Source organism: Gracilinanus agilis, chromosome 2 (assembly GCF_016433145.1).
Source record: "Gracilinanus agilis isolate LMUSP501 chromosome 2, AgileGrace, whole genome shotgun sequence".
Lineage (NCBI taxonomy): Eukaryota > Metazoa > Chordata > Mammalia > Didelphimorphia > Didelphidae > Gracilinanus > Gracilinanus agilis.
In genome coordinates, this window is record NC_058131.1 from 139,838,062 (window position 1) to 139,910,150 (window position 72,089).

General features: G+C 36.9%; 2 protein-coding genes across 3 annotated transcripts; one reads left to right on the forward strand and one right to left on the reverse strand.

Annotated features, from left to right (window-relative positions):
* Nucleotides 1–1,566: 1,566 nt before the first annotated feature.
* RBBP9 (RB binding protein 9, serine hydrolase) lies at nucleotides 1,567–23,840 on the reverse strand. The gene is made up of 6 exons (XM_044660735.1): nucleotides 23,794–23,840; nucleotides 9,921–10,081; nucleotides 7,159–7,201; nucleotides 6,457–6,562; nucleotides 3,002–3,087; nucleotides 1,567–1,902 (listed from the first exon to the last, which is right to left on the reverse strand). The coding sequence occupies exons 2-6, from the start codon at nucleotides 10,020–10,022 to the stop codon at nucleotides 1,676–1,678; spliced, it is 564 nt and encodes a 187-aa protein (XP_044516670.1). The 5' UTR covers nucleotides 10,023–10,081; nucleotides 23,794–23,840; the 3' UTR covers nucleotides 1,567–1,675.
* Nucleotides 23,841–27,874: 4,034 nt separating this feature from the next.
* Nucleotides 27,875–55,189, forward strand: SEC23B (SEC23 homolog B, COPII coat complex component). Of its 2 annotated transcripts, XM_044660737.1 has the most exons (20): nucleotides 27,875–28,095; nucleotides 29,377–29,434; nucleotides 30,858–30,944; nucleotides 31,639–31,645; nucleotides 32,781–32,956; nucleotides 33,064–33,149; nucleotides 34,356–34,500; nucleotides 35,321–35,479; nucleotides 36,023–36,138; nucleotides 37,475–37,598; nucleotides 40,034–40,114; nucleotides 40,968–41,057; nucleotides 42,213–42,319; nucleotides 43,256–43,409; nucleotides 45,376–45,453; nucleotides 45,975–46,136; nucleotides 47,464–47,550; nucleotides 51,798–51,953; nucleotides 52,754–52,819; nucleotides 54,700–55,189. In XM_044660737.1, the coding sequence occupies exons 1-20, from the start codon at nucleotides 27,875–27,877 to the stop codon at nucleotides 54,787–54,789; spliced, it is 2,250 nt and encodes a 749-aa protein (XP_044516672.1). In that variant the 3' UTR covers nucleotides 54,790–55,189. The 2 variants fall into 2 exon arrangements, with proteins under 2 accessions (XP_044516672.1, XP_044516671.1); XM_044660736.1 differs by lacking the exon at nucleotides 31,639–31,645 and having other exon boundaries at nucleotides 32,720–32,956.
* The last annotated feature ends 16,900 nt before the right edge of the window (nucleotides 55,190–72,089 follow it).

Consider the following 72,089-nt stretch of genomic DNA (forward strand, 5'->3'; position numbering starts at 1 on the left):
TCACTTTCAAGAAATAAACTATTGAGGGCAGCTGGGTAGCTCAGTGGATAGAGACCCAGGCCTAGAGACAGGAGGTCCTGAGTTCAAATTTGGCCTCAGATACTTCCTAGCTGTGTGATCCTGGGCAATCTCCCATTGCCTAGCCCTTACCACTCTTCTGCTTGGAACCAATATACAGTACTGATTCTAAGGTGGAAGGTAAGGGTTAAAAAAAAAAAAAAGATAAACTTTTTCTCCAACACAACCATAGATTCCTTTTCCTGAAGTTTTTAAAAGAACTTTGGCCTACTGACTCAGAAAGGGAATGTTAAAATTTTAAATGGGCATGATTTTGTTTCTAGATGAAAGAGGAATAATAACTGGAATTTATCTATAATCCCATGATTTACCCTTTCTCTAGGGTTAGGCTGTCCCATTATGCTTGCCTTTATATAACCAGCCCACCTTTTTTGATTATACATTCTTCGACACTTTTTATATCACTCTTCAAGCATAAAGCATCATTGATAATATGTTGCAGCCTGTTTGCCCCTATTTGTTACTATGTTCCTTTTAGCATAATTTTGATTCTTTACAAATTGTAGTATTCTCTAACCGATAGTCATATAAATTTGTCAGAAGAATACTGTTCTTAAAAAGATGGAGTTGCATATGAGTGTGCAGCCCCAAATCCCAGAAAACATTGCATTTTTCCAGATTCAATCTATTTCCTCTTCTTTCAAGGTCATGGTCCAGATACACTGCTTATCCAGTACATATGTTCTTATTCCCAAAAAGAGAATAGTTATAGATTTATAAAAGCCATGAAGCATTTATCTGGAACCAGAAGACTTGGGTTCAGGGTTCAAATACTTCCTCTGATGCTTAATACCTATGTAATGTTGGGCAGTTCACTTAACATAACTTGGCCACTGTTTCCTGATCTATAAACTAAGGGTGCAGAGAGTATTGAATAATATCCAACTGTGGTAGCATTCAGAGGTAAAAGATTTCTTAGAGAACACCTAGTCCCTCATTTTACAGATATAGAAGTAGTTGAACTAAGATTACAAGCCAAGTCCTCTGAACCAAAAGGAGGGTTTTTCCCACTACCCCTGCTTGTCCTCATTACCACCCTGTGGCCTGAGAGGTATTTCCATAGCCATTCTTCAGATAATATTACTGTGGTAAGAGATACACCATCCTGATGACCTCGAGTCCAAGGGTGCTGCAAGAGCCACGGGAAACTTCTCCATAAGGATGAGACCCAGAATTCTCAAGGAAAGCTGTGGCTGTGCTACCTTGTTTGCACTGGGAATCTTTTACAACCCTCCACAGCACTTTATTCACCTGCTGCAGCAGAATATTGGATAGCCTACAAACCGACACGTTATGATACTCCATGGTATCTCTAAATAGTCCTGGGTAATTACTGTGTCTCCCATCATGTGCTACTTCCCAGAAGCACTGCTTGTACATTGGGCTCTACAACTTCCCCCTACCTTGCCCACCGCTAACAATTTAGAAGCTTCATGCCCATGGAACAATTATTTGCAAACTTGGAAAAGAACACTGAAACAACTGAGCTTTGCTTTTGCCAAGTTATACTTAATCTCTACTGTTTATTGTCCTTTAATGAGAGTCTAGACTATTACGTACAGATCTGGTCATGGCAGGCTAACAGAGTTTACCAAGTCTAAGCAGGTACATTCAGCATCGATTGCACCACACTGACAAGTTCATTAAATTCAGTGTTTTGAAAGTGACCACGGTCTGTGAATTTGTGCAATTTGGCTCCCAACTCATTGGCCACTTCCTGTTGTTCACTCCAAGGAAGGAAAGGATCATCAGTGGACCCAAATTGGACTATATGTTGGCAGTTGGACTTGATCTTCTCCCACTGCCAGGGACGGTTGAAGTATCCTATGAAGCAGAGGAATTAAAAAAACAACAACAAAAAAAACAAAAAAAAACCCCTCTTAAATCTGAGAAAATGACTTAAAAAAAAAAAAGAAAGAAAAAGAAAATGACTTTTTAGTGTTCTCCAGATACTTTGCTCCAGCTAAAACTCAGAGGACCTGAACTTTCTGAGTATAGACAAATGTACTACTTTTGTGCCCTAATCAGTAAAGCTTAATACTGTATTATAAATGAAGAGGGAGATAATTATTTCCATAAACCTGTTTAGAGAACCAAGGCTCTCCTGTGCCCATACACTAATTAGACAAGAAGCTTGTGCTTAAAAATGCCTAACATCCCTCCCTCAGTGAATAATTAGTAAATAGTTTTGTGCATTGAGAGACTTTTTTGAGCCTTTCTATATTGTATCCCAACCTAAACATGAGAAACTTCAAAAAGTCAGGGCCTCTCAGTCAGTAGCTTAGCATTTCTATAGTCTATGCTTCCTTGGGTGAGGCAAAGAAGAAATAAAGCTTGCATTTTCATTGCTTCCCCTCTTGGATTCAAAGTACAAATTTATTCCCTGCTTTTTTGCACTCTCCTTTTCTCCCTCCATCCTCACTTCTCCTGTTATTTTCATTGCATCGGTAAATATGATACATTTTGGTCTCTATCAATGTGGATCAGATTTGACATGATTATCAAAATGGTATAATAAAATTCAGTTTAAGCTGTATTCTCATGTAAAAGATGGCATGAGCATAAAGTTGATATTAGCCACATATCTCTGGGGAGGAATAAACTCACATATAATCAATATCACTTGTTTTCTCAAGGGTAAGAAACAGGTGGGAAGGGAGGGAGAGAATTTGGAACTCAAAATTTTCAAAAATGAATGTTAAAAGAATTTACATGTAATTGGGAAATATTTAAAGAAATAAAAAAGAAAGATTATTTGATCAAAATAAAAAACAAAATAAGATTTTAGGCAATTTGACAAGATTTGTAGAGTTATAAAAAATTTCTCAATTAAGATTTGAAAGCAGTACAGAGATAAATGAGAGACAAAAAAATAAATAAATCGTAGGTCAGTAGAGATGGAAGGGAATAAAACCTAAATTACCACTTGCTCGTTCATTTTCATCCCCCAAATCTGATGTATATGCAGACACTAATATGATAGCATATACACGATGTGTTTCTGCATACCTGAGGAAAAGAAAATAGTATTAACTGAGCTCATTCACAACACCTCTTTCCTGGAGTTGGTCTAAACCAGTGATGGGCAAACTTTTTAAAGAGGGGGCCAAAAGAAAGGAAATGTTCATCTGTCAGTCTGTTTCTAAGGCAACTCTTTCTAAATTTCATTGTATTGTATCCTACTCATTGTATTCATCAGATTAGGAATAATGTCCCATGGCAGGATAGAATATTTCAGGCCCTCCCCCAATCTGGCCCATGGGCTGTAGCTAGCCCATCACTGGTCTAAACCAACCAAAAGAAAAATCTTAAATCTGTTACTTTATTTTCAGAAAGCCTCTAATGAAACAATTGGTTATCCAACCCTCTGAATCCACCCTCTCAAAAAAACAGAAAAAAGAATCTTAGAATCTCTATACAATGCCTAATCATTAAAATTGTCTGCAAACTGATAAGCTGGATGGTTTCTGAAAATCTCAGGAACAAATAATTTTAGGATCGCTTCTGTGGCCACACTACTTTTCCTGGGCTACTAGGTTATTTTTGCTTTAGTAAAACATTTCTGAGGAGCCTCCTACTTTCATTCAGCCTCAAGGGGCTTTTGAAATATACAGCTAATTTTCAGTACTACAAAGACTGGTAATTCAATTGATGAAGGTATCTCCTTTACCAAATCAGAACTCAGTTCCTTTGTGATTGCAGTAGAACACCTTTAAATATAGCAGTGGCCAAACACAATTTCCCTGGAAGTTTAACCCTTTCATCCCCAGAAGTTCTGCCCTGCTGTGCCACCTCCATCCCCATCTTCTGATCTTAATTTTCCACTGTCTCTTTCAGTTGTTTTTCAGTCATTTCTGACTTTATGTCCCCATTTGGGGTTTTCCTGGCAAAGATACAGGAATGGTTTGCTATTTCCATTTCCAGCTCATTTATAGATAAGGATCAGAGGCAAACAGGGTTAAGTGACTTGCCCAAGGTCAGAGGTCACACACAGCTATTAAGTAGCTGAAGCCATATTTGAACTCAAGAAGCTGAGTCTTTCCTGCCTGCAGGCCTAGCAGTCTATCCATTGCATCACTTAGCTACTTCATGGCTTTCTTTATTGGCCCAAAATGTCAGGAAAGTTCTTGCCATGCTTCACTTCCCTCCCTACTTTTGTGCCATCCTTTAAGTAGTCTCACTAAACTCCTAGTTTCCCCAGGTACCCTTTTCAACTCTGTTTCCATCTTCCTTCAGTTCTGGAATCTTGATCAAATCAACTCTTCCATTGTTCCTGTTTCCTGGAATTAGTGCATCAGTATCTTCCCCAGTGGCCTACCTTTGTGGCAACTTTTAGCATCAAAGTGCCCCTTTTTTGCCTAGAGGGTCACAATTTTCTATTGTGTATTTTCTCCCCCTATGAGAATGTAAATTCCTAGAGAGAAGGATTTGTAATTTATATTTATTGAACATTTGTCTCTTTGTCTTTTTGTACTTATATTTGTAGCCCTACTTAGGCACTTAATACATATTTTTTCAGTCATTTATTCAGTTCTCCAATGGATAAGTAACGTACATATATATGAACAGAGTTCTGTAAAGAATTGCTATGAATAAGTATATGAAAGATTGACCTAAATCACTAATAATAAGAAATGAAAACAGCTGGAATGTTTTACCTCCTATTCAGGGAATTGGCAAAGACCATAAAATATGGAAATAGTTAATTCCCATTGACTCTTAGCATTGTGGAAACACAGTCACATTAACACTGTAGGAAGAAATGTAAACTGAAAAGCAATTTAGAATTATACAAAGGAAATAATTAAAATGCTCAGATGTTTTGACCAGTACCTCCCACTTCTAGGATTCCAAGGAAATCAAAGATAGAAAGAAAGGTGCAGTGCACACCAAACTATTTATAGTCACTCTTTTTATACTAGTAAAGAATTCTAGAACCAAATAGATGTCCAACAGATGAACTGGAAATGACTCAACGATTCGTATTACACTAATGTAATGAAATATTATTATGTCTTAAGAAAAGATGAATATGAAGAATATAGGGACTTATTGGAAGATTGATATACAAATTGATATAAGGTGAGGTATGCAGAACCAGGAAAACAAATAATTATTACAATAATTCAAGTAATAAGAACATAACAAAAATAGAAACTAAACATTTCATAAGTATAAAGATCAAGCTGGGCCCCAAAGAAGAGAGAAGAGAATATATATTTCCCTTTTTTGTAAAGATGGGAGACATGGAGGTGGAACATAGAGTATAGTATGTTAGTTAATACTGTTAAACTATTTTCTCTCTTTTTTATTTGGTATAAGAGATGAATGACTTTCTGGGTAAGAAAAAAGCAAAGAATATATTTTGAAATGGTCATGTAAAAACAAAAGATAGCAGTAAGAAAAAAATTTAAGCATTACAAAAGTAAAAAAATTCATTGCTCTACAGCCAACCTAGAGAAGACCTCCGAAAATGGCTAGGCTGATAAAGACAGACAAATTGTTGCCAGACCAATATTCAAATCTTTTCTGGCTTTGTAGAATCTTCCAGAGTTTGTTCTAGTGGCAGAGAGCCCAAGGTCACCTCTGTGCCACAATAAGGCCTCAGAATAGGGCTCTGGGGAGGTTATAAACTAACACTTTGAGAAAATGCAGTTTAACAGAACTTGGGATAAGTTGCTAGAAAGCGACATCTTTGTTTTTCAGATATCCCATTGTAGCATATTACACATATTCATTTTGCCATTATTTTATTATTTCACACTTGACCTCTTCTTTTATTACACTGCTAATTTGAGTTTGTGTGACTAGAAGATTATGGTATTTAGTGAACAATTCCTTAATGTAGAACTAATATGATACTTTAAGCTGCTGCTGAACTATGAAAGAAACACAGCCCTAAACTCCTTACCTAGCCAGTTACTTATCTACCTTCTAGTCTTTATGTGGGAATAAAAGGAAAGATATGCTGGACTGGATAACTGCTGTTATTATGTATTAAAGCTGAAAATTGGTGATAGAGGTCACAACCTGGAGGGCTTGCTACTCTCATTATCCTTTTCTACTATACCTACAGAATAGCAGGTGATAAGAGAGGGAATTCCAAGCTGGGGAGACAGCCCTTTCGAAGGGATGGAGACAGAAAATGGAATGGTATGTGTGAGAAATAGCAAGAATGTCATTTTGATGGAATCAAAAAGTATATGAGGGAGAACACATATGGTTGGATCTGCAGAATGGAACCAAGGTGCTTAGGGCTTTAAATGCCAAATAGAAATAGAACGCTTAAGGTGCAAAGAAGCAGCCAAGCAGAAGATGTTCAGGTGTACTTTTGTAGGTATGGATAATAGTCATGAGTTACTTTACAAGTAGGCATACCTCATTGCAGCAATAGCACCAGAACTATGTCCTATGATGATTGTCTTCTCATCACAGTGGAATTCAGACTCCATGAAAGGCAGCCAAATACTCTCTCGAGCTATAACTGATTTTAAGCATATAGATGAAATTTAATATTATATGATAATGATAATTATAATTGGTTAAGACCATGACACCCTTCTTAGGAAGCATAGTAGATTTTCATAAACTCTTAATATTGCATAATAATTTCCCAAAAAAGGGTTTATATTTTAAATAAATCAGGACACAGGATCAGAGCCAAAGGATTTGTTGGTTCTAGACAGTTTGGTTGGGTTAAGTGTGATCTGACAGGTAGTTTTATATTACTGTATTTTCATGAGAATAGTCACAGATCAAGGAAACAGACTATCCAAAAGTTCTCTTTTGTAGAGCAACATACAGCTACATAATCAGTATATAAGTAGTGGTATACTTTTTAAGCACCCCTTGAAATACATACTGTCCCCAAATATAATTTCTTTTATCTCTCATAGAAATGTGACTTTCAATAAAGTATTTTTTTTTTGGAGAAACTATTGTGAAAGTATGGAATAAAAAAATTAAGCTTAAGAAAAAAGTGGAAAATTGAGTTTTGCCTCCTAGTTTAAAAGTAATTGTCTTCAAAGAAACTGAAAACTCATCCTTCGAGGAATCATTTATTTTTCTATGAAAACTTACCTGGATCAGGCATATTTTGAGATAAACACTGAAAATCGGGTATCTGCAAGAGAAGGAAATCATAGAATCAACTCGATTAGTTAATACTAGCCAATTTCCATAACATAATTTTGAATATTATAGTTATCAATTCATTTAATCATTTATTAGTGCCTACAATGTAATAAACATTGGCTAGGGTTAGGGAAAGGACATATAGACTATGGCAGGAGGACTACCAAAGTCCCTAACACATAGGCTGTTACTTTTCCCTAAAAGGCAATGAAATTACCTTAAGATTTAATTGGTCCAGGACAGTAAGGCTCAAACTGTAGAGTAGCTTCCTATTAGCCTAAGTATGAAAGCCTAGTAGTTGAAGGCTCCTCAGGCATACCAGTAAGGCAAAAATGAAGCCAGGGAGACTTGAGCCCAAATGAATCAATTCTGTTGTTGACTATCCTTTTTATTTATTGTTAAGTAACTTCTTTTTGTTTAGTGTTAAAAGGACTATGAGTGTCTCATTTCATTCCAGTCTTGAACCTAAACAGCAGAATAACTCCAAGTTTGGCTTGGCCCAGCGCGCGTGCGTACACACTCACACACACACACACACACACACACACACACACACACATATACACATACACACAGAAGATATCTGAGTCCATCTAATCCAACTTGTAACTGAAAAATGATTCTCTCTAGAACATTCCTGAGGTGGTCATTGAACCTTGAGTTAAAGATTTTTAATTAGGAGGAACCTCTCAAGGCAGCTCATTCCATGTTTGGATAGTTCTAATTGTTTTTGTTTACTACATCAAGTTGAAATGTGCCTCTTTGCACTCTCTCCCCATTGCTTTTAGTTCTGCCCTCTAGAATCAAAGAGAATGGAATATATGCCATTACAATATGATGGCCCTTTAAATTACTTGGGAAACAATTATTATGTTTTCTCTTAGTCTTCTGCAATGTAAATATCCCTAGTTCTTTCAACTGAACTTCATATGGCATAAACTCAAGGCTTTTCACCCCAGTTGCCTTCCTCTGGATATACTCTGGCTTATCAGTACTCATATATATGACATAGGGGCCTGGACTGATTAACCCAAAATTAAACTGAGACCTGCTTTAGGGCAAGCAAAATATGATATTGGACAAAACTTCTAATGGAGAAAGTTGGGGCATCCTTGACAGACCTCCAAAAAGAAAAGTCATGCTTCTGAGCAGTGCTACCTCTATTTCCTTTTTTTTTAATCTATTGTTTATTTGTTTTTAACATTTAAAAAAATTTTGATTTCAGCATTCTATCTCTCCTGCCCACCTCTCCCTCAGCCATTGAGAAGGCAAGAAATGTGAGAGCACAAATTCATTTAAAATCATGTAAAACATATTTCCATATTAGCCATATTGCTAAAATAAAGCAAGAAAAACCAAGAAAGTTAAAAATGTGTGCCTCAGGCTGCACTCAGACTCCATCAGTTCTCTCTCTGGTATCTCTCAAAATTGTCTTGGACCATTGTGTTGATCAGATTTGCCAAGTCATCGTGGGCTTCGAATTTTCTTTAGTGCTTCTGTCCCTAGTTTTTGGTCACAACTCTAAAACTCTACTAAATAATCACTCTATATGCTTAAAGTAGATAATTTAATTAAATACCCAGGAACACAGTGCTCACCGTTAGGGATATGAAGACTGCCCTGCTAGTGCTTATTACCATAGGGGATATAATGCGTTCCCAAATAGTTACACTGGAAAATGAAAGAGGGCAAGTACATTAGAGAAACTATAAGCAAAGTACAGGGTGTCCCAAGCTTTAATAGTTTAAAACTACACTAAGACTTTTGGGGTATTCTGTGCTATTTAGGCAAGAAAACTTCACAACCTATTAAACTTCAGGCAGCCTCTAAAGAGACAAGTATTAAATACTCTCATTTGAGAAGAAGGGCTGGGGCTGGGGCTACATGATAGCTGTGAGGAGAAAGTAAAAAAGCTGAGGAAAGAGGCAAAGGGGAGGCAGTGTCAGCGCTATTACCAGATGTCAGTGGACTAGATTGGGCTGAGCAAAAAGACTATTGTTCTGCTTTCCTTAGTGTGATGCAGTAGAAACAGTCAACAGACATTTTTTAAAGCATTCTCTATTCTACTCCGTACTGAAAGGCAAACATGCCCCTGCCCTCAAAGAGCTCATGTTCTAATGGGGGAACAATATGCAAAAAAAAAAAAAATGTACATGCAATGTAAATGGCAAGTATTCTCCTCAAACCTCTCCCTCCCCAAAGCACTAGCATTATAGGGGATCTGGAAAAGACTTTCTGCAGAAGCCTTCAAACCAGCCAGCCTGATTCAAGTCCTGATTCCTCATCATTTACCCAGTTTAGTTGACCCTAGGCATATCATTTACCTCGTTGAGACTCAGGATCCTTATCTGTAAAATGGGAGCAATAACAGTTGTACTATCTACCTCACAGGATTTCTCTAAACTGTGAAGCACTCTATAAATGGGAATCATTACGAGGATCATTTCAAAGTGGAAACATTAAGTCTCCGTGGGTAGTCTTCTGCAAAGTTTTGGACGCAGAGATCTTTCAGAAAAAAGCATTACCAGCCAGTGCTTCTCCCTCTTTAAAAAACAAACATATAAATGGGACATGCAGCAGAGAAAGCTGAGAAAACAGGTAACTGTTCGCTGGTGACCAATGCCCAACTCTCCTGGGACTGAGCTAGGAAGGGAGTAAAAACTGCATGGTTAATTCTTAAAGGAAAAACACATTTCCCCAAATCTTACCTTCTCCAGTCTCTTTTTTACCCATCCATACCAACCATGGGTCACCACATCACCTCCTCCATTTCCAGGAACGATCACAGCCTTGCTAGGAGAAACCATCATTTCAACTGGGAATGTTTCTCCCCAGCGCAATTCTATTTCTCCACTGAGGAAGTCTGTACCTATCAAGAGAGAGCAGGAGCATAGGGCATCATGGGACTTGTAGTCTTTGTAGCCATAGGTCCTGGAAATACTAGCACTCTAGCTAAAGACTTTTCAATTCAGAGTACGGTTATGGAACAGTTTTGTTTTTTTCACTTTTTTGGTTTGTTTTTTTTTTTTTTTTTTTTTTTGGAACATAGCTAATAGGGGAATATGTTTTGCATGATGACGTGTATAATAGATATATTGCTTTTTTTTTTTCAGTGGATAGAGGGAAAGATAGAATTTGGAACTCAAAAAAATGAATGTTTAAAAAAATAAAATATAGTCTTGAGTAATTTGAAACTAAGATCGTGTCAAAAACTATTGACACAACATTTTCCTGTAAGTAATAAGTGAAGAATCTGTCACAAATGATGAAAAGTTGATATTCTACCTTATAAACTGATTAAAGCTAGGCTGTAACTAACAGATGGCAGCTCTGTGATCCTTTGATCACTTAGCAGTTCTGTGAAAAGTCACTTAACAGTCTCTGAGTCCCAGAACTCCATCTAGAACATGACAATAATAAAACTTGTAGGGCAGCTAGATATTGGATAGTATAGGAGTGGATCCTGGTCTAGCAGATAGAATGCTGGGCCTGGAGTCAGGAAGACTCATCCTCTTGAGTTCAAATTTGTCTCAGACCCTTACTAGCAGTGTGATCCTGGACGAGTAATTTAACCCTGCTTGCCTCAGTTTTCTCATCTGTAAAATGAGCTGCAGAACAAAATGGCAAATGACTCCAATATCTTTGCCAAGAAAACCCCAAACAAGATGAAGAGTCAGACATGAATAAAATGACAGAACAACATGAAAAATAAAACTTGTCCTACCTCCTTTAGGGGGCTATTTGAAGAGAATCTATATGAAGCACTTTACAAACTTTAAATCAGAGATATTAACTATAGTGCTAATATTTTTTGGATTTTCTTTTTTCCATTTAATGTTTTTATTATTACTTTATTTTTTAGAAAAATTTTCCATGGTTACATGATTCATGTTCTTACTTTCCCCTTCAACCCCCTAGCCCTGCCCCCCCCCATATCCGACGCGCATTAGCTTTTCTTGATGTAAGAACTCTTTCCTTTTGGCAGCCATCAACATAACTTAACTTATAATCTTAGTTGCCTGAGGCTCAGCAACTTGCCTATGATCACACAGCTAGCTAGAAGAAAAGTGATAAGTTGAAGTCCTATGTTGCTGACTATACCAAATGGTCTACCACTACACAACAACGCTGCCTTCTTGTCAATTTTACATCTAGTAAATGACTTGTTATTGGTAATATTATTATCTTCAGCATCCTATTGGTATAAAACCAAATTTCTGTTATCTCTAAAATAAGATTAAGGTAATGAATCTGTGATTTCCTTAAAATAGTAACTTGCTCTGGTTCACATAGCCAGTATATATTAGAGGTGGGACTTGACCCTCCATCTTGGTGGCACTACACTAAATCACAACTGCCTCTCTTCACATATAGCTTATTTTTTTCTCTAAGAAGACTCCCTTCTTAATACAATCAGTTCTGCTAAAATGCTTATTTTGAGTATGTCAATGTGTTCCAAGGTAATTGATATATTAGGGAACAATCTCAACACAATAAATTTTGGTTTTCTTGTTCTTGATTTCATCTCACAGAAACAAGAAGACAATGAATAACACTCTACCACCCAATTTCAGATAACTTTGTAATAATTCACAAGTTACAATCCTGTGGACTCCCATGTCCAACAAGCAAATTCTCAAGGGAGAATTTCATATTTATTGTATATCTTTTGTTGCAGTACAAGCTGTGGGGAGAGGAAGGCTGACTATTGAACCCAGGGACTCTTCTCTCCCTCCCACACATACTTTCAACCTTGGCTGAGGCCTTAGCCTCTAGTCCTTGGAATCTCCACTGCCCTCAACCATAGCTGGGAAATTTGAGTGCAGGTTGAACAGTATCCCTGTGGATCTTGCCACTATTCATTATAGTATTTCTTAACTATTTAACATGTATAAAACTGTGCAACCATTTTTATTAGGCTCCTATCTTTTATGTGTTACTAATAATTTTTGAGTGTTGTCTTACAACTTCACTTTCCCCATAAACTCTGTGATTTTTATTGTGTGATTTTGTAGAGTGTGGTGATTTTTCACATGTCCCACTATAGCAGAAAAACTGGAATATTTTTCCTTTTGATCCCAAAGTAGGAGTTAATATAGCAGCAAATTAAATACTCATTTGGCTTTATTATTAATTTCTTTATGCTTTGTATTTGCCAGAGGCATAACTATTACTTACTAAATTATACAAGGTATTCATACAGGAAAAAGATAATATTCAAACATATCCATTTTGTGGACTAGACCTTTTGCCCTTCCATCTTCCTCATACCTTGCTCCCTATACCCAATCAGTTACTAAATCTTCTTTATTCTACTTCTGTGATATCTCCCAAACTTGTCCTTTCTTTCTGATTTTACAGCAATCACCTTAGTTCAGGCCCTCATTACATTTGCTTAGAGTATTATCATGGCAGCCCAACTTGTCTTGTGTCCTCCAATTTCTTTCTCTTTCACTCCCTTATCTTTCACCCTACTGCTAGAGGATTGATTCTTCTTAATGCATAGATCTGAATATATCATTTCCTTGCTCAAAAACATGTATGCTGGCTTCAAATTTACCCAGGAAATATAAAGTCAGAAGAACTTCTCACATTCTGTTGAAGCTATAACTGGGGTCAAAGGTAACTCCCAGGAGGTAACTGGCAAAGGAGATTTAAAATGGGGCAAAGATGTCCACACAGCCCAGTCTATGGAACTCTGATAGAGGTCCGAAAACAATGCTATCTCTAGTAATTAATAGTTGCATCTGAAGATAAAGAAAATTGAGGTGAAGCAAAGACGACCAAGTGTCCTTTTGGAAGCCCAAAGGCAGCATTATCTCAAAAACCTAGCTGAGACCTTTCAGGGCTGCTGCAAGAGGCAAAACCACCTTCAGGTGGATAGTTATGCAAGGTGAAGGAGACAAAGATGGAAATAAATGCAAGGCCAGTGCCTGTGATGGGCAGAAGAAGGAGGAAGAAGCCAAAGATTATGGCAGAAAATATAAGCATGATCTTTGTCATAGGCCAAAATTGAGGAAAAAGTTAGGGGAACAGACCAGGAACTAGCCATCTCATCTAGGCTAGGAGTAGCACCATCCAAAATTCAGAGGAAATAAGATCAGAGCCTTGCCACCTCATCTAAGAGTGCAAGAAGAGGCAAAATGTGGTTGTGAAACTAACTTCCAATCAGGAGCTAAGGCTGAAGACATGAGTAAAGAGAAGAAAATTCCTAATACAGTGAAGACATGTATGACTAAGACAGTGATGGCAAACCTTTTAGACTGAGTGCTGTGCTTGTGTCCCTCCCCTCCTCTTAGTGCCAGGTGTGCCCCGTCCCCCCTTACCCCACACAGGGGAGGAAGCAAGTGTTTCCATTGGGCTGCTGGGCCGAGGGGTGGGTGAAGTGAAAAAATGTAATCAGAGGCAGTGAAGAGTGGGAAGGGAGCCACTTTACCTGTGTCCCTCTGCCTTTCTAGTAATAAACTCTGGGGGGTGGGAGGTGGGAAGTGGGGAGGGAGGGTGGCCAAGTGCCCACAGAGAGCACTCTGTGTGTCCTCTTTGGCACCTGTACCAACGGTCTGCCATCAATGGACTAAGACATCCATGAGTATGGATTAAAAGGAATCTCAAGAGTTAAAATCAGAAGAAAAGAGTAATTCCATGATTAGCACAAGTAGTTTTTTTTTTTAATGTCTTGACTTCAAAGAATCAAAGAAAATTAAAGTGTGAAGGTCAGAACAAAATTTGATACCCATGCGGTCACAGATACAGAATGGGGAAGACTCTCTCTAGTCATGTAATTTGATTTCATATTACAGAAGCCCAGGGAATTTAATTAACTTGCATAAGGTCACAAAGGTATTAAATGTCAGAGGTAGGGTTGAACCTAAATCCTTTCTCACTCTAGACTCATTACTTTTTCCACTGTATTTCAATGCCTCCCATCAGAGAGATGAATGCAACCTAAGATTGCCTTGATTTTCTAGGCTGCCATATCACACTGTTGACTCATTCCAAGTCTATATAGTCCATTAAAATCTTTTTCAGACAAATGGTTATCTGGGTACAGCTCCCCTATTTGTAGCTGTGAAACAGATTTTCTTAAACCAAGAATAAGAATTTACATTTAAGTCCTTTAAATTTCATCTTATTTGATTCAGACCAATCTTTTTTTATATACCTTTGAATCATTGCTCTGCCTTTTAATGTGCCAACTATGCTTCCCAGCTTTGTGTCAGTCCAGATTTGATAACCCTTCCACTTATGCCCCCAAGTAATTTATTAAAATATTAAATGGCACAGAGCCAAGCATAGATCTTGGGGATCTCTACTAGAGAGACTGGCCTACAAATTGATAATGAACTATTTATGACTTACTCTTTGGGTCCAGTTTCAAATTGTCTAGTCGAGAAGTGTTAGACATGCCACCTACAGCCATGTGTTGCTCCCATGTATGAGGACACTCCTGAGTGCTGCCTGAACCAAATTAAAATATAACTTAGGGGATGGCATAGTAGATAAAGAGCCAGGCTTAGAGTCAGGACGATCTGGGTTCAAATATGGCCTCAGACCCTTCCTAGCTGTGTGACTTTGGGCAAGACACTTAGCCCTGTTTGTCTAGCCTTTGCTCTTCTGTCTTAGACAGAAAGTAAGGATTAAAAGATATATAATTGAAAAATACTTAACCAAATAAATAAAAAGTACAATAGAACATGAATATTAATGTGTACTTTTTATTTTTTTTAGCAATAATATTCTTTTATGATATATAAGCTTTCTAAGTTAATATGCAGCCCACAGGAATCTTATTTACAGTTTAGTGGCCCTGTTTCTATTTGAGTTTGACCCACTGATCTGATGCATATCACTCCTTTTTCCCCACAAAAATAGCATAAGAAATTTTAGCAAATGGTTTGCTAAAACCTAAACAAAATGTGTCATTCAATTTAATACAATAGAAATAATGTTTTATTTTAATCAAGTGAATTGGCTTCAAATTCTGCCTCTTATCTCAGTGTTCTCAATCAACTCATATAACCTCTACTGGACTACGTTTCCTCATTTGTAAAATGAAAGAGTCAGACTAGGTGGTTTCTTTTTTAATTTTTTCCCCCATGGTTACATAATTCTTGTCTCCCTCCCCTCTTCCATTCCTAGTTCTGGAGTTGACAAAAATTATACATATATTATCACTCAAAACCCATTTCCATATTATTCATTTTTGTAATAATCTTTTAAAACCAAAACCCCAAATCATATATCCATATAAATAAATGGTAAATCTTATGTTTTCTTATGGATTTCTACTCCAACAGTTCTTTCTCTAGATGTGGATAGCATTCTTTCTCAAAAGTCCCTCAGAATTTGGGCTAGGTGATTTCTGAGTCCCTCCTAGATCTAAATTATGACCCTATTGTCCCTGATCTATCAGTTTAGTAGTTAGGATTAGAGATTAGAACTATGATTTCATAGATGTATATGGAACTCTCATTTAAGAACTCTCAGAGGGGAAACTTCCTCTACCCATGCATATCTACACTTTATCTACAGCTTAAAATTTTTGAGGGTTTCTTTAATTTAAAAATTGATTTACGAGTCACACGGGGTCATAAATTTAGTAGGAAGATTTGAACCCAGGTCTTCTTGACTCAAAGGTCTTCTTTTGTAGCCAGCCACCATGTTACTCTAACTTTCACCAATTTAACGATCCTGCCAATAATAGAAATAAAGTATGATTTGTTCTTGATGAAGCTATGCTGCTAAAACCAAGGCAACCTAGCCTGGCACTCAGGACTTTCTACAATGAACACTTTCTACAATCCAACTCCATCCTACCTTTTAAGCTATTACTTAGCTTAAAAAGATTTTTGTTCTTCCCAAACTATATTGCTCAGTATTTCTTGGTTTGATCCTGTACCCACCCTCTTCTCTGCCTTTTTTGCATGACATCTCTTATGTTTGACAAGATCTCCCCCCATACAATCAATATTTCCTACTATAATTTGCTTTCTTTTGAGCAAGCTTATTTTTAAAAACCTTTTTAGTTCAAGTGAAAATATTAAGAAAAATATTAGGAAAGGGTTTAAGAGGTCAAGAACAAAAAGCTAAGTTGGGGTTGGGGAAAATGGATTAATGGTGGAGACCAAATTTAGAACAAAAAATGTATCTTCTCTACTTACGATCATGGTCCTTTTCAAGGAATTAAGATATGGGGGAGGTTCCTTGGATTACTCCAAGAAAACAGTTGAGAAGAACAGCCAAAGATGGAACTGAGCAGTTATAAAGTGACTATTTTATTTTAGAGGTCCTTAACCTGGAATACACTGACTTTCAAAAAGTTTATGAATTTGGATGGGAAATAATTTACTTTTTATTTTCACTATCCTCTAATTAAAATTTAGCATTTCTTCCAAATGTAGGCAGCAAAATATACTATAATTAACCGTACCCAAGACTTTGATACCAAAAGAAAACAGATATTTTCATATCACACTGCAGTTGTTGCAACTGTCTTGAAATACTGTTTATGATCATCACTACTTCAGAATTACTGTTGTTATTAGACCCATCACTAGACTGTAATGGATCCCACTATATGTTTTGAATTAAAATTGAGGTAGATCAGGCTCATAGATTTAAAGCCAAAGGAACCTTTGAAGATGGGAAGGCCTTCTCTCTCATTTTAGATGAGGAAATTGAAACATAAGAAGGTAAAAGTGACTCACATAGCCTCACATAGCTTATAAGTGGCTTAGGTGGGATAAACACCTCTTAATAAATAATATATTACCAAATCTACTGATCTATTTATCTACCATGTCAGGCTGCTTCTAGGCATAAATCACTGAAGTAACTAGCCTAGGACAGCCTAGGGGATCAAAGAAGAGAGAATCCTGGAATCCTGGAATCAGAAAGGCCTACATTAAAAAAAAGTCAGATCCTTGCTAGCTATGTGACCCTGGACAAGTCATTTAACCTCTCTCAGTTTTAGATTCTTCAACTGAAAAATGGGTATAGTAGTAACATCTACTTCTCACAGTTGTAGTTAGCTCAAGTGAGATATTTGTACAGTGTTTGGCACATAGTATGTGCTTAATAAATGCTTCCTTTCAGGAAAATGCAACAAGAGCTTGCCTTTGAAAAAATTATTTTTCCCCCAATTACAAAAAAAAAAGTTTTTGACATTTAGTTTAAAAAAATTTAGAGATCTAGGTTCTCTGTCCTGCCTTGACTCCTTCAGATGTTAAGCTATGTGATAGATTTTACACATAAAAGCTTGCCTTCCCACAGGAACCTAATGTGAATCATGAATTTAAACTTTTTTTGAATAGTTAACAAGGTATAAATATGCTTTATTAGATATGAAAGCGAATGTATCTGTATATAAGAAATAACAAGGCATAGACACTGATATTCTATGCAAGAGTGATACAATTCTTATAAGGAAAGAAAGATGAGGGCTTTTTCCTTTTGGCACATAATTTATTTTTTCCAGAGTTCCCATTCAGATTACTCATTTTTAACTGGCAACCTAGATTTTCAGTGAAAGCAAGTCCTGACGTTTCTGAGAAGGTCATCTTTAAATTGTATTTATTTAAAAAGCTGTTAGATGAATTACCTGGGCTGAACTGTTTGCTTAATGGTTGTAAGTTCCAGGAACAGTGAAGTCACTTCTTACCCAGATCTGAGGTTTGCAAAAGGATTTATCTTTCTCAAGATCTGCCCTAAAGATTTCTGGTGCTCACATAATAGATTTCACTGAGAGGAGAAAAAAGCAATTAAGTCCAACTTGGCCTATTCAAGCTTATTTGTCAAGTATGATGTCAGTTCATATTTTATTTTGCTATGTTTTTCTAATGAGTTGTACAAACATTTTATGAGCAAATCATCATTAAAAAATAGCTTTTAGTTGTGGTTTGTGTTGAGTTGACTCAATAGCCAACTCATTTGAAAGTTTTAAAATTAATTCTGAAAAGTCATTTTTCTCTATTCTTCCGTTTTATCCTTTTGTCTTCCCCCAACATTCCCTTCCTTATCTTATCCCCTAGCCCTCTTTTTTTCTTAATCTACATACTTTCTAAAACACCTCTTTTACTTTTATCTTTTACCTGCCCATCTATTTCCTTAGAAGTTAGGCAAATTTTTGTCTTTCTATATGTATATATTATTTCCTCTTTTGCATAGATGTGATGAGATAAAGATTTTAGCATTACAAAACATGAGATTTCATTTCACACCTATCAGATTGGCTGAAACAAATGGTCAAAAGAACTAATGGGGGTCGGGGGAGACACACTGATACACTGTAGATAGAATTATGAATTCCAACCATTTTGGAAAGCAATCTGGCATTATGCCCAAAGAGTTATAAAACTGTGTACATCTTTTGATTCAGTAGTATCACTATTAGGTTTATTTCCTAAGGTGATCAGGGAAAAAGAGAAAGAACCACTATGTTTTAAAATATTTATAGCAGTTCTCTTTGTGGTGGCAAAGAATTGGAAATTGAGGGGATGTCCATCAATAGGCCAAACAAGTTGTAGCACATGATTGTGATGGAATATTACAGTGCTGCAAGAAGTGAGCAGAATAATTAACAAACACAGAAAGACCTACATGAAGTTATGAACAGTGAAATGAGCAGAAATAAGAGAACATTATGTACAACAAGAAATATTGTTTGAAGAATGACTTGTGCATTTCCAGAGAGAGAATTGATAAATAAAAATAAGATATAGTTTTATATGTACACATAGCTTTTTATCAAATGATGCTTTCTCTAATGGGGGAGGAGAGGAAGGGAGTTGTTGGAGTATAACAAATGAATAAACTTATATTTTAAAAAAAGGTTAACCTCCTATTCCACTATCACTTTATTTATTTAAACTCTTACTTTCTGTCTTAGAATCAATATTGGGTATTGGTTCCAAGGCAGAAGAGTGGTAAGGGCTAGGCAATGGAGGTTAAGTGACTTGCCAAGAGTCACACAGCTAGGACTTATCTAGAGCTAGATTTGAACCTATCTCCCTTCTCTAGGCCTGACTCAATCCACTGAGCCACCTTGCTGCCCCCTCCACTAATGTTTTAATACCTATTAGCAGAGAGAGAAAACAGGATTGTGGATAGAATTTTTAATAGATAATAGATTTTAATAGATAATAGAAGGTCAGGAAGACCTTCAAATCTTGCCTTTGGCACCTACTAGCTGAGTACCTCTGGACAATTGAAAGTTGGGCAAGTATTTGTGCTGAAAGCAGCTCTGTTATAAAGTCGAAGTTGTGCTTTCATGGTGGAGTGTGTTCCAGCACCTACAATTCCTTACAATGATTAAATCATGATCTAGCAGCCATAACTTGCCTAGCACTGTGGCTTGTACTGTACATAGTGATCATGTATAAATGTTGGTCACACCAAAAACTTTTGTTGAATCCCTCCAAAAAGCTGGCTCCCTTACAGCTTGCCCAACATAGATATCAACTTATTTCTTGTGGTTTTAATTATTATCTCATTCTTTTGTTAACCTTTAAGTGCTATACAAATTATTTTTGGTTAGACCTGTGAGGAAATTCCTTTTATCATTGCAGATAAGATTGTATTCTGTAATTTATAATTTCAGAGAATCCATGTGATTTGCCCAGCATCACATAGCAGGACTTATATTTACATCTTCTTGACTATGAAGCAGCTTCTCTGTTTATTGTGCCATGTAGCCCTGTCATGATCATTGATAACATTGTTATTATCATCATTATTAACACCTAAATCTCTTTTGGACTGCCAAGTGGTGCAGTGGATAGAAAGAGCCAGGCCTGGAGTCAGGAAGACTCATCTTGAGTTCAAATATGGCCTCAGATATTTACTAGCTGGGTGATCCTCAGGGGGATCACTTAACCTTGTTTGCCTCAGTACTTCATGTATAAAATCAGCTGGAGAAGGGAATGGCAAATGGCTCCAATATCTTTGCCAAGAAAACCCAAATGGGGTCATGAAGAGTCATATACAACTAACTGAACAATAATCTTGTCATGACTTTAGTATTTTTTTTTAACCCTTACTTTCTGTCTTAAAATTAATGATTAAGTATCAGTTCCAAGGAGAAGAGCAGGAAGGGGTAGGCAATTGGAGTTAAATAACTTGCCCTGGGTCACACAGCAGGCTTAGTATTTTTTTATCTGACAGTTTGAAGTTACAGGTAAAGGATTTATTGCTTATAGGCTATGCATTTGAACAAAATGCCTCTGCTTAGTTTCTAAGTATCTTATTTGTTCCAGGTCTACTTTAGGATGATTTTGGATGTAAGAATGAGCCTGCTGATAAAACAATAAGGAAGCATTGCTAAAATGTCATTAGTAAGGATTATTTAGTGATAGCTCAATTAACAAATTATCTGGGGCACAAAGTTTCATTTTTTTTTCTTAACCTTTATACTTTTCATCTTTGAATCAATACTAAGTATTGGTTCCAAGGCAGAAGAGTTATAAGGACTAGGCAATTGGGGTTAAATGACTTGCTCAGGGTCACACAGCCAAAGTTCCTTTTTAATGAAGTTGACCTCAGAATTAAGGAAATTGGGAAAACTGTGTCCTCTGTTGGTAAATTGTCAGTGACTAAAAAATCACTAAGAGTTTTGGGACTCTGTATTGACACAAATTGTAACTGACCCTTCTGTGCCTTAATAACACAATAGCTGGTTTTTGTAAAGACTTAAAAATTAATCTCTAAAAGCACCTGTTGATAAACTGCTACAAATTTATCTGGGTTAGATGATATACCATCCTTTTACAATGAAAACATTTGCAAGAATTAGGACTGGTCAGGTATGTGGATGGCCTTTGGTAACTGAAGGCCATCTCCATGAATATATACGGTATTGTCTTAATTTGTTCATCTTTAAGTTTTTGATACCAAAAGTATGCTTACTATGTGTGGCAGTGGAGTTATAAAAGCAGAAATGAAACAGTTCCTACCTTCCAGGCCTTTATGTTCTTTCAGAGTAAATAGCATTATCAGTGTAATCATGTACAAAATAGATACACAATATAAACTGATTTCCAGGGGGAGGCACTCGTAATTGGGAGCTGAGATCAGAAAGGTCTTATGTTAGAAGATGGTGCTTGTGTTGATCTTTGAAAAGAAACTAATGGCACTTCTTGAGCAGGGCAGTGACATGGATCAGCTTTTTAGGAAGATATCTTTATAGTTCTTACTTATAGCAAAGTGTTTATTATAAATCTATTCATATAGATAGATATCCTGTTGGCAGTAGAGTGGGAGGATAGATTGAAGAATGAGAGAGACTTGAGTCAGAGACACTTATTAATTAGGAGGCTATTTCAGAGGTGAAAAGGGTCTGAATCAGGGTTCTAGCCACCTGAGCATGGATAAAGAGACTAATTCCAGATCTGGAGATAGAGGTAACAAGACTTGGCAACTGAATGGATATGTTGGTGAAGAAGTTAGTAAGCATTTATTAAGTAAGCACTTTGTGCAAAGTGCTGGGAATCCAAAAGTTAAGATAGTTCTGGCTCCCAATTTGCTCCCATTCAAACGGGAGAGAACACATACAAGGAAGATTTTGCTGCTAGTGAGATAGAAAGGCCCCATGGTCTTTAAGAGTGCGGCAGCAAAGCAAGTGGTAATGTAAAGCTATCTCTTTGATGTCACTTATACTGATAAAATCGTATCAGTTTTTGATGCTGATCCATTTGTCAGTGCCAAGGACTATGATGGCAGGAAGCTTCTTTTCTGCTTTTACAGTAGCTATAACTCCTTTAGGAGTAGTGAGTTGTCAGGCTGTATTTCCACTTCCAGGTTGATGCCAATAAGCTCTAGATGCTATTTCTAAGGCTCTTGATTGAGAGTCCTGGTCTGCCCTTCCCCAGGCTGCTCCAGAACTTAGTTTTAATAGTTTTCCTGGAGGTATCCATCACTGAATGGTTCTTTTAAATAATGTGTTTCTTTGTTGCCAGTTTTTTTGCTAACATTTGAAAGAAAAAGGGGAAAAATCTGACTTTATTTGGTGGGCAAGGCAAACAAGTCAGAAATCTTCATCACTGACATTGTCAGATTTTTAAAGGCAAAAAGAGAAACTTACAGAGAAGGGTAGGAAGACTTGCAGGGGTCACTTTTGATATAAGAGGAAATCCTTCCAAATCCCCAACCCCCACATGCCCTGAAAGGGCCTCTGCTTTTGAGGGCTCCTGTCTTCCATGCTCAAGGGTGACCTACTGGTCCCTGTTGCCTCTTACATGAATTAGTTTGATATAAAGTACAAATAGATTCACACACCTAGGAATTGACATGACTTACTTATGATCAATATGGTAATACAAAGATTTGAGATTATAACTTGGGTTCTGTACAGGGACTACATTCTTAATTTGGTTACATACATAGGCTCTTGTTTGGGACTTTGTTCTTGCTAGAAATCACACAAAGTATCAAACTAAAGGTATTCTTAAACTAATGCAAATTAGAGGCTGCTTAATTAAATTTTCTTCTTACAATGCTCATCTTCCTCATAATACAAGGAGTATATGTTCCTGAGGGATCACATTAAGCATGTGATGTATACATGTGACATCTACACAACATGGTTCTATAACAGGGTTCCTTCCACTCCAGGCTTTTTTCTTCTCCAAACCAAAATCTTGCTCTTATTGAAAGAAATAAAAGGGCTGAATTTAGAGCCAAGGATATCAGCTTTCAAATTCAAATTCTGCCATTTCTCTTAATGTTAGTCTATTAGGCAAGTAGATATATTTATTATTAAGGCCTTACTATGTGGCAGGCACTATGCTAAGGATATAAGAAAGGCAAAAAGTTCCTGCCCTCAAGGAGCTTTCATTTTGAGGGAGACAATATGCAAAAAACTATGTACAAACAAGTTAAAGAAAGGACAAATGGGAGATGATCAATAGAGGAAAGGCTTCCTGTGTTAGGTGGATTTTGGGTGTCTGACTTGAAGCTGAGAAACCTAGAGACAGTTGAGGAAAAAGAGCATTTCAGACTTAGGGAACAACCAGTGTAAAATCCATAGACTGGGGATAGAATTTGTACCAAGAACTTCTCTAAGCTTTAATTTTCTCATCTTGTGAAATGAGAATTTTGGTCTGGACTAGAAAGTTTCAAAGGGTTCCAAGGCCATTTCAGGGAGTCTTTAAGGACTTATTTTCGTCATAAACCAAGATTATTTTAAAAATAAGGCTTCTTTAAAAAATGATTCTACTTTTCAAGTACATATCTGTGTAAAGCTAGATTCTAACAACAGATTGAATTCCGAAGCAAATGACGAGAATCCGGCTGTTTTCTATTAAATCAAATGTTAGAGATTTGCAAAAATATGTTCAAAACAATGTTACTCTTTTGTTTTGGAAAAAACGTTTTTCATAAAAAATGTTATAATCACTCGAACATGTAATCGAAATGTAAAATCATTCGAACTTGTAAAAATTCAAACTTTTAATGAGTTAATATTTTTACATTTATCACATTTAACGACTAATATGGTAAATATCAGTAGCTATACCCATCATAAACAAAGGCTTTGGGGGGGTTTTCAATAATATATTTTTTAAACGCCAAAAAGCGTCTGGATACCTGCTGGCCCCGGAGCCCCAAGAATTTCCTTCCCTTCAGCTCCAAGTCTCTAACATGCTCAGACGCCAACTAGGAAGCCCGCCCTGTCTCCCAGTGCCCATAGCCAGCTTTCCCAAGTTCCTTGCGGTCCGCTCCGCCCAGCTCCGGGTCTCAGTCATCACCAACTCCGCTACCTCCGTCACTACGGTCAACTCAAACTCTGATTGAAGGAGGTTTTTGAAGAGCTTAGGGGCGGAGACTGGAGGGAAGGCGAGGAACGTACAGAAAGCTTAGGTTTCTGGTGTCTGCTGACCACCCAGACCCAACATGGCGACTCTGGCTTCGCCTGATCTCCTTCCTCTTCCTTTCTCGGGAGGCGGGGTAGGTGCTCCTCTATGATTGGTCTTTGGGAGGGATACGTGGCGCTGACGCGCGCCGGCTGCCCGGTCCAACCGGCGACCAGCTGAGCTGGACTTGGCGCTGGGCCGGGACGGCTGCCGGTCGCTTCCGTTTTTGGGTGCTCACGGCCTGAGTTAGGTGAGTGGGCTGGGAACCGATGGTCATCGCCACAGGGGCAGGCAAGGAGAAAGTGGGGAAAAGGGAGCCAGATACTCGCGTGGGCCGGGGCCGGGGCCAGGCAGGTAAGTGGGGCGGGGTGGGACACCAGTGTCCCGGGCCCGGGCTGGGGAGGAACGGAGGGATGAAGGGCCGCGGGGACCCTGGCAGCCTATTCCAAACTTGTGGTCTTGGTTTCGTCCAAGAAGAGGCTTTCGCTTTCCTTCCACGGGATCTCCTAGCGCTAATGATATTCTCCTGCGGGCTAGTTCCGGCCAATCCTTGATCGGGCTGGAGCACTAGACTGTCCGGAGGATGATCTTCAGGGGCTCACAGAGTCTTCCCCTGAGTCTCCAGATGGTCTGGTCAGGGGAACAGTCCCTGATAAAGCTGGGAGGGTTAGGAAAGGGCCACCCCCACTCTTAGCACTTAGAAGCTCTGGGCGATGTTCTTAGTAGGCAGAGGGATTTCGCTCTCACCAGGAAAGGGACGTCATGTTTGGGAGACAGCTGACCTTTTGGAGTGCTTTGAGTCAAGTTGTAATGGAAACACACAGGCTACGAAATATTTTCGTGGTTATGCTCCTACTTGAATTTTCCCCTTTTGGCATTTCAGCCTAACTTTTGTTGTGGTACTGGTGAAAAGAGTACCAGATTAATAGGTCAGAAAGCCTAGGTTCACAGTCCAGACTTGCCCTGTTATACTTATGTGAGCTTCTGCAAGTCATTTAACCTATGTGGGCCTCAGTTTCATCATCATAGAATGTGATTGGACTAAATGACTTGAAGCTTCTTCTGCTCTTAAATCAGCTTATCTAACGATTACTGAATGTTTCATATCTGCTAAGGTCCTGGTGTGGGTCAGAAGAATAAAGCTAGTTCCTTTTATTAGCAACCATAATTTATTAAATGCATGATGTTATTGGGTAGTCTTATAGTTTGTGTTATTTTTAGCTCTTTTACCTGAAGGTTGAAGTTGCAATTTGGAGGTATTTGTGTGGAACCATTTCATTGATTAAACATTAGGCTGTGGGGATACAAAGGTAATGAATAGGAGCCTAATCTCCATTCAGAAAACATAATTGGATTGTATACTTTAATTATAATGTAACTTTAAATATAATTTAATTTAACAATACCAGTGCCATTTTACTCAAGAATGTCAATCTTCAAATATTGAGCTAGAAGGGACTTTAGAGACTTTGGTTTCCTCATTTATAAAAGGAGGTCTTAAGGAAACCTAAGTTAGTGAATGCCAAAAGTCACATATAAGACATTTGAACTTAGGTCATCTGACTTCCTAGCCAGGAATCTTTGTACTATTACTGTACTGTTTCCCAGTTATTTCAATTCCATATCATTACTGTATGATACTGACTGTCAACTTGAAAAAACACAGAACCACTTAGAGTAGTCATAAAATCAAATCTTTAATCAGGAAAAGAAACAAGTCCTTAATATTTGGCTGCTACACAGAGCCCAGCACTAAATATCACAGAGTCAAAACTTTGGGAACAGTGTCTCTGAGAGAATCATCGCCAAAGATGATTCTCCAAAGAATAATAAAACTTGGGAAGTTATATACCTTTTGGGGAATATAGTACAGCAAACATACATTAACTGGTTACAAGCAGGCCTGGGAAAGAGGCTATAGCTAGAGGCCAAGGTATCAGGGAATGGCCTAACTTATAATGGATACCCAAAGGACGGTTCCTTCCAGATGTTGGTCTTTTTGGGAATGGACCTCTGATACAATGGGGGAAACTTCTAAGACCAAAAAGGTGATGGAGGATTTGAGCATTTCTATCACTCCTATTCAGAATACTTGATGGACACTTGTTGATCCCTTGTTCAGTCTAAGATAAAGGTCAGTTTGGGACTTCCCCTAAAGGCAAGTTCTTAAAGGACAAAAGCAAACTTGGGGCTCCCAAAAATTAAGTTGACAATACCAAATTGAAATATTTTCTCTCATATATCACGGTCTTATTTTGCTTACATGAAAGTGTCGTTAAAGACCACTTTGTGAGATCTTTAACTTGGCAAGATGTTTAATTTGGCATTATATTTCTTTTCTCAAGGAAGTTTATCCACTTGGTTCTTAGCCAAATTCCTGTATAGTCTTAGGCTTTTTATCTAAACAGAATGTATAGAACACATAATGGAATTGCAGTTTACCCAGATTTGGAAGTTTTAGGCTGAATACTTTAATGTAACAGATTGAGTTTTTATAATTATGAACATAAGCAGTTAAAGAGCATATAGTCAAACACCACAGAAAAATACTTGTTATATATTTAGTAATTGTGAGCTTTTGCCAAAGACTACAATGGCATGACCATTAAGAACTGAGTAGAGGACTTTGTGTACATCTTCAAAATAGCAGCATAGAGGAAATAGAACAAGGAAGTACGTTTCACAAAGGAACACAAATTTTTACACTCCAATTTGAACCCAGGATTACAGTGAAGAGAGAGAGGAGATAATTCTACTGATAACATATTTATGTAGTCTCAGCTGATATAGTTAGGATCAGAACCAAGCACTGAACCCAGGACTTCTGCCTCTAAGCTTTGTTATATTAAGTAAACTTTTCCATGACCAGACAAATAGCCAAGCTCAAAGGAATATCAGAAATATCTTGAGCTATCAGATTTAAATTACACACATGAACTCTTTAGAGCAGTGATTCCCAAAGTGGGCACCACCGCCCCCTTGTGGGTGCTGCAGTGATCCAGGGGGGTGATGATAGCCACAGGTGCATTTATCTTTCCTATTAATTGCTATTAAAATAAAAAAAAATTAATTTCCAGGGGGCTAAGTAATATTTTTTTCTGGAAAGGGGGCAGTAGGCCAAAGAAGTTTGAGAACCACTGCTTTAGAGTATACCCCAACTAACCCTTTTATATGGTTTCTGTTGAAACCCCTTGAGGCTGCATGAAGTAGTAGTTAGCTTGAGTAGATTCCAAAGGACTCTTGTTAGAATTAAATGAGAGAATACAAATAAAGCACTTTGTAAATCTTAAAGCCCTTTATAATTGTCAACTATTTAAGGTATGTATTTTATAAATAGCGTCCTATGTATAGCAAGTGAAAAAAAGAAATTTAGTATACATGCAAAATACATAAATTTTTCAGCTTCCTCCTTCACATTTGTTGGAGTATACTAGTTAAAATAACTTTAATTGGCAAGTTCATTTATTCAGACTGATAAGAGGTATCTTTCCTTTTTTGATTAGTTAAAATATTTATATTTAGGGAGATTTCACATGGATTTACACAATGTTTGATCAATAACAAAAGAGTATTTATATATCTGAATTTAATAGCTCAGATCTTTCTTCATACTGGTAACAACATCCCTTTGTGCTCTTAGAAAGAAAGTCTTGGTGAAATGTATAGTCCTAGTCCTGAATCAGAAGATGGGGGCCACTAAGGGGAAAGGCCTGTGAGAGGTCTACATATGATTGGTAAATGTTGATTTAGATGAACTTATTACTGGTGATAAATATATTTCTATTAAAAATTTTATATCAGTTCATTTTTAGACCATGGCAACATATCTGGAGTTTATTCAACAAAACGAGGAACGAGATGGTGTGCGTTTCAGTTGGAATGTGTGGCCGTCTAGCCGCCTTGAGGCTACAAGAATGGTTGTCCCCCTGGCATGTCTACTCACTCCCTTAAAAGAACGTCCAGATCTACCTCCAGTACAATATGAACCTGTACTTTGTAGCAGGCCAACTTGTAAAGCAGTTCTCAATCCACTTTGGTATGAACTTCAAAAATATTGTTAAAATGATAATTAAAATAAAATATGTAAAGCTGTATTTTTGTGGCACAGACCAAAAGGTTATCTGTTTAGAATAATATAGTTTATCACCTTGAGTCAATTAGCAAATATTAATTAGCATTTATTATGTATTATTATTTATTAAGCACTGGAGGTAAAAGAAAGGTAAAAATATAGTCCCATGCTGGCAAACCTATGGCACACTTGCCTCAGCAACACAGAGGGAGCTGCTCTGTTCCTCCTCTCCACCACGCCTGAAGACAATTTTCACATGCCCTGCCTCTCTGCCCAGCAGTTCAATGGGAGCATTTCCTCTCTCCCCTGTCTGGGGTAATGCAGGGGCTCACAGGTGGCTTGAGGGTACAGTTTGGGCATGCTGTCTCTAAAGGGTTTGCCATCACTGAAGAGTCCATACTCTCTAGGACAGTGGTGGCAGACCTTTTAGAGGGGCAGGTGATGTGAGAAATGTCCTCAGGAGCCCATGGAGAGAAGGAGGTGAGCACCCTGGCCCCACATCTCTAGCTTTCTTGTAATGAACTCTGGTGCACTCTGTGCTGGAGTGATGGCAGGTGTGCCCACAGAGAGGACTCTGAGTGGCCACCTCTGGCATGCGTGGCATAGGTTTGCCACCACAGCTCTAGGAACTCACATTTTGATGGGTGAGACAACGTGAAAATATTTCTATATGTGCAAAATACAATTTTTAGAGGTAATATACTAGCAATGTGAGGAGGACCAGCTTCATTGAGGGAGGGAACGAAAAACCTTCTGCAGAAGATGGGCTTTGAACTGAATTTTGAAAGAAGTTTGAATTGGGGATAAGGAGGGGAAATATTCCAGGCCTGGGGAACAGCCAGTGCCAATGCATAGAATTAGGAGATGAAGTATTGCATGTAAGGAACAAAAGGGAGGCCAGTTTTCATTAAAAAAAATCATTACTAAAATAATTTTTGTAACCCTTAGGAGTTTTGAGAAGTATAGTACCTCAATAGAAATGGATCTTAGCTATTATATTTGGTTGGATGTTAGCCCAATTGATCTTTACCTATACTAAAGTATGGTTTTCACAAATGTGGCAAGGACATAATTAAATGATAAACTGGTTATTGGATCAAGAAATCTGGGCAAAACTTTTAAATTCATTTCATTGAATTATAAAGAGTATTGATATAAGTGTGATGAAGCTCAAATTTGCATGTCAATATTTCATTTTTAAAATTGGTATTTATATATTTAAATGCTTTGTTTTCTCTCTTTCAGTCAGGTTGATTATCGAGCTAAGCTTTGGGCTTGTAATTTTTGTTTTCAAAGAAATCAGGTAAGTGAATTATGTTTAAAATCAGGCAACTGAAGGTATATGTGTATGTGTATATATATATACATATATATACACATATATATATATAATTTTATTTCTCATTTATGACACTGTGAGACTTAATTGATGGATTAGTAGAAACCTTATGTAACATTCTTTTCAGGGTTTACTCTCCAACCTCTGGGATGTCTTATTCTTCAGAGGAATGACTATTATTATTTCTAGAGTTCTAGGATGACTCTGTGGGTGACTGTTCTTCTAAATATTAACTCTTGAGCCTTCCCCCATTGGTGTGTTTCCCCTTAATTAGACTTAGTTGTTTTTTTTTTCAATTTTTTTTTTAAATCCTTAACTTCTGTGTATTGGCTCATAGGTGGAAGAGTGCCTTGCCCAGGGTCACACAGCTTAGGCTTAGTTTTTTAGCAAATTGCATTTACTCAAATGGCATAGCAGGAACAATAGTTACAAAGTATTTCCTTCAACACTAGGGACATAGTCTCCCACAAACACAGTCTAGGAAGGGGAAGAGTGGGTACAGAATTAAAGTACAGTGGTAATGAAACAAAGGGGACCACTCATGGCCAGGGTATTTTACAATTCAAGAACTCTGAGATACTTGAAAAAAGATACATACATTGTAAATGATCACCTTGAAATATATGTACTACTCTCAAATTTTTAGAAACAGCAAAGATTGTTTTGAAAATAACCTGTGCCTACATAATTGGAAATAATAATCACCAAGTTCAATGCTGGCAGGAATATAGAAAGTGGGTACATGCCTTTTTTTGGTGGTAGTACATTGCAAAGTATGGAGATATTTTTGAAGAGCAAGGCTGAAAATGTATACTAGTTTTATAACTCAAAAACCTGGGGGTCCAGTTGCAAAATGGGTTAACAAATGGATGTATTAATGTAATGTGAAAATGCAGTTAAGGAGGGAAAATATAAGGCAAATAATTTTGGAAAGACAATATTAGTAAGAAGCAGAACTAGGGGGCAGCTGGGTAGCTCAGTGGATTGAGTCAGGCCTAGAGAGGGGAGGTCCTAGGTTCAAATCCGGCCTCAGACACTTCCCAGCTGTGTGACCCTGGGCAAGTCACTTGACCCCCATTGCCCACCCTTACCACTCTTCCACCTAGGAGCCAATATACAGAAGTTAAGGGTTTAAAAAAAAAAAGAAGCAGAACTAGAAGATCAGTATTGGTACTGACATCTTTCTCAATGGAAAAATATAAAAATACATATCAAATTAAATAGAGATTGGGAATCAGTTTAAATGTTTATAATTATTATCATTTGAGGTTTTTTTAGTATAAACAATTTCAAGTATAGGTACAAATAAAAGGTCTTGATGTTTAAAGTTTAGTTCATTATGGTTACTTAGCAATTTTATAATTACTTTTTTTACTTTTCTTTTTAGTTTCCTCCAGCATATGCAGGCATATCTGAGATGAATCAGCCTGCAGAATTGATGCCCCAGTTTTCTACAATTGAGTACATAGTGCAGGTATTTGTTAGATATTAACTCAACAGTGTTCTATAGATTCTCTTTCTGGATGTATACTGTGAGTCTTTTTTTTTCTATTACTAGTCAGAACTACAGAAGAAAGGCAGAAGTAGTAATAGATTTTTAGTGAGAGTGATAGTACTGAGCACTTTCTTCATCTCTGCTTTAGAAGGCCATGGAATAAGTATGGTTCCCAGATGAATTGAAATCTGTGGGTTTTTTACTTTCTAGCTTCGATGTTTAACCTGGTAAACATATAGTTTGTGTAGCTGTCTTTCTCCTCAGTAATAAATATGATGATACTTGATTTTTTATTTTAGAGATTGGCATTCTCCTTTCAATTTAAAAAAATCCAAAAATAATCTCGAATCTTTCTTTTTTATAAAGTTTGTTACTAAACTTATAAAAGTTTTGGGGTGTTTATAATAAGCTCAGACTCTAGATTGAATGATAAAATGAACATTTCTAGTAATTGAATTCGTGTTTTAGGAACATCTTGAGTAACAGAACAAGAAACAAAAATTCAGGCAGCTAGATGGCTCACAAGATAGAGTCAGGCCTGAAGAGGGGAGGTCTTGGTTTCAAATGTGTCATCAGATACTTCCCTAGCTGTGCCTACAAGTCACTTAACTTCCATTGTCTAGCCTTTACTGCTCTTCTGCTTTGGAACTGATACTTAGTATCAACTCTTAAGACAGACGGTAAGGTCGTTTTTTGTTGCTTGTTTTTTCATTTTAAAAAGGAAAGAGAGAAAGAAACATAGAACTTGAGAAGAAAAGTGTGAGATTTTTCTGATTCTCAAGCTTCTAAGCTAGTCAAACATCTTATAAAGTTAGTTGTTGGTGCTGAGTAAATCTCTGGCCCAGTTCTGTCCATTTCAGCCTCCAGAACAGTATAAACTTAAGAGTTGGAGGAACTGGGCTCAACTCTGGCTCAGTGACTTAATCCCTATGTGCCTATGGACCTTTGCCTTGCTGACTGTCACTTTCCTCAGCTATAAACTGATCCAGGACTCTTAGCCTTTTTATGACATGAACCCATTTTCCAGACTAGTGAAGCCTACTGACCCCTTCACAGATAATGTATGCATTTATACATATTTCTAAATGCAAAAAATAAAATATATAGGATTACAGAGGTTTTGAAACCAATTATATTGGAACAGGTATCAAAAATATTTAAAAAAAAACCAACAACAGAACAAATTAAGGATGCCAAATTAAGAATCTCTGAACCAGATGATTTTTTTTAACCCTTACCTTCCATCTTTGAATCCATACTAAGTATCAGTTCTGAGGCAGAAGAGGTAGGCATTTGGGGTTAAATGACTTGCACATATCTGGGAACTGTCTGAGATCAATTTTGAACCTAGGATCTCTTGTTTTTAGGGCTGGCATTCTATCCACCCAGCCACCTTACTAAATCTTTCTTGCCAAACTTCTGAATATTCCTATTTACCTCATCTACTGACTATTCCTTGCCTCCACCTTGCTTTGAGGAAAGAATATGTTGTTAGGGAGAATGCTAGACTTCTTGGTGCAGCAGTTTTAGGGCTTATTCCTTCTGGTCCAGGCACACTAAGAAGAGAACATGTTGCTCACTTCTTCCTGCTAGGTCTTTTTTCAACTTTTCTTAGTTTATGGAAGGTCATACTAATGTTAATATAAAGAAAAAATATTAGATTTAGAAATTGTTAGAAATAGCTTTTGAGAATGTTCAAGGGGTAAATGTTATTTATGTAAAGGTTTCTTATGCCATGCTTCTTTTCTCTTAAGCGAGGGCCTCAGACACCCTTGATTTTCCTCTATGTTGTTGATACATGTCTGGAAGAAGAAGACCTTCAAGCTCTAAAAGAGTCCCTGCAGATGTCCTTGAGCCTTCTTCCCCCAGATGCTCTGGTGGGTCTAATCACCTTTGGTAGAATGGTGCAGGTTCATGAATTGAGTTGTGAAGGAATTTCAAAAAGTTATGTCTTTCGAGGAACCAAGGATTTGACTGCAAAGCAAATACAGGTTTGTTGCTTGAGTTTATACACAAAGCACTAGAAACTTTTCGTTAAGACTCCTGTAAAAAGATTTAAAATACTTTAGAAACTACATTGTTTCTTCTCTTTTGTTAGGATATGTTAGGTCTTACCAAGCCAGCTATGCCTGCCCAGCAAACAAGACCTGTTCAGCCACAGGGACAACCTTTTATTTCAAGCAGGTAAGGCATTGTTATTTGATCCAAAGTATAGGGAATAGCCATTTATAGTGTTCCCAACTGTCTTCTAATTTTTCTTTTTCTGAATGGTAAGTGTTTGAGACTGTAAATTAAATTTCCATAGGCAAATTTTTTATATTTTTTAAAGACATTGAGAACTTTTCCTTCTCATAACTTAGAAAAATATTAAACTGGTTTTTAATCCATTACTTTTAGAATTTAATTTCATATATTTCCAATATAGATAAGGTCTGGATTTAAAAAAAAATATATTCTTATTGATCGATTTTGTCCCAGTTTATTGGTTCCCATTCCCTTTCAGAGAGCCATCTCTTATAATAATAATACACTAACATATTAAAAAATCCAACATTATCTTCAGTATTCCACATTTGTAGTACGTCTACCTGTACAAAGCTTTTCTTTGGAGTGAAGCTTTGGGATTATAATTTCACAATTTTAACTTTTCATCCATTTTGTTATTCTTTCCATTTCTATGTTTATATTATTTTCTTGATTCTACTTCACTTTGTATTAGTTTATATGACTTCTAATGCTGCTCTCTAATTATGATAGTCATCATTCATTCTATTATATTCTAATATATGTTTAGCCTTTCCTTATTTGGTGGGTATGCTATCTGTATTCTTTGCTGCCACAAAAAGTGCAGCCATAAATATTTTAGCATATATAGCTACTATAAATACTTTGGTATATTTATTTTTTACTTGCTTAAGGTACTTACCTAACAGTGGAACCTCTAGGTTAGGATAATTTTTTTAAAACCCTTACCTTCTATCTTGAAATATTGGTTCCAAGGTAGAAGAGCATTAAGGGCTAGGCAGTTGGAATTAAATGACTTGTAGCCACACAGCTAGGAAGTACCTGAAGTCAGATTTGAACCCAGGATCTTCCATCTTTAAGCCTGTCTATATATCCACTGAACCACCTGGCTACCACTAGGATAATTTTTAATTTTGAAAAGAATGCTTAATTTGTATAGCAAGAATAGGATTTGTGAATGATGTATCTTTGGAAGTATAGATATAATAAATAAATCATACTGACTGAATTTCTTAGAGAAGCATATTATTAGAAATTTTCCATTGCTCAAGATTTGAATAAAGATGTTCTAGAATACCATTTATACTTAAAAGATCAGAGTGCTTTTTAAGACTGATACTGATGGGCTCATTTAAAATCATCTAGGTTTCTGCAGCCTGTTCATAAGATTGACATGAACCTGACTGATCTTCTTGGAGAATTACAAAGGGACCCATGGCCAGTAACTCAAGGAAAAAGACCCTTGAGGTCCACTGGGGTTGCTTTGTCCATAGCTGTTGGCTTGTTGGAGGTAATTAATTTAGATTTTTCTGTCATTTCTTTTTTTTTTTCTTTAAACTAGTGGTTCTCAAACTTTTTTGGCCTACCTTTCCAGAAAAAATATTACTTAGCGCCCCCTGCCACATACTTTCACCACCCCCAAATGCCCCTGTGGCCATCACTGCTCCCCTGGATCGCTGCAGCACCCACCAGGGGGCAGTGGCACCCACTTTGGAAATCACTATTTTAAACCCTTACCTTCCGTCTTAGAATCAATACTGTGTGTTGATTCCAAGGCAGAAGAGCAGAAAGGGCTAGGCAGTAGGGGTTAAGTGACTTGCCCAGGGTCACACAGCTAGGAAGTATGAGGCCAGATTTGAATCTATGATCTCCCATCTATAGGCCTGGCTCTCCATCCACTGAGCCACTGAGCTGCCCCCTCTGTGATTTCTTAATGAAATTTCCTAAATGAAACAATTTTTTAAAAAATTGCTAGTTTTGGTTGGTGTTAGTAATGTCTTCAATTTATTAACTGTATAATTTCATTTATTTGGAAGTGAATTCGTTATTACCTCACACATTTGAGTGGACCTTTAAACTTTTGAAATAATAAAAAAGTTTAATTGAGAAACATACAGGGGGGAGCTAAGAGAAATGCCCCAGGAAATACTGACAGTAAATTGGTAAATGGTTTGAACTGGAGAAAGATGTCTTGTTGAATGAATGGAAAATATTCTTAGTGTTTATAAACATAGTAGAAAATTCATTCAGGTTTTCTTTCCTTGAAAAAGCTGGTAAACTACATTTTCTCAATCTGTGTGTTTCCAAAACAACATAATTAATATCTTTAGGGCACTTTTCCAAATACGGGAGCCAGAATTATGTTGTTTACTGGAGGCCCACCCACTCAAGGACCTGGCATGGTAGTTGGAGATGAATTGAAGGTTCCCATTCGTTCCTGGCATGACATAGAGAAAGACAATGCACGTTTTATGAAAAAGGCAACCAAAGTAAGTACTTGAAAATATAGATAACAGTGGTAGTTTGCCTGTTATCAAATTTATACTGTACCTAGGAATCATAGAAGCTACTGAACATTGGAGGGATTAATTTGTGTAGTCCCCAGGTACTTAGAAGATACAATTTAAAGAGCTATGGTGGGGTTCTTGAATTTTGGTAATTCTTTGCACTTTTGATCTATAAGCATGCCAAAGACTGACTGTCAATGTGCATTTTTGCATATTTGTAACTTGGCTGACATAATGCTAATGATTGACGATTTTATTGACTTTAACCAGAATTAATTAACTTTCTGAAATATTGAACCCTAGTTAAATGTCATTAAACCTAGTATTTGTAAGTTCTTTTTGAGATGAATTTATAATATTTATTATGTTTCAGTGGTATATTTTAAGTATAAAATGAATTTTTAAAATATTTATATATTTGAATATTATTCCCCTTAGAAAAATCAAGAGATAAATGAAAGAATGTAAAGAGTGTTATTAATTATATTGATAATATGATTTAAAACAACGTTTCTCTTGTCACAGCACTATGAAATGCTTGCAAATCGTACTGCCACAAATGGTCACTGTATTGATATTTATGCCTGTGCCCTTGATCAAACTGGTCTCCTGGAGATGAAGTGTTGTACAAATCTTACTGGGTATGTTTACAGTGAACATATTATTGGAGAAGAAAAGTGTTGTTTTAAGGGATGAGAAATAGAAGACTGATCCATTATAATAAGGATAGATTTGAAATCATGGGTACTAGGTTACAAGACATTAGTATATTTTTTTTGACCCTGGGCAAGTCATTTAACTTGCCTCAACTTCCTCATCCATAAAATAAAGATAATATTTTTATGAGGATCAAATGAGATAATAATTTTAAATCATTTAGAATGCCTGGTATGCAGTAGTATTGTATTTACTACTGACCCAACCATATTATTGTTTAGCAAATCACTCTGATTTGCCAAATTGCCAAATGATATAAAAAAGGAATAGACAGAATTGACATTTATACATATCTGTATATGTGTGTATTTGTTTTTGTGTGGAGATTGTATATATAGTTTCATTCTTGGCAGGAGAAAAGAATTCATGTTAATCCTGGAATTAAAATTCTAAAAGCCTTTTCTTGGGCAGTCTAATTTTATATTGACTCATTGGTAGACATTCTGAAAGTGACTGGTCATTTAATTACTCATATTAGATGCTAGATTAAAGTTTTTTGATCAACTAGCATACCAAAGACATCTTTCCATTCTCACTATTTGTGAGTACTCATGAATATTTGTAATTTAGTTGGCTTTATGCTTATGACTTTGTTGACTTTGGCCAAATTGAATTAATTTTCTGAATCATTGGACTCTGGTTAATGTAAATGTGTGGAAAGATACTTCCTACTTCTTAGTAGAGAGATAAGGGATTATCAGTGTTGCAGATGTCACAAAAAGTTGTTATTTTGTGGCTTGATTTCGTTTAAGTTGACAAAGGGAGTAGAGAGTTATGGCTTGAATTTGGTATCATTCAACTTGGTAGACATTGATTACTTTAATACTTAAATAAATCTGATTTCATCTCTTGATATTCTCTTTACTGATGCAAATTATAACTTTGCACCTTAGTTGATGACATAGACTTGCTATCACCAAAGCATTCCTATCAGTATAACTTTGTAATGAGACCCATCAGACTTAGATTGATCTTCACTTAACACTTGGCATTCCAAAGGTACCTGAAGCTTTTCCAGCTTGGATAGGATATTACCAACATACATGCTTTTGAGTCATCGGAGTATGATTTTGTAGGAAGATTCATTTGTTAAATGCAATTAAGTTAAACTTAATACATATCATCTTGAATAGCATTAATTGTATGCATACTGTCATCCTTTTTTGAATTTGGGCTATGTTTCTTAAATGTCGAGGGGGTCTATAAGTTGTTTTTGTTTGACCCTTGATTAACCCCTCCTCTTCCTCTTAAAATTTCTAGTGGTCACATGGTGATGGGAGATTCCTTCAATACTTCTCTCTTCAAGCAAACATTCCAAAGAGTTTTTAGTAAAGACTTTAATGGAGATTTTCGAATGGCATTTGGTGCTACTTTGGATGTTAAGGTAAGGTATGAAAGTTGTTTCTCTCCCCTTCCCCCCATTTTTTAGTGTTATGAATGGACACTTTTAATAAATAAAGATTAATCTTGGAGACTTTATACTAGATTTATAAGTAAAAAAAATTATCAGTAAAAGAGAAAGGAATAGACAAAGAAGATATTACCATCCTGACTGCCCAAAGTCTCTGCCATGTGCTTCTGCTTCATCAGGTCCTAGATTCCCCATGGGCTCTGTTAACATTTCACAAGTGGTGGCCAGGGGGCCCAGCTAACCACATAGTCAGGCCAGACAAATTAAGGCCAGCCAAGGAGTGGGTCGGAGTTCAGGAAGGGAATAAAGCTCAGGAGACCATGTTCCCAGATTCCCAGCCTGGCATGGGCCCCATGGGCCCAATTTGCCTGTGCAACACCAGTGATGGCTTACTTAGATAAGCTCTTGGACAGCTCGCCAGAGAGAGCTTCTTTCACAAGCCAAAAAATGACAAAGAGACCCTGTTGCCACTTGTCTTGACTCTTATGTCTTGTTCATGACGTTACACCTACTCAACTTTCAATTGGACAGTCTGATTCACATGTTCTGACATCCAGGCACATAATCACAGGTCAGAAGCCATGTAGTGGGAGCTTCCATTGGCCCATTCTGGAAGTCAGGAATTTCACTGTCACTCTGCGTCCTACCTTAATATGCATGTGCCAACTATGAGTCAATACTTTTATGTTAATTTAACATGCTTCTTATACTATCAGGTTACATAAATGCATGGGAAAGCTTTATGATACTTGTATCATAAAGAAATAAAAATAGGAATACAAATATTGTAATGCTCCATTTACCTAGTGGTCATATTCTGGTAGTTTGGATCTATATACCAATCTTCTGGAAAATGGAAAAAAAGCCATAAAGAGCTTAAAAAGTATTCCTCATAAAACCTTCTAAATTCATTTATTTAAAACCTTACCTTCTGCCTTAGAATCAATACTATGTATTAGTTCCAAGGCAGAAGAACGGTAAGGGTTAGGCAATGGTGGTGAAATGCCTTGCCCTGGGTCACACAGTTAGGAAGTGTCTAAGGACAGATTTGAACCCAGGATCTCCTGTCTCTTCGGCCCGCCTATTAATCTACTCATTTACCCAGCTGCCGCCTTCTTTTTCACTTTATTGTATCCATTTATTTCTTAGACACAGAGCAGGTAACTTCAAATTTTGCCCTATCATAACTTCAGACCACAGGTGTAGGTTAGCCAGAAAAGAGGCAGTATGGGTGTGCTCATCTGTAGTAGTAGATGAGAACAAACTTGGTTTCCATTGTAGAGCTGTACAGAGATACACTAAAGTAGTCTGGGACATTATTTGGTAGTGACCAGAGTGTCTGCTTAGCCTAATAGCCCATCAATAGCTATCAATGGCCTGTCGCATGTTACAACTCAATACAATCATTGGTGGTTATGAGGATGACCCTGATTCACCAAGAAAAAGTTAAAAGGGGGTGTTACAAAATACAATTAAGTATCACTGAGAGCAATTGAGAATTATATGTAATTAAATATTTCACATTTATGTAATGCTTAAAGTTTACAAAGAGCTTTCCTCATGATACATCTAAGGAGTAGATAGTACAGTTATTAGTCTACCCTTTTTTTACATGAGAAAATCAAGATCATGGAAGGTAAATTAATTTATCAGTGGTTAGCCAACTAACAAGAATCTTAGGCAAATTTTGTTTTAGTTTAGCACTGTTTCTACTGCTGACTCTTATTTAGTATCCATATCCTTAAAAATTTTGGTGTGTGAATTTTTCTGAAATGTGAGTTGGAAAAGTAGATATTAATTATTCCAAGAATGGTGATAAAATACCATATATAACAATAATAGTTTACATTTCTTCAGTGCTATATGGTTTGAAAAGCACTTTACAAATATTATCTCATTTGATTTTCACAATCTTGGGAGATAGGTTGCTATTATTATCCCCAGTTTACAGATGAGGAAACTGAGGCAGGTGATCCTTAAGCAATTTGCCTAGGATCATTCAGCTAGTTAGTGTTTGAAGCAGAATTCAAATTCAGAACCTCCTGACTCCAGGCCCAACATTCTATCCACTGTGCCTGCTTGCTGCCTTAAGATAGCAAGTTTATTTATATTTATTAAATTTATTAATAGAAGTTTATTTAAATTTCATGGATGCTGACAGCAGTCTTACTTTGGATATGTAAGGTTTTTTTTTAACAACATTTATATATAGTTCTTAAAGGAAGGAATTGTTAATATTTTAATCAATTAATAGTGTTCCTGGAGAGACCTTCAAGAAAACAGGTAAGTGTTATTTAAATGTATATAATTTTTTCTCTGTAGAGGATGTACTATTGATTTTTTTCTACAAACTTTATTGGGTGAGTGGTTCTCAATTTATTTCATACTCTTCTGTAATTTTGTTTTAGACTTCTAGAGAATTGAAGATTTCAGGAGCAATTGGTCCATGTATATCTCTAAATGTGAAAGGGCCATGTGTGTCAGAAAATGTAAGTAAAAAACATTTTCCTCAATCCAAATAACAGTTGGAAAATTATTAGCTGTGAGGCAGTGCGATAAATTATTGTGTTATGTCTTTTTGGGTAAAAAGTATTTGTCTCTAATAGAATTTTTGCTGTTCTGATGGGTAGCGAACTTGCACTTGGAATGCCCTTAGAGGAAACTACATTTTTTCCCACTCATGAGATCAAAGACACTTGGGAAAACTAAGCTTCAAAATGCTTATTTTCTTTTTAGTGTAGATGACTTGTTTTGGTTCCTTGAAGAACTGATTCATTTAATACTTGACTATCGTTGTGTCTAAAGTCATGAGCAGAAAGTGTGCTGCCTAAGAGAACTAGCCATATTTTAGGAACAAATTATCAAGACCGAGCAAACAAAAAATGGATTTAGTAATTAAACTTACGGGGAGGGATCAGGTGCTGATACTCAGCTCCTTCAGTCCTTTCTTGATTTCCAAGAGAGAAAACTCAAGTTCATTTTCATATAGTCAGTATTCAAACATTCTCTTACATTCATGTGTATGTATCAAGAAAGTAAATCCAGAAAAGAATTAAGAAAATCTCATACTAGAAATTCTAAGACAATCTTTATTCATTGTATTTACTACCAGATTTGGTTCCTTTCAGTTCTCCTCAATGTTGATTATATTATACCCAAACTCTCTCTCACTGTGTTAATTTTTAAAAGTTTAAAATAAAACTTAAAATTTTACATCAAATTAAACAGCTTATAATTCTGTTGCATTGAAATTTATCTGGAAAGAAGGCTCTGAAAGTAATACTTAAATTTTTCTCATAAACAATTAACTACCTTTGATTGTTTTCCCCCCTTCTCTTTTAGGAATATGGCATTAGTGGCACTAGTCAATGGAAAATCTGTAGTCTGGATCCCACATCAACTCTTGGCATCTACTTTGAAGTGGTCAATCAGGTTAGTCCTGTTCTTTCCTGTGTATGGGAGAAATTGTACCAGGTGCTGTGTAGACTACAGAGAAAAGAAATTTGATTCTTGTCTCTGAGAGCCCAGGGAAGATAAGAAGCTTGCATAGACAACTCTGTTACAAGATAGTATAGAAGTGCTGTATGAGTGCAGAGAGAATGATTCCTTAGCCCTGATGAGAGGAGGGTGAGAGGGTTTCAAGCAGTAGAATTAATGAGAATCAGGAAAGACTTAATGGAGCAGATGGCATTTGTGTTGGTCATTGAGAGAGAGATAAGATTTGACAGGTGAAAGAAGCCTTTCCAAGGGAAGGAAATAGTATGAACAAAGGGAAATGTATAGTAATTCATTTTGATTGGAACCTGGGATATGTGAAGTTAAGTAGTAGGATTAATAAGCCTGGGAGGGTAGTTTGAAAACTGACTATAAAGGATTTGGATTGTTTACTTAGAAGTTTAGGACTTTAGTTTTGTAGGCAATAGAGACAGTGTTGCACAGTAGATGAAGGGCCAGCCTTGGAAGTAGAACAGGGGTGTCAGGTCCTTCCTAACAAATAATGAGTCTCTGTGATGGTCACTTAACCTCTCATTGTCCCAGGAACTCTCCAAGGCCATAAATTGCCATTCTGCTTCAGTGGAAGGGATTTCCATGCTAAGATGTTTCCCATTAGAGCAAAATCATAGGTCCAGATCACAGATACAGACAGAAAAATATGTAGATGTATTGAGGATTTTGAGCCGATGGAGTAACAATCACAACCATATTTTAGGTATCGCCATATCTATGAAATTAACATTTTTTCATACTCTTTCTCTAATAGGAAGTAAATACTTTAAAATGCTTTCCTTGTGCAACATTATTATTGTATGGTTATATACTTTGTTCAACACCAGTGTAGCACAAATCTGTTTATATTTTCAAGGACTGCTTTGTGATGAACAGATTACTTTCCTTCCCACACTGGCAAATTTCTTTTAAAGGTCTTTGAGAGAGGATTGCTTTTATCATCTTCCACCCTAATATTTAAAAGCTACTTGCTGAAAATTCAGGTTGTGTTGGTTGTGATAAGAGTGGGTTAGCTTGTGGATTTTTATATTTGATAAGACTACATAAAATAACAAAACAATTTAACACTTTTTCTCATAGCACAATGCACCAATACCTCAAGGAGGCAGAGGAGCAATTCAGTTTGTTACCCAGTATCAACATTCCAGCACCCAGAGACGAATCCGAGTGACCACCGTTGCCAGAAAGTAAGGATTTCCCATTTGTTGTTCTGTTGTGTTAATGAATAATTCTCCCTGTTAAGAAAGATTCTATTATTTAGTAATGAACTATTAAAATTCAACTGAATGGTCTGAGCCATAAGTCTCTGTTTGATCCGATCTGCAGAAGAGGCCATGTTAGTTACTACAGTCATCTTAGCTACTGCATTCACTTACTTAGTAATCCTCTATATAAGGCTAAAAAATAAAATCACTAGTTCATTTTACTATTTACATTTTGCAGAAACATAGTGGGTTAATTAAAAACAATTTTATGGACTGTTAAGTGTCTTTAACAACTTTGTAATTTTGGTTTAGTGGATAGAACATTGGATTAGGACTTTGGAGACCTGTATTTTAGGCTTGCTTCCATTCTTACTTTGGAATACTGGACAGGTTACTTCTGTAATATTTCCAATAGAAAAATTGAACTAATGGTTATTATCTTTAGAGAGGATGTGTGACTAATTGATAATTTATAAATCTGGCAAAAATTTCAAATTCACCAAATTTTTATTTATTCATTTGTTTTTTTTTTTTAACCCTTAACTTCTGTGTATTGGCTCATAGGTGGAAGAGTGGTAAGGGTGGGCAATGGGGGTCAAGTGACTTGCCCAGGGTCACATAGCTGGGAAGTGTCTGAGGCCAGATTTGAACCTAGGACCTCCCGTCTCTAGGCCTGACTCTCAATCCACTGAGCTACCCAGCTGCCCCTTACCAAATATTTATTAAGGGCACTCTGTGTATAAAAGGCGCTGTAACAGCGATATAGTATGACATAATTCCTTGTTAGTTTTTAGACTTTTAAGGTTTTAGGGAGAAAAATGTTACAAGATAAGGGATTTTTCTTTTTGGCCTCGGTCCTGTTATCCTCCCACTATATACTGAGTCTAACCTACATTATATTAATTCTGGCATTATCAGTTGGGCAGATGCACAGAATCAGCTCCAGCATATAGAAGCTGCTTTTGACCAAGAAGCTGCTGCAGTATTGATGGCCCGGCTTGGAGTGTTCAGAGCTGAATCAGAAGAGGGACCTGATGTTCTTCGATGGCTAGACAGGCAGCTAATCAGACTAGTAAGTGTGTAAAGCTACATTTTTGATTCACCAATGTTTGTGCAAAAAAAGATACTTAAAATTTAATTTAATTTTAATTTGGATAGTTAACCAAAAATACCTATAGCATAAAAATTCCTATATTACCCCTTGCTATTCTTAAATTAGAAGTAAATAAAATTAGAATTCGCCTATTATATTGGAGGCCACATGGTAATGTGAATAGATCAGTGAACTTAAAATCAGAAGATTTGAGTTTAAGTTTTTGGCCTTAGTACAGTTTAATAAGTCATTTAACACCTCTCTTAGCCTCATTCCTGATACACAAAACAGACATGAAAATATTTGAGAAAATGTCTTCTAAATTGTAAAGTGGTAGTATTTTTCAGTGAGTATTGAGAGAGAGCCTGGTGTATGTTGAGCTTTGCAAGGTACTATGATCAGGGAGGGCTTGATATAATAAATAAAAGGAAACCATTATAGGATCTTAAGAGAAGAGTGAAAGTGATGTAAATGTAATTTATGTTCAACCACTTTCATTTAGTGAACATACATTAGGCACCTGCTATGAATAGAATACTCTTCTTAAACTCTAGGGGAAGATACAAAGTTGAGATAAGAGACAATTATTACCTCAATTGAGCTTATAGTCTAGTGGAGAACAAAAAACGCACAAATAACTCTTTACGTACACAAGAAAGTTGCAGAGAAGTGAGATAAATTCCAAGGCAGACCTAGTTGTTTGTGACAGTGATCAGAGAAACCTTTCTAAAGGTGATAGCACTTGAGTTGGGCTCTCCAGTAGAGAATCTTAATCTTTTTTGTACCTTGGATCTCTTTGGCAGTCTGGTGAAATTATGGGGAACTTCTCAGAAAAATATTTTTAATCATTTCCACTAGCCTTTTAGTTGATGTTTTAGGATTCTTTAAGTATACCATCATATCATCTGCAAAGAGTGGTAGTTTATTTCCTCATTGCCTACTTTAATCCCTTCAGTTTATTTTTCTTCTCTAATTGCTTCTGCTAGTGTTTCTAGAACAACATTAAATAATAGAGGTGATAATGGGCATCCTGATCTTATTGGGAAGATTTCTAACTTGTCCCCATTACAGATGATACTTGCTGATGGTTTTAGGTATATACAGAAAAATATTTTTAAATGTGCAAATTATACATAGTATTATGAAGAAAATCAGTTGTATTGAAATACAGTTTTCAAAGTATATATTTTTAAAAGTTCATGGATCTGGATTATCTTGTGCTTTGAAAGATATGAAAAGAATGTAATACTTGGTGAAATTGGGGGAAGAGTATTGTAAGAGTTAAAAACTAGATATATAAGGTATGGTCACCAGAAAACTCGATTTCAAATTAAAATAGACCCAAGTCAGGATGACTTTTATGGAAGTTTATTTACAGTTAGGAAGGTTGAAGGTAGGGAAATTGAGAGAGAGAGAAACTCTGGCCTGGACCAGGTAAGAATTTAGTGAAACTAAGTGAAGATGTCTTTTCAGGCAAATAAGTTATAAGAATGAGCACATTCCTAAGCAGGCAGAGCACAGAGCTAGCAAAGCAGGAGGTAGAAGATGAAATGTTTGAAATGTCCACTTGTGAAGTAGAAGCAAGAGGAGCAAGCTCATGGAGATCAGTTAAGGAGTTTTTCCATGAATTGAGATGGTTAATGAGAACATACTTTAGGAGATTAAGAAGATTGAGGATTAAGTAATTCATAAGGTTTATCAAGTAGCATGTTTTTGTTAACTTGAGAGAAAACAGCTTTTTTAAGTGAGACAGCAGCCAGATTACAAGACTCTCACAAAAAAATGTTTATGAAGAAATGGGGAGAATAGACACATATCTCAGGAACCTGTGTGACATTGAAGAGAAAGTGCCATGATAAGGGGAGGGGCAGCCCTTGTTGTCATTGCGTAGTTATCATAGTTATTTATTGGGCTAACTTACATTTCCTTTTTATTCCTTCACTAGTGTCAGAAGTTTGGACAGTATAACAAAGAGGACCCAAATTCTTTCAGATTATCAGACTCATTTTCCTTGTATCCTCAGGTAAGGAATGAATATTTTATAAAATTAATAGACTTCATTTCAGGAGCTTATTCAACACTGTCAGGAATTAATTCGATAGAAAGGAAGTTTCTAGGTTACTGAAGCTGACCCCTTACAAAATGACAATAAAGTTTTGCTTGGTGAAAATTTGCTAAAAGCCCATTTCTGCTTTCTTGAACACAATAAGCTGAATATAGTATACCCTTTTCTTGATGACTCACGCCATCATTATAATTAACTTTTAAAATACACTAGTTTTTCTTTCTTTTCCACTCTCTACAGTGATTTCTTTGTCACTTGTAGCAGTTCTAGGTTCCAGTCTGCTGTGGTTTGAGAAATGATGTAACATGTCCTAATAAGCAACACCCTGAGAGCCTTTTTACACAAATTGTATCGGCTCCGTGACCACTAATTCTATATCTCAGCAGCTCTTTCTGCTCATTTTCAATATATCTCTGGATATTCGAGGGGACAAATGGGGTATTTCTTTATTAAGCTGTCAATTTTCTTTGAATATGCAGTTCATGTTCCATCTTCGAAGATCCCCATTTCTTCAAGTGTTTAATAACAGTCCAGATGAATCATCTTATTATCGACATCATTTTGCCAGACAAGACTTGACCCAGTCTCTCATCATGATCCAGCCTATTCTTTATTCTTATTCTTTCCATGGTCCACCTGAGGTAAGACTTGATGAAATTTATTTTTAGTTCTCTGATGGTTTTTCAGTAAACTTAATTAATCGCAAGGTAAGACATCTTTTAAATCATTTTCACAATAGCTTAAAAATATTTTCTACAATAAATTAAAAAAATTTTTTTTTCATTTGAGGCTCACTATTTGTTTCTTTATACCATGAATAAGCTATATAGATGATGGAAATGTAGTTCTTAGTAATGGATAGTAATATTTCAAAGGCCCATGAATTTGACCTTTATAGTAATTCTTGCATACTTTCTCTTTCTTTTGATACTATCACCATTCTTATGCAGGTCCTCATTTCACACCAGGATGATTATAGTAGCCTACTGGTTCCTTTCCCTGCTACAAGTCTTTCCCTATTCTATTCCCTCTCAGTTGTCAAAGGGATCTTCCTAAATCAAAGGTCTCACCATGTTACCTCCCTATTCAGTGACTTCCTATTACCTCTGGGATCAGATATAAAATCCTCTGTTTGGCATTCAAAGCCCTTAATCTGTGTACACATAGACACACAGACCCACACACACACGTATAAACACACATGTGCATGCACAAGTTTTTTTACATATTGCACCCCTATCTACTCTTGGCATTTTAAAGTTAGGTTTATTTTATTTTAAGTTTTATATTCCTTCCATTGTACTCAATTCAGTGACCCTGGTCTCCTTGCTGTTTCTCAAACAAAATACTCCATCTCCTCATCTCTGCCTATTGGCTTCCCTGACTTGCTTCTGGTCTCAGTTAAAATCCCACCTTATACAGGAATCCTTTCCTAATCCTTCTTAATTCTCATGCCTTCTCTCTGTTGATTATCTCCAATTGAGCCTTTATATAGCTTATCTATACACAGTGGTTTGCATGTTGTTAACCCTACTGGACTGTGTTCTCAAGAGTAAGGATCACCCTTTTTACTTTTCTTTGTTGCTTAGCACAGGACCTGGTACAGAGTAGATATGTAATAAATCCAGTTGACTGGATCTGGAATGGAAAAGGAGTTTTCAGCAGAAGACAGAGTACTTGGGAGTAGTGTTTCAGATTATTATTATTATTCCTCCATAATGATCAGAGATTATTTTAGAATGTACTTAGCATACTAACCTATGATGTTGAAATTTAAGACCATCAAGTAGAAAGTAGAAAACATAATACACAAACTTGAGAAAGTACAATGATATAGCATTTAAGTCAGCATGGTTATCCAGTTCTAGAATCATTCACAGAGCCTAGGTTGAAGTTGTGATAATGTAATAGAACAATTAAAGTTTTCTGGTAATTTCTCCATTTTAATTTTTTTCCCACTTTTTTCAGCCAGTACTTTTGGATAGCAGCAGCATTCTAGCTGACAGAATTCTACTGATGGATACCTTTTTCCAAATTGTCATCTATCTTGGTGAGGTAAGATGACAGTCATTCTCTTGATTTTTTTCTTTGAACATTTCTGAGTCTTCAGAGAGTACCTGGATGGTGATGATAAAGTAATGACTTTGATAAGTAATAGATAGAAAACCGTTATCTTCAAAATGTGACCAGTTTTCAGGGAGTAACATTTTTCCATATCTCCAACTTCCTTGTGCCTCAATGGTCATTTTTACTTTACACCTTAAGAATTCTTTTGTAACATAACTAAAGTACCTTATTTAAGGTAGGTTCCCCTATACATTCCCATCAAGGAAACTAGGATATATGTTCTAGGCAACAAATGTTCCAGATTGTTTTAGCATAACACACCATAATATGAATCTGTGTTCACTAATGACCATAAATATTACTAAAGAGACTAAATTTTAACTTACTGGTAGGTTCATAAGTATAAAGAATTGCTATATTATTTGTTTAAATTGTACTTTGTCACTCTGTTAAAATTTTTGCTTTCAGGAAATATTTCTAGTTATTTGCATTGGAATTTCTTCATATGGTCAGTTATTATTTTCTCCTTTGAGGCTACACATTGTATCCAAGAAATTAAAATAACAATGTTGAAGGAAATAAACTGAATTGATATTGTGTTTAATAACTAGCTCTGTTAGAAACTATTTTTATTAACTCTATAAATAGCTGTTTTGAGGACTGTTACCCTTCTCTTATCAACCAAATGTTACAGTTTTATAGAAATATGTGACGATTGACCCAAACACATGTAGAAGTAGAAATGCTTTCAATAAGCTTTAGGAAAGTTATAGAAATTACTTGGTCTACTGCAGGGTTTGTAGTTACAGATCAAGAACAAAGTGTTTAGCAAACTAAAAGTGAAAACAAGTTAATTTGTGGTTTTAGATAATAATGGTATTATATAATTTCAAGAAATTCCAGAATGAGATGAAGATATTACAAGTAACAAAGACTAGTAGTTTTATGAAAACAAAGTCTTGTCGAATCATATAAAAATGTTAATATCTTGTCAGATATGTTATAGTATGGATTCCTTTTATTTATGGGTTAAAGGAAATGGCTGCTAAGATTTTCTCCAATTTTGTGAATTTTTTATAGTTTATAGTGTATACTAGCAGTTGCCTAAAGGCTATTTGGGCCTAGTAAATTTTTGTTTTCTTATGTATTACTTAGTTTTAGTTACCTGTTTAGTTAATAGAACTCAATAAAACTGATGAAATTACCATGGGTAAGCGTAGAAAGAGAATATAAGGGGCCAGATAATAGGTCCTGGAGTTCACGTGCACCTAACAAATAGGACAAGAATGATATCTAGTGAAGGTGATGAGGGGTAGCCAGACAGGAGGAGAACCAGAAAAGAACCACATCTTGGGAGCCTAGCTTTTTTGTTTCCTGGTAATGAGTGGGCAGAGGGTCATGTGGCCATGGGTCAGCAGATATATGTCTGTCTGTGTGTCTGCCTTAGTGGAAGTATGTGCATGTGCATGCATGGGTGTATATGTGAGAGGGTCTCAGAGGGGGCTGCTTTTGAAGATTCTGTAAATATGAATGCCATTTAAATAAAGCAAATATGATAAACCAAGAACAAGAAAGATATTAGAAAATTGGGCAATTAATGATATCATAAACTACAAAGTAGTCAAGAAGGATGCAGCCTGAAAAATTGGCCCTTGGACTTGGCAGTTAACTCTTAACTTTGGAAAAAGCAGGTTTTATTTCAGAGATTTATTTTGGATAGAAAAGTCCCAAGCTTATGACAGTCACTTTCTTCTCTCATCCCCCAGTGGTCTTTCCTTGAACATAAGGCCTACAAAGATCTTATAATTACTTCTTTACATTTTCATCACTTTCTCAGGAATCATGGCCAATTCCTTAGCTTCTCAGTGAAAAAGATTCTTTTCTCTGTGATCTACAAAGATTTTTCCTTGACATTCAGGCTTTCTGCAGTGACCTGGAAGTTATCGCCTTCATCCTTCTAAATATTTCCCTAGCTCCAGCCTCACCCTTAACACATCTCTCTCTTTTTTAAAGTTTAATTAATTAGTTAATTAGTTTGGAGTATTTTTCCATGGTTACATGAATCATGTTCTTTTCCTTCCCTCCTCCCACTGCCCTCCCATAGGCAACAAGCAATTCCACTGGGTTTTACATGTGTTATTGATCAAGACCTATTTCCATATTATTAATATTTGCACTAGAGTGATCATTTAGAGTCTACATTCCCAATCATATCGCCATCAACCCATGTGATCAAGCAGTTATTTTTCTTCTGTGTTTCTACTCCCATAGTTCTTTCTCTGGATGTGGATAGCATTCTTTCTCATAAGTTCCTCAGAATTGTCCTGGAACATTGTAGTAGAGAAGTCCATTACATATGATTGTGCCACAGGGTATCTGTCTCTGTGTATAAGATTCTCCTGGTTCTACTCCTTTCATTCTGCATCAATTCCTGGAGGTCATTTCAGTTCACATGGAATTCTTCCAGTTCATTATTCTTTTGAGCACAATAGTATTCCATCACCAACAGATACCACAATTGTCAGCCATTCCCCAATTGAAGGGCATCCCCTCATTTTCCAACTTTTTGCCACCACAAAGAGTGCAGCTATAAATATTTTTGTAAAAGTATTTTTCCTTTTGTCACATCTCTTTTTGAAGAAAATCTACAAATATTTATCCTTTACCAAATATTGTGCTAGGCATTTAAGGGTTTAAACCAGAAATGAAACAGTTCCTATTCTCAAGGAGTTTGCATTCTGCTGGAAGGATGCAATATGTTTATAGAAGTAAATACAAAATATATACAAAATTGAAAGCAACTTGTAGAGAGGGGGAAGGGGACCATCGACAATGAGGAGAATCAGGAAAGATCTCTTGAAGGAAGTAGCGCATGAATTTGGAAGGAAAATGTGGGTTCCACGATGGGTTGGTAAGAAGGGACACATTCTAGGAGTATAGAACAGTTGATGGAGAGGCATAGAAACAGAATCTAATATGTGAAGAAAGCATGCAGGCCAGTTTGTCATGTGACTAGCAAGGTGAGAAATAATGACTTTCTGTGAACCTCATTAGCTGTGAAACCTCAACAGAATGGCATTATTCACCAAATTTAGATTAATTACACAAGATAAGAAGATAGAATTCCCAGTAAGGTAGTAGTGAATAAGGTACTTTCACCCACTTAAAAGTATTAGCCAAGATTTCTGATGGATTTAAAATAGCAGTAGTTGGTTAATAATAGTTAGCACTTAATTGGTCCTTTAAGGTTTGCAAAGAACTTTATATTATTTCTTGATCCTTTTAACATTTGCATGTTTCTACTGTATTAATAAATGAATAAAGAAGCGATAGATATAATGGATTGTCTGAACAGGATTTGGTGACAAGATTCAGTGCACTGGAAAGAAAGAATACTCAAAGATGATGCTAGGTTTTAATCCAATGGAGTGGGAAACTCTTCAGTGACAAGAGTAAAGTCAGGAGGGGGAAGTGATTATAAGGTAGTGGGGAGGAAAATGATGAATTTTATTTTAGATTTGTTTATAACATGTTATCAATGGTACAAAGTTAGAAATTCTAGGGATTGAAAAGTGCTATACTGACTTATAACTTAGTATTTTACCTTAATGAATTAAAAAAAGTTATATGTGATTATAATGTCAGAATCTTTTTTTTTCTTTTTTTAAACCCTTACCTTCTGTCTTAGAATCAAGACTTTGGATTGGTTCCAAGGCAAAAGAGTGGTAAGGGATAAGCAATGGTGGTTAAGTGACTTGTCCAGGGTCACATAGCTAGGGAAGTATCTTGAAGTCAGATTTGAACCCAGGACCTCCTGTCTCTAGGCCTGGCTCTCAGTCAACTGAGCCAACTAGCTGCCCCCTAATGTCAGAATCTTTGAGGGAAAAACTGTTCCATGATTTAAACATAGTCCTCCATCAACTCCTTTGTGGTGTGAGATGCTTTGAAAATAATCTGTTCTGTTTTATCATTACCTTAAAGCTTTACTTCCTTACCACATAACATTGTTATTTGGAATAAATCCTTATTTATTTCATTTTTGTTGGAATCAGATTAATTTTAGGGAAAATCACATGTTAATTAATTTAGAATATTTTTCCATGGTTACATGATTCCTGTTCTTTCCCTCCCCTTTCCCTGAGCCGTTGAGCAATTCTATTGGATTATATGTATATCAGAAAATAAAATTTTAAAAGACTAAGTTTTATCATAAATTTTTTTTTCTTTTGGTTTAGACTATAGCCCAGTGGCGTAAAGCTGGCTATCAAGATATGCCTGAGTATGAAAATTTCAAGCATCTTCTTCAAGCTCCATTAGATGATGCTCAGGACATCCTACAGACGCGATTCCCAATGCCAAGATACATCAACACTGAACATGGAGGTAGTCAGGTAAGTTCAGAGAAACTCATCACCAGTTTATTGGAGCCACAACAGCTCTTAGAGACTGAATTTCCTAAGATAAAGAAGTATTATAGAAAATGTCAATAGGGAGAATACACACTAATAAAATGAAGATCTTCGAAGTAAATTTAACAAATAAGTTTTTTAAAATTACAGCTATGCTGCTATGAATGAAAAAAGTTGAATAGAGAAATATTTTGCAAAACAAAATATTCTTTGTTAGTAGAACCCAAATGGAAGAAAAAAGGATTTAATAAGAATTTCACTGTTAGTCTTACCCATGACATTTTGTTATCTTGGTTAAGTCACTTCATGTTTTATAAGCCTCGCTTTTTTCAGAAAAAAAATTGGGAACAATAATTATATTCACTAAGTGACAGGGATGTTGTATGGCTTAAATGAAATAATGTATGAAAAGGGCTTTTTAGACTATATACAAGAGTAAATTACAATAATGCTGTTATTATTAGTAATTAAGGAAACAAGTTTTTATCGGGGAGAAATTGCAACTAAAAAAACAGGTACATGATGGTTAACTTAACTTAATGAAACCCTACTTATAGAGTTAAAGAAGCTTACATTTTCTTTACTAATTAATTGCACAGCCTTGGAAAAGTAACTCGTCCTCAGTTTTCTCACATAAAATGAAAATAGTAACACAGTATAATAATATCACATAGTTGTGTTGAGGAAAGTACTTTGTAAACAAATAAGTTGCTATTCTTTCTATACTTTAATAAAAATAGGATTTATAATCATTTTAAATAATGTGCTTTTATATTTTTAAGGCTCGGTTCCTCTTGTCCAAAGTGAATCCATCTCAGACACACAATAATTTGTATGCTTGGGGACAGGTAAGGAACTGGATTTCCAATATTACAGCAAGAGACTAGGCCTCTCTCTGCCACTCCCCTACCACCACTGCTTTCTCCAAACACCACCAAAAATGAATGTTTTCTCCCATTAATTGCATAACATATTGTATTACTTTGGTCAAGTCATTTAACATTTATGGATCCATTTTCTCATTTGTTCAGTGGGAGTGATACCACCTGTTTGCACAGTTTTCCTCACCTAATTGTTGAGGATGACTATTTAGGCATACCCCTAATTATAACATTGGCTGAACTAACATTTTCATGGTAACATATTGCTTTATCATCTCTACTATAACACTTACTAGTGTTTTTACTAAAACAATTTAGAATGATTGGTGGATTGTATTTTAGGTGAGAGAGAAAATATTTGTGTGTGTTAATTTAGGAGTAATCTGCATAGTGTAGCTTTGGGAATTAGTAGAATTGCTTCAGAAAAAAGAATTAAAATACTAAGAACAAACTCTTAGAAAATATCTACATGAGAAATGGGAAAAGATGAGGAATCAAGAGAATGAGTCAAAAGAAGAGAGATTATCCAGTATGGAGTAGGGAGATAGTAATTAAAGTAAAAAGCTGCAGAGAAATCAAAGAGGATGGAGACTGAAAAAATGAGAGTCATTAACTTTTGAGAAAGTAATTTTAGTAGCATGGGAAAACTGACCACATCTGCAAGAGGTTGAGAAAAGAATTAATTTATGAGGAAGTAGAGATATTAGATGTAGACATCTTTTTCAGGAAGTTTATCAGGAAAAAGGAAAGAGTGAGATGGTATACAAGGATCCAGAAAAGGATTTGAATGATCTGAATGTGCGTGTTCGGTAAATGGGGAAGAGCCAGTTGACAGGGAGAGTAAAGATTTATATAGCAAGGTGGGGTGGGGTGATGATATGTTAGCTGGAATAGGATCCTTAAGGGAAGCAGAAAGGATGGAAATTAAGGGTAAGGAGAAGGGTAGCTGTTTCTGAAATAATATATAATTGAAAGGAGGCAATAGGTTGTGATGCTGAAGAGTTCTGAGGAAGCAAGGAAAAGAGCTCATGTTAGTTGTCACATCATTATCATGTCTCTACTCAGAAATTCCAGGAGCTCCCTATTGCCTAAATATAAAATTCAGATTTTTTTTTTCTGGGCCCTTAGAAGCCTTCACACTCTAGCAACATTTGTGTCTTTGTATCTTTATGTTACTTTGCTCTCTTCTACATACCCTTTATTCAGAGTACATTCTGTATTCTGTATTCAAGCACATCCTATGCTTTTCATTTGTCTTTACTTGAGCTGTTCTAGAAGCCTGATCTCTTTATTCTCCTCTTTGCTGGCTTATATGTCTTTTAGAGTCCAGCATTGATGCTACCTCTTAATACTGATTTCTCAAATCACTTCTCTGTAATAATGACCTTATTTATTTCTGGGTCTCACATAATAGTATTTTGTTCTTTGCTTCCGTATTTCACTATTGTGATACTGTCATTCTTAGTTGTTGTATATATCTGTGCTATCCCCTGCCAGACTATAAATTTATGAGAGCAAGGGACTATGTCTTGTCACCTTCTGTGAGATCTGCCTAGTGTTCTGCAAGTAGATACTTAAGAAGTATTTGTTAAATTGAATGGATTAAATTGGATAGCCTGAATTTTCTTGAGAAAACATGAGGCTAAGTTATCTACTGCTAATATAGGAAATTGGGTACAAGGTTAAAGGTATGGATGTGGAATTCTCATCCCTTTGCAAAATAATCCATTAGATTTTATACTGAGTTGTGTTTTCACAAGGTAATTTCTTTTCCCTAAAATTGTGATTTTTAATTTTTTTTTAACTTTTAAAGAGTATCTAAAATATCTTTATTTTTCTGTTTTCAGGAATCTGGAGCCCCAATATTAACAGATGATGTTAGCCTGCAAGTTTTCATGGATCATTTGAAGAAATTGGCAGTGTCCAGTGCCTCCTAAATTGAGAAAGTCAGCATATTAAGGAAGGAGACAGTAACCAGACTATGTTCATAGCTATTGGAAATATTTACTACATTCCTCTTTACTGTGAGATTTTAAGATGTCATCATGTGCCATATACATTTAAAAGAAGGTTTTTTTACGTAGTCTTTTTGATTTTTAATTTATTTGTACTCTTTTAACTTTGTCTATTTTCTCATGACTAAAATGTAGTCCATTGATGTTTTGGAACTTATAGATCTTTAACAGCTTTCTTTATCCTAACATTATAGTAATCTGTATAAACTATGGGAAACCTTTGGTAACTCTCTCAGATGAAGGCATAATGGTCATGAAGAAAATAAACTGGATGGGGAGAGTAGCTAAAAGCTTATTTTAGCTAAAAAGGTGTAATGGAAAACCTGAGTTGTGTAGTTTTATTCAAAGAACCTAGCAATGTTTTTCTTCCTGAAGAGACAATGCATAGTTGTGTATAAAGAGCTAGCCCTGGAACCAGGAAGAAGTGGGATCAAATGTCAGTTCTGAAATTTTCTGGCTTGTGTGCCTTGGGCAGCAACATTCTGAGATTATAAATTGCAGAGAAGGCACCCGTCTTCATTGGTAGGAGAGTTTTTTCATTCAAGAGTTCCCTACACCAATGGGGTCACACTCAGAAAGGGATCCCTACAGGCAGCAAGCTCCAGGGTGCTAGTTTGACACTTCTGCCCTACATCAATGAAATCTCAGTTCCAGGCTCTATCTCTACCCTATTCTTCCTGAATCTTATATTAATTTCTCCTCTAAATCATAACAGAGGAAAGGCATGCCAGTAGTGCCACATTAGAGTAATGTGACTGGAGGGTACTGGGTCCACTCTGATGTCCCCTAAGCTACCATGACAGTGTCAACCAAGAACAATCTGAAAGTGCAATCTGAACACATCTCTAAGTTAAGTCCACAAGCATTTATTAAAGGTATATTATTGGTGTATTATTGGTACATATTATTATGTGCCAGGTACTCAGCAAGGAACTAAGAAAGGGCCCCCAGCCTCCCCAAAAAGCTCCACAGTCCCTACTCTCAAATGTAATCATAATTTAATGGAGGTGACAGCATAGTAAACAAGAATAAATTAGAGATAATCACCTGAGAAAGCACTAAGAAAGAAAAGAAGCATTTATTAAAATCATGTGTGCCAGGTACTATGCTAGGCCTTTTGTGATTATTATCTAATTTCATTCTCACAACCTTGGGAAGAAGGTGCTTTATCTGCATTTTACAGATGAGGAAACAGCCCAGCAGAAATTGAATGACTTACTGAAGGTCACACAGCTAGTGAGTGTCTGAGACTGAATTTAATCTAGGCTTCCTGACTCTTAGACCCAGAGTTCTGTGCACTGTGACATCCTCTGACTTCCTCTAGACCCTAATATAGAGGACCAGGATAAGCTTCTGGCATAAAGTGGGACATGAAGGAAGCCAAGAAGAAGAGGTGTTCAGGCTCAGGGAACAGCCAGGAAAAATTGCCCAGAATCAGGAAATGGAGTGTCTTGGGTGGAGTACAGACATAATGCTAATGTCATTGGATGGTGGTAGAGGGAGTTAAGACCAGACATCTCTTAACAGTCCCAGTGCAGTGAGCATAGTAGTAGTCATGGTCTCGTGCCATCAGATGAAAGTATATTTCATTTTTTACATCAATTGCTAGATACTTGGTAAATAGTAATAATGCCATTAGAACTACTAGCTTTCTCTCAGGAATAAAAACCTTTCTGGCTTTTGTCCTTAGGGAATGATCTGTCTTGTAGCTCCTGTCAGCAAGACTTGTCTTCTCCAGGAAGAGATTCTTTGTCCCACGCCTAATTATCCATGCAGGGCCTGCTTATCCAATAACTGCCAAGGACTCTGAAGTTCCATGGCCAAAAAACCCCTTTTACTCTCCTTCAAAGGTGACTGGGGGTAAGGGAAGGCATCGAGAAGACAAAGTTAAGCTGATAGAAAACTTGCCCATCCACATTTGAGACTTTTTATATTATATAAATGTGGCCATCAAAGGCTGAAAAGAAAATACATTTTCTTCCACCCCAGCCCTCTTTGCTCAGGTTTCTACCAGGTTCTGAATGTCCTCTGGTGACTGGAAGCTGCTAACTCTCCCCCTATCCCCTTCCTACCAGAGGTGTTTTAGATAGAGCCTTGCTTAACACATAGGGCCCACTACTACCCTCTCTCCAGTGGTTATTGGTGAAGAATATGGGTACTCAACAATTGGCTGTGCAATCAACAACTACAGTCCATCTGGTTAGACCCTAAGACTTTTTCATTTGCCCTGCAAAACACTTCCTATGGTTTACCTAGTTAGTGAGTTCCATGAGAACAGGAATTATTTTACTTTTCTATTTGTAACTCTAGGACTTGGCTCAGTGCTTGACAAAGCAATAAATGCTTTAGTTAAATGCTTAATGAATGCTTACCATTTCATGAAGGCAACAGTTTTGTTTTATCTCAACATTTCCCCCTCAATCTATAGTATAGAGCAGCAATGTCAGACACAGGCTTAGGTATACTTCCTTTGTGTGCCAGAAATAAGATTAAAATGTAATTGGAAAAAATTAATGAAGCAAATACAATAGAACATTGACAATGTTACTGTGTGCTTTTCTAAGTCAGTTTCCACTGCAATCCTTATCCTTAAACCATATGGCACAATGGTCCCATTTTTATTTAAAACAATTGCTTTAGAGAACTGGGTTTGGAGACAGAAAATGGGTTTGAATTCCAGCTCTGCCTTTTATTAATCTTTCTAGGCTTTAGTTTCATCTTTCAATTCATGATATTTGCACTACCTGTCTCACGGAGTCATTGTGAATATCATATGAAAAAATGGATGTTTTAGGCTAGTAAACAGTCCATGATAAATGTCAGCTATTTGTTTTAACCAATCACAAAATGAGAAACCTGGAAACATTTGTTATGAACTGATTTTAAGAGAACAATTTATACAATAATAGTATTGTAAAGACAATTTAATTATTAATCAGTGCAGTGACCAACCATAACTCAGAGCACTCATGATGAAACATATTTCTCACCTCTTGATAGGTGACTGATAGGATACTTTTGATAGGAGTCTTTTTCATGTGGCCACTGTGGAAATGTGCTTTGTTTAGCTATGCATATTTATAACAAAGGCTACTGTTCTCTCTCTTTTTTTTTTAATGGTGGGGAGGGAGGCAGGAACAAGAAGAAACAAATTTTCTTGACTAGAAATTTTTTTTTAGTGATGAAAAAAATCAACACTGCTTGCCAGGCACTGTGCTACGAAATGGGACTATAAAGACCAAAATAGTCCCTCTCTTAAGGAGCTTATATTCTGTGATGGAGGAGAAAGATAATTGAATTGCTCCAGCCCTGATGGCAGAAATTTGGATACTAAGAATTATGTAGCCACACCTCCTTTTATAATTGAGAAAACAAATGGTTTTTGTAAACCCAAGGTTACACACATAGTAAACAGCAAAGCTAAGCTCAGAACACTTTTTTACACGCTTCCAATTCTCTTTCTTGAACTTGTTTGTATCCATTATAAAGCCTAACTTTAGAGTATTAAGGTGGTGAAAACACAGGTTTTTACAGACATTGCCACTGAGTGCTCCTGGTTTCATTGAACACTGGTGGCCTGCCATTGTCTCCACCTAGCTTAGCTATCCAAAGCCATGGCTAATCCCATTATGTTCTTTGCTAATAAGGCCCAGAGAGGGAGGATTTGGATATAAGAGATCCTGCCTTCACAGAGTCATTCCTTGGTTCATGTGCAAGGCTGTTCATGGAGAAAAATTTAATGATTAGAATTTTTCTGGTACTAGTATGTCCATGGCAAATGCAGCGTCCAAAACAATTGGGTCTCCTCTGTTGACTGACTAGATGGCAGTCCATAGTCTCGAGTCAAATGAAAAAAGGCATGAATATTTTGAAAGCCATGAAGTGCTTCCATTCCTATGTTGTCAAAACCAGCAAGAAAATCACCATCGCCAACTGTGGACAACATTCCCAAGTTTGTTTTGTCTTAACCACTAAATCATTCCTCTGTGGCTGAGTAGAACACCTTCCCCTATACCCAATCTTCTCTCCTACCTTGTAATCATTGTGCTTTCACTTGCTGCAGTTGGATTTGGATATCATTTCTCTTTCAATTTCATTCCATTTTTCTTTCCATGAGTCTGGCTAGACCACAGAGTTAAGTTTATGATTACAAAATAAAAACAACTGATGGGAAAAAAAATAAAATTTTTGTCGTCAATCTTTTATTTGTTCAAAAGTATGAGTTAACCTTCCCTGATAGCTAAAGTGATAATCATAATCTTTAGAATTAGGGGTTCTTGGGATCTCTGTACTATTTTAAGAAGATATATATTTTGGTAACTTTCAATATAATTGGTTTCCCTTCTACATTTTTTTATACATTTAAACATATTATGTGAAGGGGGAATCTTCAGGCTTCGCATAGGCAACCATGATACAAAAGAGGTTAAGAACCTCTATTTTAGAAACTCTCTTATAAGGTTTGCTTAAGACAATTATTAAACACAAATATTTCAATGACAGAGACAATGTGGAGAGGTGGATAAATAGCTGCCTACTAATTAGTCACTGTGATCTGGGCAATTCACTTAACCTTTTAGGGTCCCAGGCAATTCTCTTAAGACAAAACTTGAACAAGTACTGCTCTGTATTGGCAGAGGGAAAGTGGGGCTGGCTGTACGGTGTAGGAAGTAGGGAAAACAGAATAGTAGGTTATGAACAGTTTTGAACACCAGGAGATTTTATATTTGATCTTGTTGGTAATATTAAAGTATAATAAACCTGTTCATCCAATACTGAACTACTTCCAAGTCTCATGTCCAATTACTGAATAACAACGAATTTTAAAAATTATCGATATCTTGTTTTTATATCACCTACAATTCCCTTGTGTCCCTCCTTTCTTCCCAGAGTCATTCTATATTACAAATATGTTTTTCAAAAGAGAAAAAAACCCAGAAAAATCAAGATGGTGAATAAAATCTGACAATATGTATACAACATTCCATTCCTGCTACAAGAAGATTGGGGGAAATTATCTTCTCATATCTCTTCTCTGGGGCCATGCTTGTTCTTTATCCTTTGAATATAACCATTTTGTGAGCATGCTAGATGGCGTAGTGGATAGAGTGCCTGGCCTGACATCGGGAAAACTAATCTTTCTGAGTTCTGGCTTCAGCTATTTACTAACTGTAAAACCCATGGCAAGTAACTTCGCTGTTTGACTCAGTTCCTCATTTGTAAAAGGGGCTAGAGATTGAAATGGCAAATCACTCTGATATCTTTGCCAAGAAAATCAGAATGGGGCCATGAAGAGCTGAACATGACTGAAAAACAAGTCATTGTGTCTATTGATTTCTTGGCCCCATTTACTCTCCATCAGCTCATGTACACCTTTCCATGCTTCTCTGTGTTCATTATTTTCTACAGCACAATAATATTCCATTATTCATATGCCACAGTTTGTTTCTCCAGTTGATGGATATTTACTTTGTTTTCAATTCTTTGCAATGACAAAACTGCTGCTAGAAATACTTTGTGTATTTAGAGCCTTTTTATCAATTACCTCCTTGAGATCAATGGACTCTCTAGGTCAAACTATTGGTATTTTAATCACTTTTTTGCATAATCCCAAATTTCTTTACACAACCTTTCCAACTTTGACTATTACCTTCTTTTTATTATCTAAGCCAATTTGCTAGGTATGAGGCAAAACCTTAAAGAAGTTTTTGTGTGCATTTCCCACTTTAGTGACTTGGAGCATTCTTTAATATGTATTTTAAATTTTAAATTTTTTGTTTTATTTTTATTTTCATTTCCAAATTTCAAATTCTCTCACTCTCTCTCCTATTGATTGAGAAGGCAAAATATACAAATACTGTTAAAAATATGAAGTCATAGAAAACATTTCCGCAAAAGCCATGTTTGGGAAAGAAGAAAAAAACAAGAAAAATAAAGATTAAAAAAATGTCAATCTACTCAAATCCGTTAGTTCTCTATCTGGAAACGAATAGCATTTTTTTTTATCCTGAATCCTTTGGAATTGTGTGTCTTTGTATTAATCAGAGTTACTAGATCTTTCACAGCTGATTTTCTTTACCATACTGTTAATGTGTAAATAGTTTCCCTGGTTCTGCTCATTTCACATTGCCCCAGTTTATTTTAAGTTTTTAAGGTTTTTCTAAGACCATTAGGATGTAAGCCTTCCATCCTTTACATGTACAAGCCCAACACTCCAGGCACATATTTAATAGGCGTTTAATAAAAGTTCCTTAGCATTAACAGCTTTGCGTTGTTTTACGCTCAACTGTTTTCGAAACTACATTTCCCAAGATGCAACAGAACTCCCAGCACAGTCCTGTAGTCCCGAAGGTGTTCATTGGCGGCAGCTCCGCCAATTAGGAAAGTCTGATGCTTACGGCTTCTACGTCTTGGCTCCCTTGAAGGCTAGGGCCCGGGCCCCAGGCCCCTGGTTTCTACCCGAATCTTGAGGTTTCGGGTTCAGAGTGACATTATGAAGGACATCGCAGCCTTCCTGTGGTACCGGCGGATGTCCTTAGTCTATGTCATGGGGGCTTGGACCACAGCGGCCTCCATTTTCCTCTCCGGCTGGAATCAAAAGGAGAATTTAGGTACCTACTAGAGGGTTCCGGGGTGGCCCCACGGGAAGGAAGGAACCGTGGGCTTCTCTTGGATTCAGGGAGACCTGGGTTTAAAACCTGCCTCTGACGCTAATCAGCGGTTGTGCAGCCTTGCACAACTCACTTCTCCGAGCCCCAGTTTCCTCATCTGTAGAATGGGGGGGTGAGAAGGGTGGAGGAGAAGAGCCGCTTCCTCACGGACTCATGTGTGTTAATGACGATAAAGCCCAATTCTAATCTACTCCAAGGCTCCATATGGTGGAGCTACCAATGAGCGATGGTGATGAGCTGGTCTTACCATTGGTGGGGTGCCGAAGCGGATGGAGCATTGAGCTTGGAGTTAGCTTCGAAGACTTGAGTTCAAAATTATCCTCAGACACTTCCTACCGTTGTGACCCTGGGCAAGTCACGTAACCTTTGCACCAGTTTCCTCATCTCTAGTGTGGGGGAAATAATAGCACATGCCTCCTAAGGCTGTGATGAGGCTCGAGTTATAATTATAAAGCACATAGCACTATTCCTGGTACATAGTAAGCACTATATAAATGCTAACTATTATTATTGTTAATTTCCCAAGATATGCCTAGAGAAATAACAATTCTCTTGAGTCAAATCACAAATTTAAGAAACAATAGATAATTTCTTTAAAGGTAATGACAGGAACGAGACAGCATATTAAAAAAAAAGTTGGATGAAGCCAAAGCATTCCTCAGAGGAAAATTTATATATATATATATAAATGCTTTTTAAAATAATAAAGAACACATTGAGAAAGTGAGCATTAAACTGAAATAACTAAAAAAAAAATGCCAAGAGGACCAGTAACTTAAATGTTAAAAAATTAAAACAAAATTCCTGTGAGAGATGTGTAGTAATTATGTTAATTATAAGGATGTGCATAAAGAAGTTGACATCAGTAAAAAGTTAATTCCCAGCACTTGCTACTAGTTTTTGTGGTAAAGGACTTACTGGCCTTAGGAAAAATACTTCAGCAAAACATTTGCTTTTTAAGTTAGGCTTAAGTTGTCAAGGCCTTAGTTTTCTGATTTACAAACAGTATGTTAGAGTAGATAACCTTTTAGGCTCTTTCCAATGAAAAATCCATGATACAATGAACCAAGATTATTTCCCCAAGAGTGGTTTATGTGTTTACGTGAAGTATCATATATATAGTATTAGATTTTTGTGTGTGTGTTAAATCAGTTTTGCTGATTTTTTTCCCCCTTTTTTTCGATAGCTTTCTGGTAGGGGTGGGAAGAAATTTGGAAATGTTTATTGTATAAAAACAAAAGATAGCGCTCTTCTCTCTCTCTCTCTCTCTCTCTCTCTCTCTCTCTCCATCTCTCCATCTCTAGAAATTGTTTACATAACAGAAAATCTAGTAGAGGCTGGGAACTGCTCACTTTAAATTTGTTCCTTAAACCTAATCCAAAAGAGCATTCCCAGCCTTTCAGTACATGGTAGTAAAAAATAGAATTTTAAGGCAGAACTTGAAAGGGGGTAAAGATTGGTTTAAAGTAGTTTTGCTTCCAATGTGACAATTATCTACCATCTCATATGCCTTTTTTTTTTTTATTTTAAATCCTTAACTTCTGTGTATTGACTTATAGGTGGAAGATTGGTAAGGGTAGGCAATGGGGATCAAGTGACTTGCCCAGGGTCACACAGCTGGGAAGTGTCTGAGGCCGGATTTGAACCTAGTACCTCCTGTCTCTAGGCCTGGCTCTCAATCCACTGAGCTACCCAGCTGTCCCCTCATATGCCTTTTAATTCACAAGCAAATTCTTTTAAGGCTCCTGATCAGCCAATATAGCCTGAAGCATGAGGTTCAGGGAAAAATTTTCTGCCCTTCAGGAATGTTCACCTGTCCTTCCTACACTTATCAAATAAGTGCATGTGGAAAGTGTAAATATTAGTAGCCTGAAGATACATACATAATATTGGTGTTATTCTTTAATAGAATGGTAGTTTAAAATCTGTTTTATAGTCTCATTTTATGCATTTATAATGATTGGGAATTATAATTCTTTTCTTAGCCAAAGAAGAGGAATTTAAAGATGAAGTCCCTGTCGAAAAGCCTGAACCCAGAAGAGGATTTTATGTGGAAACAGTAGTGACACATAAGGAAAATTTTGTTCCATATAGTACTAGACTCCACAACTACTGGAAATCATGGAGTAGTAGTGGTCCTGGTCCATCAGAATAATTTATAATGCTGAAATCAGGATTCTGGCATGATGAATAAATATGATGGAAGAATTGACTTAAAATCTTAAGTTTGTTTAAAAATATGTAAATGTATCATGTACATATCCAATTTTACTGTAATGATACACAATAAATACATTCTTTGAGTCACCTAAACTTGCATTTCATTGAGACATGCATCTATAATTATACCAAGTAAATGTAGAAGTAGAATTTCACTAAACTTAGTGTCTTGAAAATGCATTTATTGTAACTAAATTTCTTTTATGATACAATTATAGACTTATAGCTCAATAGGTTGTTTAACACTTGATGTAAGTACCTCTTCATCTTCTCTTCCAGTTATAACAATACTGGCTAGGCTATGTGAGTGATGTAGTAAGTATATTCTGGATTAGATCAAGCCTTCAGTGAAAGAGACCAGGTACCATATTACTTAGGATCTTTTAGTACTTCAGTAGATTAGGGATAGTGATGGTATTGGTGTTATTCTAATTTGAAGTCTTCTTTATAGACTACTCAAATAGTATTCCAACCCTTCCTCCCTACTACCGGGTATTTATTCTTTATATATTTTTTCTATAAGCTCCTTGAGAACATGGATTGTTGTGTTTTTTTTTTTAAATCTATAACCTCGGTATCTTTGAAACATTTTTCAAAATGTATGTAAGGAAAGTCAAAAGGAAGCATGGTCAAACTGTGCAGTTCTGAAAGTAATATACAGAATTTATTATATAATAATGGACAGTATTTCTATAGTGTTTTAAGGTTTGCAAATTGCATTACAAATGTTATCTCATTTTATCCTTTGTAAAAGGGAATTCTTTGTTCTCTTTGAATTTGCACTTGTGAAAGGGAATCCTTTATTCTCTTTGCCTAGTTGGAATAAACAGTTTGACAATAACTTTGAATCAGCATAAGCTTGAAGTAGGTGGAACAACTCAAACCACTTAGTAAATTCACATCCTACTGTAAAAGGGGAAAATGGGAAGATTATGGTTGGACTGGATATTTAAAGTTTGGTTGCCAGGAATCGATTACTCTATTCCAAAATAAGAGACCCAAGTCAGGATCTCTTTATGGTGGCTTGTTTACAATTAGGAAGGTTGAGGGTAGGGAAAATGAGAGAGAGAAACTCTGGCCCTAGACCAGAGGCCCAAACCAGGTAGGGCTTCAGAGGCTCCAGCAGAGGGGACACAGAGGTTAATTAAACAAGGCTTCTAGCCACCAGGACTTCTCTAAGGCCTCTTGAGGCTAGGGCCTCCAGAAATGCCAAGGGAAAGAGAGAGTCAGCCTAACTTACCCATGTGACAATTCAAAAGGAAGCAGTCAGGTCTCACTGAGTTCCTCCAATGCCAAGTTCAAAAGGCAAAAGCCCCTCACAGGAAGTTACCATCATATTTAAAAGAGAGCAGTTTTCGTTACTTCCTGTATCCACCTCCAGTTTCATGTGGACAAATGGCAGCCTCAACACTGTTTTGGACTGCCCAGGGGGCAGTCACTTGTTTTTGATTTGTCACTTACTATCACGTGTGGGTCACAGACCTCCCCCCTCCCCACTTAATTCTTTTTTTTTTCTTTTAAACCCTTAACTTCTGTGTATTGGCTCATAGGTGGAAGAGTGGTAAGGGTGGGCAATGGGGGTCAAGTGACTTGCCCAGGGTACACAGCTGGGAAGTGTCTGAGGCCAGATTTGAACCTAGGACCTCCCGTCTCTAGGCCTGACTCTCAATCCACTGAGCTACCCAGCTGCCCCCCTCCCCACTTAATTCAAAGTTGGGTGGGGTGACATTATTCCTGATGGCTAAAGTCTAAAGAATGAATGAGGGTGAGCTAATTCAATTTACACACTACCTACTGCTAGGTGAGAAGCCAGCAAGCTACTTGGAGAGTTCTATCCTTTTTTCTAACTCAAACTTATTCCCACCCTCAGAAAGTGTGAACCGTTTTGATGAGTATTCACCCCTCTAGATGGTACAAACTAATTCCCACAAACACTGTCCCCTGGACAGTGCTAGACAATTTGGAAACTGTGATTGGCTCCTGTGAAGGGGGGGGGGGGGCGAGACAAGAAGTCATCATAAAAGCAAGCCCTGAACTCAAGTTTTGGGAAGTTGAGTCTAGTGGAGAGTGAACTCCAGGAAGAGAGTCACGCCAAGAAGGAAGCTGGCTTCAAGAAGAAGTTTGGCCTCAGAAGTCACCTTCAGCTCGACATTGTCTTGACCTGCCTCTTGGAGGGAACGTGGGTGAGTGGATAGCTGGTTTTCCCTTCTAGTTTTCTGGAGATAGTTTAATGCTGATTGAAGGTTAACAAGTCCTGACTGAGCCAAGTACTGGAACAATATTTAGTTAGATAGGTTAATGTCTTCTCTACCCTTTTGAATTTCTCTGCTTTTGCTCTTTCCACCTCTGATATAATTAAAAGATTGATAATTTCCATATATTTAGCCAAATCATTAATTTTAATACTTACACCTTACAACTCTGGGAAATAAGGAAACTCAACTCTTCCTGACTGATAGAGTCTAGTGCTCTGTCCATTATGTGCTCTGGTCTCATTTTCTCAGGACCGGGTGTGCTATATCTCCCCCTCAGGTGTTAGGGTATAATGAGGGATTTGAGTGTATCTTGTCTACTGTGGGTTAGTTGTTTTTCAGGCATTTCAGTCATGTCTGACTTTGTGATTCCATTTGGGGTTTTCTTGGCAAAGATACTAATGTAGTTTGCCATTTCTTTCTCTAGCCCCTTTTATAGCTGTGGAAACAGAAGCAAACAGAATTAAGTGACTTGTCTAGGATCAAATAGCTAATAAGAGGTTAGATATGAAGTTAGGAAGATGAGTCTTCTTCACTTTAGACCTGGCACTCTTTCCACTGTTTTACCTATCTGCCTATCAGCCTACCACTCGTCTGAGCCCCACCAGTTGTATTCCCCACATTTGTTAAGGACCAGGGACTAGCACCTCAATTCCATTTGACCATTTAGTATCACATAACTTTTACATAGGGATATTTATTTCAAAGATATAGCAAGAACAAAGGTACTACTACCTTGGTCTTAACCAATTGGTTAAGAGGGTCTATTCTTTTCATCTAGAAGGGAAGAAGTACAAACAAGAAGGCCAAGGCCCAGGGCTGTCTTCTCAGAACCCATATGTACCTTTGAGGCAAAAAAGGCCCAATAATTGTAGAGAGGGAAACCTCTCCAGCAGTCTCAGCCTGATTGCCCTTGATTGATAAACCTGATCATCAGTAGCTTAGTGAAGTTTTCCCAACACCTCTTTCCTTCAACCCTGTTCCTTTCCCTGAGTTGTTAACAATTAAATCTTAAAAATCTACTTAGGTGAAAGTCATCATTGTCCTAAGGAGCAATAATCTTATCCTTGGGTCTGAGAGAAGGGATTGCTCAAGCAAAACCAAATCACAGTCATTGACATTATCCATTAATCTATAGCTTTATCCATCAATCTAAACCTAGGAAAAGCTGTCATAGAAGCTGTGTGATCCAATTCACAGTTTCTCATTTGATCACTTATTCCTGGACACTGTTAGGTGGGAGTTGGGTGTTTAGCTGAGCTTCAAATACTTGTGGGACCTGGTGTTCACCTAGGATTCCCACTTCACTCAGCTCAGGTCCTTGTACCATCAGAGGACCTTGGGCCATCTCTCCATCAGGCAGTATTCAGTATCATCATACCACCTAAAACAGTTTTTGGTGAAGCCCAAAGGAATCAAATCCTATTGGGTGTTGGGAAAATGGATTTGGCTAGACTATAATTTATCATCACAAGTTTCAGCTTGCTTATTTACATGGTCTCACAAGGTGCATATCACCTTTGGTTTGAGGTTGTCCCCAACTACTGCTTCAAGCTTTTGCTAATCTATGACTCATATAAATGGCTAGCAATAAGCTTGGCAGAGTTTATATCTTTCCTGCCAACGTTAGGTCCTATAGTTGTATGTCTATTTCAAGGACTATGGGCACTAAAGAAATGAGTGGATCTGACATGGGGAACAAAGCAAATCACAAATGAGGATATACTAAATGCCATGAAAGAGCAAATCAAACAGCTCATTGAGATTAATAAGATGATCAGGAAAGGGCAAACATTGGATAGCCACACCATAATGCAGCTAGAAATCATAGAAAAGGCAGAGACCATATCAAAGTCTACAAACCCTATAACCACTACTAGTCCCATTACTACAGACAAACAGATAGGCAAAGCTGCTTGAACCCTCCACAATTTCTCTTTAAATGATAGTGGACCAGATTCATTTGCAGCCTCAGCGGGGTATAGTCCACATGAAAAAATACAAAGCTTTCACAGCTCAAGATCTGAAAGTCCTGAGATGCAGATTTCCTAAATATTTCCTCTCTTCATAAAGTTGGTCAAGGAGTTGAAAAGGACCTTTGATCTTTATAACCCTAATTTCCAGGATGTCAAATTTTTACTAGATGAATTTTATACTCCATCAGAGAAAACTAAGTTCCTACAGAAGACCAGGACCAATGAAAATCTAACATCTTGGCCCATGGTCCACCATGACCTAGAGCAGTGATGGGCAAACTTTTTAAAGAGGGGGCCAAAGGAAAGGAAATGTTCATCTGTCAGTCTGTTTCTAAGGCAACTCTTTTAAAATTTCATTGTATTGTATCCTACTCATTGTATTCGCCAGATTAGGAATAATGTCGTGTGGCCAGAGAGAACATTTCAGAGGGCCACATCTGGCCCACAGGCTGTAGTTTGCCCATTACTGACCTAGAGGTGTCTTCACATGCTAATATGAGGTACCTAACACAATGCAGAACTGACCTAGAGGCTCTTAAGATACATGGCAAGAGACCTAACGCCTGGAACTAATTTGAAAAGCCCAGGCAGACTGAAGAAGAACTTCTCAGTCTGTACCTGGACCAGCTTATTGAAAATGCAGAAATTTTACTTGGGTATTGTCGGGATCAGGCTTCTGAATCTCTACCACACATAAAGAGACAATTCATTAAGGGAACTACCATTCTGATTCAAAACTACTTTAGACAGAATTGTCCATAGTGGGAAACTCTGTCAATTGAGGAACTGAAGCAGCATGCTAGTTATATAGATGATTCCCAAAACAAAGAATAGAAGGCAGCTAGGGAATCAGAGCCAGAGGACAGACTCATTGCAGACCTGAAGAGGAAGCTTAAGGAGGCAAAGAGAGAAAAGGAAAGGGAGGAGATCAAAAACTTGGCTCTGCAAGCTGGCAGAAGCCAGAGACAGACCAGACAGACAAATACACATGCAAACACAAAAAGAAACACCTTTAATGCAAATCGCAGATGCTACCTATGTGGGGCTTCTGGACATATACGTTTCTGTAGGTACAAGAAACAAATAAATTTTAATAATAAGGACAGCAAAGACAGTCCTAAGAGAACATTCTATGAATCCAAATGGGGAGGCAAATCTAGTCATCAAGAAGACAGCTCTGATTATGAAAGGTGCTGTGAACACAAATGCAAAAAGTACACTCAAACCCCATCACTGTCAGAAATGGAATCATATTTAAAATTGGGAGCCAAGCCAAAGACAATATGAACCATGGATGTAGAAACATTAAGCTCCACAAAGTGTAATAATCATGGAAAGAGTAATGAGAGAGCAACAAAACTGCTAAGGTTGGGCATGGGAGACAATGGGTTTACTACACTTGAGTCAGAGAGTAGAACAAAGACTGCTGAAGAAATAGAAACGTGGCAAGACATCTTACAGATGAGAAGAGATGTCTGTGGGACTTTAGACAACACAGCTATAGAAAGTCAGTTGTCACATTCCTCATTAGAGAATGGGGATGTGCAACAGAGAGAATCTGTAGAAGGAAATAGTCATTGCTGCCAAAAGCACAAAGCATTATTACTTGGCTTAATGGAAAAACCTCCACAGCAAAAAAGCTTTATTTCAAGTAGCAATCCAGAGGCTCATTTGAATAAATACAGAGAATGGGATTTACATAGTATTGGTACAGATCCTACATATGTAACCCAGTGTGATACTGGAAATTTGGGGACCCTCGAACTGATTTTGAGGTCCCTGATATAAACTTCCTGTGGATGTTTAGAGGACTTAAAAACTACATTTCCCATGATTCCTCTTGTGTAATACAGGTGGGCAGGAAGTGTGATTACATAGACAAAGGTATAAAGTCTCAGAATTTGATTGAGATGTGCTCTTTCCTGCGAAACAAGCCAGGTGGGCAGAGGTAATGGCAGGGCATTTGAATTAGATCTTAGCAGGCATGTGGCCTTCTTAATTACCAATATGGGTTTAAAAAAACTATTAAATATTTTGAATATATCCATCTATATCAATATTATTCGTAACAGTTATTGCAACACACACTGCACCAGAAGATCCAGAGTGAACTTCGAGACATGGCGAATTTGAACTTGGGGGGGGGGTTGAACGTATTTATTTTGAATGGACACTTTTATGCCAGAAAGGGGAAAGCCCCCTAAATGGTCTTTTGTCAAAGCATCAAACATTGGTTTTGTTCTTTCTCCCTTTTATTTCCCTTTTATCTCCAAATTATTGTAAACTTTAATTTGATTATGTTTTCATGATCTATTGGGGGAGACTGGTCTCCCAAAGGATCATAGTGGGGAATTTAAAGTTGAAAAGACCTTGTACCCCTTTAAACTACATTACCCAAACTCCCTTTCACCATACCCATAATTCCTTAAGCCTTTTCCTATTGGTCGTTGGTTTTCATGGGCTGTACTGAAATGGATTTTTGGTGTGGTCACAGGAGCTTTTGGCACTGGAGGCAGTGTGGTAAAGGTGAGTTGGGACTCTTTCCCCTCATTTTAATAAATCTTTATAAATATCAATGTTATTCATAACACCAAGAAGTACAGCTGTGTCCCACAGAACAAGAAAAAGGCCATCAAGATGTAGTAAACTTAAACTCAAACTTAAACAGTGTCCAGTGTGTACAGAGAGAACCCATTAAAAGTGCTATGGATACTTCTGTAACCCTTCAGATTGAAACCCAGTTACATCAAAACATCCCTATAAATGAGAGTAACCAAGTTTTAGTCCTGAACCCTCAAACAAGAGAATTTCTGCCACAATGTTGGGAGGGGGGAGGCTTTTCAAAATAACGAGTTACCATCTAGTACAGCACTTGACCAAACTGAGATGTCCGACCCACTAAACAGGGATTCTTATGAACTGCTAGAAAACAAATAGCACAGTGAAAACCAAACTTACAAACATACAGTTTTAGAGACAGAGAGAAGTAAATCTAAGACAGTGGAAGGGGGAAACTCTACATTCAATTCTTACCCAGACCCTGTCAAAGAGAAAACCTTAACTCCTCTAAACTCTAAAGTAAAAGATGAGATCTCAACTGACATCTTGTCTGAGTTTTCAACTGGAATCCTGGCAGCTCATGAAGATTCTAAGGCTTCAGCCAAGGTTGCTGTGCCAACCCAAAGGCTTGAGGGAGGGGCAGGAGCAGATTATCAGAACTTTGACTGCTTAGAGCTGCAGGGGGCAGACACAGAAACACAGATTGGAGAGCACAAAGATCTTTGCACACTGACACCACAGTCTGACACCAACAATGACACACTGCTATGGAACAACAGCCATATGTGAGTGGAATTCACACAAAACCATTTGCCTGCTTTGCAAAAGTCAAATATTCCAACCAAACCAATAGTGACCTTGATGATCAATGGAAAAAGTTTTGAAGGGTTAATCAATACCAGAGAAGAATGTACTGTATTAAAAGCAATGCCTCATGGATGCAAATTTGAAGGGAATGTGAGAGTTTGAGGAGTGTCTGGTGTAGCCCAATTCGTACCAAAATTCAAAGCAAAAATGTGTGAAACTAGGACCCCTCAAAATTGATCATTCTTTTCTATTAATGCCATCATGTCCAAATAATCTAGTTGGGAGGGACATCTTATACAAATTAGCTGCCACAATTCAATGTGAGCCTAACAGAGAAATCTTGCATTTGCCAAAGAGATCCCTAAAACATTACCCACTATTATGTCTAGATAGCATAGAAGAGGAATCTGATTCCCAGCAAGAAGAAGATAACATCTATGAGATTCCTGACATGATCCCAAATGAAATCTGGGCAAATAAATTCACAGAAGTAGGAAGAATATTATCTGTCAAACTAGTAAAACTAGAGGTCAAAGGAGGACTACCACCTAGAATTCCTCAATTCATTAAGCAAATAAGCAGTGGAAAGCATCAGACCTATTATTCAAAGTCTCCTAGAACAAGGCAAACTAGTCTATGGCTTTTCAGAGTTCAATACTCCCATCACGCCAATTAAAAAAGCAAAATTGCACTCTGAAGGGAAAACTCAGTGGAGTATAATTCAAGATCTTAGAGCT

What these genes read in the sequence shown, in the direction of transcription:
- RBBP9 (XM_044660735.1), bottom strand. Translation starts at nt 10,022, where the DNA reads ATGATGGTTTCTCCTAGCAAGGCTGTGATCGTTCCTGGAAATGGAGGA. An exon ending in TAAAAAAGAGACTGGAGAAG is followed by an intron (nt 7,202 to 9,920) that starts GTAAGATTTGGG and finishes CTTCTCTTGCAG; the next exon opens with ATACCCGATTTTCAGTGTTT. An exon ending in GGTGCTATTGCTGCAATGAG is followed by an intron (nt 3,088 to 6,456) that starts GTATGCCTACTT and finishes TCTTTTCCTCAG; the next exon opens with GTATGCAGAAACACATCGTG.
- SEC23B (XM_044660736.1), top strand. Translation starts at nt 27,875, where the DNA reads ATGGCAACATATCTGGAGTTTATTCAACAAAACGAGGAACGAGATGGT. An exon ending in GCAGTTCTCAATCCACTTTG is followed by an intron (nt 28,096 to 29,376) that starts GTATGAACTTCA and finishes TCTCTCTTTCAG; the next exon opens with TCAGGTTGATTATCGAGCTA. An exon ending in TGTTGTACAAATCTTACTGG is followed by an intron (nt 36,139 to 37,474) that starts GTATGTTTACAG and finishes TAAAATTTCTAG; the next exon opens with TGGTCACATGGTGATGGGAG.